The 71,261-nt window shown below is 45.9% G+C and overlaps 3 protein-coding genes across 3 annotated transcripts in view; all 3 read left to right on the top strand.

Moving 5' to 3' along the window:
* LOC130474738 (zinc finger protein 239-like) overlaps nucleotides 1-108 on the top strand; it is a 1,020-nt gene extending 912 nt beyond the window's left edge. Inside the window, exon 1 of the mRNA XM_056846437.1 lies at nucleotides 1-108. This exon is cut by the window's left edge and continues 912 nt beyond it. Within this exon, the coding sequence (XP_056702415.1) occupies nucleotides 1-108 (108 nt within the window).
* Nucleotides 109-13,045: 12,937 nt separating this feature from the next.
* On the top strand, nucleotides 13,046-29,147 carry LOC130493182 (zinc finger protein 595-like). Its single transcript, XM_056866886.1, has 4 exons — nucleotides 13,046-13,069; nucleotides 13,198-13,324; nucleotides 23,402-23,626; nucleotides 26,020-29,147. Exons 1-4 carry the CDS (start codon nucleotides 13,046-13,048, stop codon nucleotides 29,040-29,042), a joined length of 3,399 nt encoding a protein of 1,132 aa, XP_056722864.1. The 3' UTR covers nucleotides 29,043-29,147.
* Nucleotides 29,148-42,715: 13,568 nt separating this feature from the next.
* LOC130474726 (zinc finger protein 420-like) lies at nucleotides 42,716-59,786 on the top strand. Its single transcript, XM_056846426.1, has 5 exons — nucleotides 42,716-42,724; nucleotides 51,543-51,663; nucleotides 53,804-54,007; nucleotides 57,299-59,161; nucleotides 59,716-59,786. Exons 1-5 carry the CDS (start codon nucleotides 42,716-42,718, stop codon nucleotides 59,784-59,786), a joined length of 2,268 nt encoding a protein of 755 aa, XP_056702404.1.
* Nucleotides 59,787-71,261: the final 11,475 nt, after the last annotated feature.

The raw sequence follows: 71,261 nt of genomic DNA, 5'->3' as shown, positions 1-71,261 counted from the left end.
ACAGGAGAGAGGCCTTTTGAATGCCCTGACTGTGGGAGAACCTTTACTCAGAATGGACATCTTCATAGGCACCGGAGAATCCACACCAAAGACACAGAAATCCAATAAAGGTTTCCCTGCTGAGGCCAGAAATGGAAACTACTGCTTGTTAATGGAACCAGAGTTGAACATGCTTGGTCTGAGGGCCAATCCAGCAGCTGTTCAAGCTGTCGTGGGGCCATTTGGAACAAAGAAAGGGCTGCACTGGGGCTGGGTGAAGTTCTGTCTTGGATATATAGGATGTTAAGGAAATTGCGCATCTGCAGACAGGGAGCAAAAGCCTCCCCCCCAGTGCAACCATTACCCCCATTAATGTTATCTTGGATGGGAATGGGAAATTAGATTTCCCTCCACAAGGCCTTGAGGGTGCCCCAGTAGTACTTTTCATCCAATCTTTAGCTCATTCAAGCTGGCTCACAGTAACTTGGCAGAGATACGTTGGCTTATTCTCTCTCTCTCACACTCTCTGTGCATAGTGCTTCTTACCACAGTCTGAGGCACCTCACAAATAATTAAGCATGTTTGTGCCGTTTGCACCAACAAAAAGCTGTCCTCTGACCTCGGTTTGTTCTAAGCTGGAAGAATGTGGCATGACTGAACAATCTCATACTTTCTACATGTGTCTTTTGCACGTGTTTGTATGACTGTTTGTGGACTTACCTCTGAGGCAGTGGTCCAGATGCATTTATCTGAAGTGTGAACTTCCCGACTCAGGAACAATTGACACTGACCTGGAATCTGAGTGAAGACTCACATGGAGCTTTGTTCACTGGTATTAAATCCCACGTGGGTGGAAAATTTCTTAGTATTGTTTAAAGACCTTTATAGCCCCAAAGGTCCTGCTAGGCAGTTTATCTGTTCTAGCTTCGTCATTCTCCTTACTTGTTTGTGTAGAATAAATCCGTTTGGTACAAAAGAACTAGAGCGTTACAGTGACATCTAGTGGCAGAATAAAAACATTAGAACACATTATTAAACCACTCCAAGGCAGTGGTGGGAAGACTGTCTTACGCCGATTTCTGTCAGTTTGGCAGCTTTTGCAACCTGCCACCTCAGGCAATAAGACAAATGTTAACTCAGGTCCGAAACATTGAGGGGGAGACCAGTGCCTGAGAATCCACATTTCATAGCTCTTACTTTACAACAGTAGTTCTCAAACTTTTTGGGCCACCGCCCCCTTGGTTCCACAAACTCAACCCCAGCGCCCCCTACCCTATCCTATAAAAAGCATTATTCAAAATAGGGGTTTGCATGACGCACTAAAGAAGATAACAACAATAAAATTTCAAAACAGTAACAAATAATTACACATCCATTCAAAATCAAATTAAAACTTTTAAGTTGAAATGTATTCAACGAAACTGATAAACTTGATCCAGTGGTCCAAGCCCTTCAAAGTCTGGTAAAAAAAAAAAAATTCTGATAGTTTCCACCAAATTTGCCAGCATGGTGTCATAGCTTGATCTGTTGTAAATTAACAACACAGTCGAAGGGGCCCACCTCTAGCGCCCCCCTGCTGCCCTCTTGCCTCTTAGTGCCCCCCTAGGTAATCCCACCCCCCACCCCCGGGGGTGGTACTGCCCACTTTGGGAACCACTGCTTTACAGCCTGACCTTCTCTTTTTAATCAGCAATAAGACAACGTTTTCCCTGATCAAGCCAAGACAAGGCTACTAACAAGGATTTTCTCTTGTGTCCCAATCTCAACCCAGACAGGGCAAGGGGGAAAGTTTCTCAGGCAATACACTTTCCTCACTGCATTGGGCTCAGTTCTGATGTTACCTCCCTGAATTCACTTTGAACAACTGAGAATAAACAGCCCAAGATTCAAGCCTTCATCATACTAGAAAGGTCATACATGTCTGACTTATGGAGCTTCTGCTGCAGAATTGGGAGCTTTGTTGCCTTTCTGACATGATGGAGACTTGTGCCTTTGGCTGCGTGTCACCCACTTATCTATGTGTTATCTTCAACAGCGCAATCCAAAGCAGGGCTGCTAAGAAGTAAATCCCACTGAGTTCAACAGGGCTTATTCCCAGGTAAGTGCGCATAGGATTCCGACCTGACACAAACACAGAAATGTAATGTTGGCACAAGTTGTCCGTTTTTTTCCAGCTGTGGTTAACCTGGCATATAACATGCAAGCCAGTTTTCTCAGGTTTGTTCAACACATGATGGCACAGCAGCTGGACAAGAGATCAAACCTAGTGACAAAATGTACACAACCCAAAGCTGCTTTATTTAGTTCCATGTCGAACTCTTGGGGTGGTAATTGGAATTCACCATCAATTATTGAGGAACTAACTAATCTTGATAAGGAACACTGCATTCTTGTGGAGGGTAAGTCATGTCATAAGATTATTCCTTATGGTTAGTTCTGTCTATCTCCTGTTCAAAGAATTCAGAACAGCCTAGTGGAGTTTTCCAAGCAGTCTCCCAGGAAGTGGTCTGGCTCAAACTGGCTTATTTCTATAGATCAAACTCTATTGGGCTCCTTCAAACCATTATCTGGTTCAAACTCTATTGGGCTCCTTCAAGCTATTATCTGGTGAACCAATCTGCTGCTGTAACCATCTCCCGTTCCCAATATGTTGTGTAAGAGTTGCAGTGTCAGGTTGTATGAAATGGCTTTTCCATTTTGCACACAGAAGTTTGGTGTTCAGCTGAAATTCTTTACCCATGCTTAAAGGGTTTGTCTGTCTCGGGCTAATGTTTGTTTTGACTGATCTGGAGATTTTGGGGTGGGGCCTGAGGAGGGCGGGGTTTGGAGAGGGGAGGGACTTCAATGCCATAGTGGCCATTTTCTCCAAAGGAACTGAGTTAATTGCCAAAGTGGCCATTTTCTCCAGGGGAACTGATTAAAGTTAAGGTGATCCTGACAGTTAAGTTGCATTCATGTGGTATGTTGGTATCTTGTTTTAATTCTTCCTTTCCTCCAAGTAGCTTGGAGCGGTGTATATGGCTCTCCTTTACCCCTTTTGTCCTCACAACAATCCTGTGAGGCTGAGAAAGGATGGCTTAGTGCAGGTATCAGTCCATCATTCTAATCACTGCACTGTACTGTCTCTAATGCTTTAAATGCCAGAAGTCTGGATGTGAATGGGTGCTGTACGCCATCATCTGATTTGGGTTCCAGTGTCTGAGAACAATTCTGGACCAGGAACATGACTTAGCAGCCCAAAGGCCATTGTGCATCTCTGATGACATTAGTCCAATACTAAATACAAGATTAGACTGTCCCTGCCTCCCCCAAATCATTTGGAGGGCAGGAAGGACCCAGGCTTCTAAGCCTTAGTGCATACATGAGCATGTCATTAGGAGAGGGTTGCCCCCTCCAGGTGGTGGCTGGAGATCTGCTATTACAGCTGATCTCCAGGCGACAGATCAGTTCCCCTGGAGAAAATGGCTGCGTTGGCAATTGGACTCTATGGCATTGAAGTCCCTCCCCTTTCAAAACCCCGCCCTCCTCAGGCCCCACCCCAAAATCTCCAGGTATTTCCCAACCTGGTGTTGGCAATCCTACATTAGGAGCATGGTGAAGCACAGAGGCCTCTGGGAAGGCCCAGATGCTTTCAGCCTTCTTTTAGACTCAGTGATTTCAAGTGGACCTCTGAAATCTGTCCCCAAACCCCAAACCTGGCATAGAAACAAATCCCTTTGAAATGTTCACTGGCACCTGCAGTTTTAGATATTTTGTTTGAAACATTTATTAGCTGCCTTTCTTATGGAGCTCAAGGTGCCTTATAAGAGTTCAGCTATGAAGAAGAGTTGGTTTTTATATGCCAACTTTCTCTACCACTTAAGGGAGACTCAAACCAGCTTACAATCACCTTCCCCTCCCCACAACAGACACCCTGTGAGGTAGGTGGGGCTGAGAGAGCTGTGACTAGCCCAAGGTCACCCAGCTGGCTTTATGTGTAGGAGTGGGGAAGCAAATCCAGTTCACCAGATTAGCCTCCGCCGCTCATGTGGAGGAGTGGGGAATCGAACCCGGTTCTCCAGATCAGACTCCACCGCTCCAAACCACCGCTCTTAATCACTACACCACCCTGGCTCTCTCTATGTAGCCCAGACCGCATGTTGAGTTAAGAAAAAATGTCACATCATCCAACGTTGCCCCACCGAAAACAACCATCCTTGCAACACCCCTGTTCTCACTGCGAGTATTACTGATTCACCTCCATGCTGCACATATGTTGGAAGACTCCTAACTCCGTGTTCTGTGTTCCACTTTTCACTTCAACGGCCTCTACAGCACTGTTTCTACAGCCAAGAGGGTGTTTGCTCTGTCAGGTTAAAAACCAGCAAAACCATAATAATTCACAATCAATTCTGTGATAATAAGCCTTGCTGGCATGTGAAATGGAAGGCTGTGTGCTACATGATATCTTACTCCCAGGTTCAATCCCTGGCATCTCCAATTATAGGGATTAGGAAGGTAGGTGATGTGAAAGACCCCTGCCTGAGACCCTGGAGAGCCGCTGCCAGTCTGAGTAGACAATGCTGACTTGGATGGACCAAGGGCCTGGTTCAGTATAAGGCAGCTTCGTATGCGTGTGTGTGATCACATGTTACTCTCAATACCTTATACCCTGAAATTCTTGTTAGTCTCTAAGGTGCTACTGGACTCGAATCTAGCTCTCGGCGGGTCTCATGTCAGGTTACACATCTGGCCTTCTGGAAAGAAGCCACAACTAAAAGGAAGCATCCTGATGGAAGCATTTTTTTTTTTAAATGGTTGCTCAAATGTCTCCCTTAGTACCCAAGGGCACACAAAGGTCCTTGAAAAGGCTGAGCAGTGGGGGAAATGGGTGTCCATTACATTAACAATAGCAGATATTAAGTGATGTGGATACACTAGGTGAAGAGTCAATGGAAGCCAAACTGGCTATCATGGCCTAGTGTTTCTTCCCAGGTTCTTTTTTGGCTAAATTCAGGTATTTCCAAAATAGATATCGGTTGAAGGCAGCCTCATCATCCAAAGCAAAAGCCAGGTCATTCCTTTTAAATAATTATATATTTATTTATTTTTGGCTGTCAAGTGACAGCTGACTTACGGTGGCCCCACAGGGTTTTCAAGGCAAGAGACATTCAGAGTTGGTTTGCCATTGCCTTCCTCCACGTCACGCTCCTGGTATTCCTTGGGGGTCTCCCATCCAAATACTGGCCAGATTCGAGGCTGAGAGTATGCGACTGGCTCAAGGTCACCCAGCAAGTTTCCATGGGCAGAGCGGGGGTTCGAAACTGGGTTTCCCAGATCCTAGTCTGACACTTCAACCACTACACCATGCTAGCTGTCATTAATATCTATTAATAATGTGTATATTAATAATGTACTTTTCATTACACAACAATCAAGTTGCAAAGCATTCAAAGTTTTATTTATTTTTATTGTATTTGTGTTCTTTATAATCTACTGTTCTCCCTGAGCCTCAAGGTAAATTACACAATGTAAATAAATGCCATTCACAACTAATAAGCAATGATTAATAATAATATTGATAATAACAATCAGATTGAATTCATTTCTGGCTGCTGGAAGCCTTATGAACATTGTCTGAATCAGCTCTAATATTTGCATCTATGTGTGTGTGTTAAGTGCCGTCAAGTCACTTCCAGCTCATGGTGACCCTATGAATCAATGTCCTCCAAAGTGTCCTATCTTTAACAGCCTTGTTCAGGTCTTGCAAATTGAGGACTGTGGCTTCCTTTATTGAGTCAATCCATCTCTTGTTGGGTCTTCCTCTTTTCCTGCGGCCCTCAGCTTTTCCTAGCATGACTGTCTTTTCTAGTGACTCTTGCCTTCTCATAATGTGACCAAAGTATGATAGCCTCAGTTTAGTCATTTTAGCTTCTAGGGTCAGTTCTGGCTTGATTTGATCTAGAACCCACTGATTTGTTTTTTTGGCAGTCCACGGTATCCGTAACACTCTCCTCCAACACCACATTTCAAAGGAGTCTACTTTCTTCCTGTCAGCTTTCTTCATTGTCCAGCTTTCACACCCATACATAGTAATAGGGAATATGATGGCATGAATTAACCTAATCTTGGTTGTGTGTGTGTTAAGTGCCGTCAAGTCGCTTCCGACTCATGGCATGAATGAAAGTCCTCCAAAATGTCCTGTCTTTGACAGCCTTGCTCAGATCTTGCAAACTGAAGGCTGTGGCTTCCTTTATTGAGTCAATCCATCTCTTGTTGGTTAACCTAACCTAATTTGCATCTATAACCAGGTTTAATGTCCGTATTTTTGAACATGAACTACTTTTTTCTTTTGGCCTGTTGAAATGCTTAATAGACCTCATACAAATAAATAGGAGGCTTGTGGTGCATGAAAGACTAACATGTTTTTATTTCGGCTTAGGTTTTGAGGACTACAGGCCATGAATACTAATGCTGGAATAAAACCTGTTAGTGTTTAAAGTGCCACCCTTGTTTATTTTCAGTGTAACTCGGAAGCCTGCATACTCCTTTTCCAGTTGGAATTGGTTGAAGGGGTTAAAAATGTATTTATGATATCTTCCAGGAGGCTCCTGCTGAGAATCCTCCTTTGTTATGCACACAGGACTACTCTGTGCTCATTTCCATGTCAAGCCTGGCTTTGATGGGGATTTAGGGGTACCGTCTACGGGCTCTTTGGAAAATGTTCCCTCAGGATAGGAACTTTGAACTCTAGTGTCTGAAAAGAAAGGATAGCTTTGCTGGTTCAGTCCATCTGTTTTCTGTTTCCAATAGCAGACCTTGATGATCCAAACAAAAAACCCTTCCAAACTCCCTGACCACAAAAAGGCCAGTTGAAGAAGAGTTGTTTTTTTATATGCCAACTTTCTTTACCACTTAAGGAAGAATCAAACCGGCTTACAATCACCTTCCCTCCCCACAACAGACACCCTGTGAGGTAGGTGGGGCTGAAAGAACTGTGACAAGCCCAAGGTCACCCAGCTGGCTTCGTGTGGCGGAGTGGGGAAACAAATTCAGTTCACCAGATTAGCATCCGCCGCTCATGTGGAGGAGTGGGGAATCAAACCCGGTTCTCCAGATTAAAGACTGAAGACATGAAATGGCTTCATACCCTCAGACCATCAATCCGCTTAGCCCAGCATGGTCTCTCCAAAGTCGTTCTTGTCTAGGGCTGTCAATGGGCCTGGAGGAATATGTCCAGTCTTCAATAAAGGCATGATGTGAGGAAATGGGCAGTTGAAGCTTTTCATGGCACAGCGGTAAATAACATTGCCTGGTATTTGGTGCAGCTCAAACAGATATTAGAAGCCAGTGTGGTGTAGCGGTTGTGGTGGACTCTAATCTGGAGAACCAGGTTCGATTTCCCACTTCTTCACATAAAGCCTGCTGGGTGACCTTGAGCCAGTCACAGTTCTCGCTGAACTCTCTCAGCCCACGTGGAGGCAGGGAATAGCAAACCACCTCTGAACGTCTCTTGCCTTGAAAACCCTACAAGGTCGCCATAAGTCAGCTGTGACTTGACTGCACAGGCATGCACACACACCCGCAAAACGAATATTGAGTTGGCAACCCTATAAAAATCCCATCAGCTGTGAACAACAGGTTTCTTCCTTTCCCTTCTCCCTCCAGCCCCCCTTTAAGGCAGAAGAACCCTAGCAAGGAAGACTGCACAAATAGGATTGCCAGCTCCAGGTTGGGAAATACCTGGAGGTTTTAGGGGTGGAGGGACTTCAGTGGGTGTAATGCCTCAGAGTCTACCTTCCAAAGCAGCCATTTTTTCCAGGGGAACTGATCTCTGTCACCTGGAGATCAGTTGTAACCCCAGATCTCCAGCCACCACCTGCAGGTTGGCAACAGGAGTTTTGTTAACGGATTCCTCTGTTCTCTTTCCAGGGCGGCGAGGGGGGGGGGGAGATGCTACCTTTCCAGCACAGCTCTATCAGGTGGTTGAAAGCCGTGGTAACCTGTGGATGGGCTGGGCAGGCAGAAGGGTGATGGTGTGCGTCAGGTGACCTGATGGGAGCCAGTGTGGTATAGTGGTTAAGCGCGGTGGTTGGGAGTGGCGGACTCTGAAACTGGGTTTGATTCCCCACTCCTCCACCTGAGTGGCAGAGGCTAATCTGGTGAACTGGGTTGGTTTCTCCACTCCTCCACACGAAGCTAGCTGGGTGACCTTGGGCTAGTCACACTCTCTCAGCCCCACCTACCTCATAGGGTGTCTGTTGTGCAGAGGGGAAGGGAAGGTGATTGTAAGCCGGTTTGATTCTTCCTTAAGTGTTAGTCGGCATATAAAAACCAACTCTTCTTCTGATGTGAGGCTGGGTCCAATCAGTGCTTGGCTCTGCTGCCACTCCAGGTACCCCTGGCCCCCTTCCCTGCAGAGGGAGCTCCATGGGGGGTGGTGGTAGCCATGACTTCTTCAGAGATGGAGCAGCACCCCTTGTGTAGTCAGCAGCCTCCCATGCCTGCCTCACAATCTGAGTTGTCAACTAGCTGGAGAAAAAAAGTCCTGCTCCATTACTAGAGGCTTACCGGGATGTTATTTACCAGGGGATGTTATTTTCCTCAAGGTCAAGGTAGTCCCCTGTGCAAGTGCTGGGTCATTACTGACCCACTGGGTGACGTCACATCCCGACATTTACTAGGCAGACTATGTTTATGGGGTGGTTTGCCAGTGCCTTCCCCAGTCGTCTTCCCTTTACCCCCAGCAAGCTGGGTACTCATTTTACCGACGGTGGAAGGATGGAAGGCTATTATTTTCCAACATGTCATGAAATGCTTCAGCTGGCCCCTTCTACACATTAAGCCTCTGCTATAAAGGGGAAAGGTGGGTCTATTGGCAACCTTATGCTCTCTGGGTGGCATTGAACAGCATTGCTGGGTGTCTACAAAGTACAGGCTGCCGGTACCTGTTAGAGGCAGAACCAGGAGGAGGAGGAGGAAGAGTTGGTTTTTATATGCTGACTTTCTCTACCACTTAAGGAAGAATCAAACCGGCTTACGATCACCTTCCCTTCCCCACAACAGACTCCCTGTGAGGTATGTGAGGCTGAGAGAGTATGACTAGCCCAAGGTCACCCAGCTGGCTTCATGCGGAGGAGCAGGGAAACAAGTCCAGTTCACCAGATTAGCCTCCGCCGCTCATGTGGAGGAGTGGGGAATCAAACCTGGTTCTCCGCTCCAAACCACCACTCTTAACCACTACACAACACTCACTCTCTATCAGATGAGAATGGAGATTCAGATCTGGGTCTCCCAGAGTTTCTCCAGAAATTGTTTGTGGCTTCCTAGAGGCACCTGGTTGGCCACTGTGTGAACAGACTGCATGACTTGATGGGCCTTGGTCTGATCCAGCCTTTCTTATGTTCTTATTACAACTAACAGAGATCAGTTCCCTAGGAGAAAACGGCAGCTTTGGAGGGCAGACATACCATCACATCCCCACTGGGCGCATTCTCCGCCCCCAATTCCACCCTCTAATCTCCATGAATTTCCTAAACTGTAGTTGGAAACCTGCACTCTAATTACTACACCACGTTGGCTATCAAATGTCTCTTAACGCCACACAGAACTTTTGTCCATGGTGCCCTGCTTCCTCTTTCAGTTCTCCCTTGCTATCTGCTGTACACGGCACACCTAGGTGGAAGCGTCTGCTTCAAATTACACATCGAAAAGCACTTTCCCCTATCAAGCCTAGTGCATGACCCCTTCATTTTCATCCTCATATGAAACTAAGTCTGCAATTGCTCATATTCACTCTCACCCTTCCTTTTGGGTCTTTCTTCTCCTGCCCCCATGCTTTCCTTACCATTGAAGTGTAGACTCTGAGCTCCTCAGGTCAGAGAGCTGTTGTCCCATCCACTTTTTTGCTTATGTCATTCTAAAACTTCAGGTACTGCGATCCTGCCAACCAATCTTTAGGTGTGTGTGTTTTGTTTTCAGTCTACGTTGTGCCTTTATTTGAATATGACCCCCCCCCCATTATGTTTATTTAACACTCCCCATGATATTTATTTTTCCTTCCTTTCCCTAGATTTAACAGCCACAGGCTATCCATCAACCTCTGCACACTTTAAAAGGGGGAGATGAAATTTAATTTTTCCTTGACACTCTAAAGAGAAAAGTTTCCACATCTCTCACGCAATTGACCGATCTATTTGACAGCAGGTAACGCAGTATCCGCTTCTCAGAAACCGTCTTTAGCAGTTTTATCCAGGGAGTGATATATTTATTTTGTGCCATTTTATTTTGTGGACATGCTAAAACAACGTGGGCTAGGGAGTTTATTTGATCTGGACAAAATGGGCATTTTCGTTCTTCTGCAATAATTTTTATTGCATCGCCCTTGTGTCTCGGCTGAGTCTAGGGGCATTATATTTATTTAACATTCAGGGGTCTTGAGGGCTATTTCATATGACTTTCTACGTGGGTGAGCTATCCCTGTAAGAACTGATGTACAGCCTGCTTGTGGATTGTGATTATGGCAAAGAAACCTTTTTCCCGGTGTGGTGTTTGTGTGTGTCCACATTGTGCTAGGAGCTGATTTGTTGTGAGGGTAAAACAGACACGGGGCAAATGGTGTTGTAAGCACTTTGTATCGCATGGAGGGGGAAGAAAAAATTGGTATAAACATCAATACAAATAGATTTTCTTTTCACAGCAGTGGAGTTGTGGTCTCCAACAGGTTTGTGGCAGTGGAGTTGCATTGTTCTCCACTGGTGTGAGCAAGGTGTGTGTATTTTGAGTTGCATTGTTCTTCACTGGTGTGAGCAAGGTATGTGTCTGTGTGTGTATTTTGAGGAAACTGGTCACCAGCGTGTGGGAAGAATCATAAGAGCATAAGAAAAGCCATGCTGGATCAGACCAAGGCCCATCAAGTCCAGCAGCCTGTTCACACAGACTCCACGATCTCCTACGGGTTTGTGGCTCTGGAGTTGCATTGTTCTCCACCGGTGTGAGCAAGGTGTGCGTGTGTGTCTGTTTTGAGGTCACGGGCGCGTGGGAAGAATCGACTCTTGCGCCGTGTGAAGGTACAGCAAAAACAGCCTCCCCAAGGCCTGACGGCTCCTCCGCCCGTGGGAACGCACGCAACACGCAGAACTCCGCGCCCACCGTGCCTGTCACATGTTACGTGCGGTTCCCCGCACGGAAATGCCTTTTGTGCAGGAACTCGGTAGTCTGTGAATCTCCCCGCAGAAAGCAAAGGGACGGAGCAGGAGTTCTCAACAAGGGGGGGAATGTTAGGGTTCCAGGGGGGGATTGGGACCACTATTCAGCAAAGTGTGTTGTCCTGTAGATTATATACAATCTGTAAAATTGTATATAGAGACCCTGTCCTTCAGTGTTCCTCCTCTGAAGACGCCTGGCACAGCTGCTGGCGAAACGTCAGGAAAGAAAATACCAAGACCACGGTCACACAGCCCGGATAACCTACAAGAATCAAATTGTAGTTTGTTTGTTTTTTAGTTAAGACTATCTTGAGAAGGGGGAGAATTATATTGTGGACAATGGTGAAAGGGGAGAATGGAGCAAAAAAGGTTGCGAGCCACTGGGATAGAGGATGCATGCGAGGCTGTTCCATTATCTCTTGCCACCAGAGGTCTCTGGTTACCTCTGAAGGAGGGGCTGCTGCTGGCTTTCCCTTTCCTCCCCATCCGCGGGTTGGGGGCTGAGCTTTTAAGTTCAGATGCTGCTGCCGACTCCATTGTGATCTGCGATCCAGCTCCTCCTCCAAGCAGGGATCCCCCCCCCTCTTTTTAAGGAACACCCAAAAAAAGAGAGATTTGTTTTCTTTGTGCTAACCTTTCCCGGTGGGAGCTTGGCTGCAGAAGTTGCGGATCCGGATGAGAAGGACGGCTCTGCGGCCATTCATTCCTCGCTCGGAGATCCAGGTAATGGATGGCCGGGGTGGGGGCGGGAGGAAGGGGGGGCTGGGAATGGGCAGGGAAGGGGGCTTCCGACCATGTCTGGAAACGGAAGGAGGGGAGGGGAAAGCCTCCGAACGGGCCCGGGGGAAAGATCCAGCAACGGGCAGGAGGAGGGACATGGTGGGAATAAAAGAGGTTTTGCAAAGTGGACAAGAGGCGAGCAATTCCAGAGTATTGCAACTTTTTTTTTTTTTTTTGCAATCGGTCGTTGATTTTGAACAACGAGAGGTATGGTTGTGTGTGTGTGTGTGTGTGTGTGTTCAAGCGCTGTGCAATTCACAGGATGAGAGACATGGAGGCGCCTGAGCCTGTCTCAACGTCCCCAAGGTGGGGGGGGGGGCTTCTGTTGGACTAGTGATCTGGAAAAGCAATCCGTGTGACTTTCCAGCTCCGGCTTTAAACGAGGCTGGACGGAGCCCCGGGCCTCCGTTGGGGAAATGCACCGTGGGCTGCGCTGGTCGCGTAAGGGAGGTGGAAGGCACTTTGCACATGCTCTGCAGTCCTCTTCCGGTATTCCAGGCAGAGCCCTAACTCAGATTTAAAGGCTTGACCTGAGACACAGAAGAGATACTGTGTGTGTGTGTGTGTGTGGTGGTGGTGGGGAGTCCACAATTTGTTCAGTGTTTATTGGTTTTTTTTGCTGCTGATCTTATTTAATTACACGCCATCCACATACATGGCATGCTGTAGAGTCGTGTTGAGCAAAACGCAGGACCCTATAGCAAGTCGCTTACAATCTATAGGGTATGAGAGAAAGAATGCATGGAAAGGAGCCGGTACTTGCTTTGTTTCCTTTGGGGATGAGGAGGAAGGAGTTAAAAGTCAAGGACTTTACAGAAGTGGGGAGGGGTGACAGAGAGATTTGATGGGAGGGGGCACCGTAGGAGAGGGGATCCCTCTAAAGGAATGGCTTTTCCTTAGTCGGTTCAAGCGCAGATTCCTTCCTCCAGAAAGGGGTCGAGCAAATCCAAGTGTCACGGTCATGATCGTCTTTGCAGCAAGGCACAGACTTGATCTTGTGTCTCTGTACATTTGATTACAATATATTATATCTATATCTAAAACTTTTGCACTGGTTGTTCTCACTTTCCAGATAAGATCCATGCGAGGTCACAGCCCAAATGGCCCAAACTGAGTCGGCTCAGGTAAATCAGTTGATTTCTCCCCTCCCCCAGGTGGAGTGGTGTTGAAAGGCTGGGGGAGGTGAAATTCCTGCATTCAACTTCTAGGCCTCGGGCACTAGCGAGTGAGGTTTGTTTTCCTTGCTTTTCAGGTCCTGGAAGCCTACAAGGAGGTGGTTGCAGCCTCCGCCAAGGGGCAACAGGATCTCCTGGCCCCGGATCATGGAAGCCTCTACCAGAACGTCATGCGAGAGAGCTACAAGACGCTCCTCTCTCTGGGTGAGGAGGAGACCATTCTTTAAGGTTTCTGAGTCTGATGCACACACATGAAATTATCACAAACATAATATTAGGATTGCCAACCACAAGGTACTAGCTGGAGATCTCCTGCTATTACAACTGATCTCCAGCCGATAGAGATCAGTTCACCTGGAGAAGCCGCTTTGGCAGTTGGACTCTATGGCACTGATGACCCTCCCCAAACTTCACCTCCTCAGGCTCCGCCCCAAAAACCTCCTGCCGGTGGCGAAGAGGGACCTGGCAAACCTACATAATATATATATATGAAATTATCACAAACGTAAACCGGTTTGACCTGGTTAGCTGTGAGGGTTTATCATGAAACCTTGGCTATAAATTGGGGGGGGGGGGATTAGCTGGGTTAGTCTGTGGCATAAAAAAAAAAGGGAATCTTGTGTCACCTTAAAGATAAATCGGTTCATTTTTAAGGGACCCTTGTTTTGCCAGAGTTTCCCCACCACCACCAAATGGCAGAGATTCTTTTGGATTGAGAGACAATGAATAGAAAGGGGATCTTTTAAGGGAAAGGTAGGGTTGCCAACCTCCAGGTACTAGCTGGAGATCTCCTGCTATTACAACTAATCTCCAGCAGATAGAGATCAGTTCCTCTGGAGAGCCGGTAAGTACTAACAAAGAAAAATAATGCTTACAGCAGCAGATTAGGATTACAAGAAAACCAACCCAGTCTGTCGCTTCCTCTGGCCTGGCGCGTTCTCTATCCTCTGGCTGGATTTCTCTCCTTTTGGCTCCTGCTTGTCTGCCTCTGGCTAAGGCTGTGTAGCTTATAGGCAACAGGGGTCTTGTACCGGTTCCTAATCAGCCATCACTAACCTTGGGTGGTGTAATACATCCCAGGTTATCCCAGTGCAGGCTGATTAGTCTCTGCAATGGCCTCTGTTTGTACTCATTAAAATATTACATCCAAATGGGGAGGGGCTTGTGGCTCAGTGGTAGAGCCTCTGCTTGGCATGCAGAAGGTCCTAGGTTCAATCTCCAGCATCTCCAGGTAAAGGGACTAGGCAAGTAGGTGGTGTGAAAGACCTCTGTCTGAGACCCTGGAGAGCCGCTGCCGGTCAGAGTAGACAATAGTGACCTTGATGGACCAAGGGTCTGATTCAGTATAAGGCAGCTTCATGTGTTCAAAGGCAGGGAAATGAACACAGGTGTTCAGCAGCCAACTTATGGCGACCCCTTTTGGGGTTTTCATGGCAAGAGACCAACAGAGGTGGTTTGCCAGTGCCTTCCTCTACACAGCAGCCCTGGTATTCCTTGGTGGTCTCCCATCCAAATACTAACCAGGGCTGACCCTGATTAGCTTCTGAGATCTGATGAGATCAGGCTAGCCTGGGCCATCCAGGTCAGGGCAAGGCTTCACTAGGGCATATCTGTATTAGGGTTACCAACAGGCCTGGGGGGGCGGAATGCCCTGTCCCTTTAATAGAGGCAGAACTTATTTTATTTTACAAAATTTATACGTTGCTTGTCTTCCCGTATAAAGGCCACCAAGGTAGCTAACAAATCAACATGTACATAATAAACTCACATCTTTAAAAAAGTGTTAATCATAACATTCTTTGTTTAGACCACAATATTTATATTCAGCAGTATATTAAAGTAAGTTAGGAAATAATGTCGCTAAAAATACCGCATGTTCAGTTCCATTTATTTACAGTAATTTGACCCGCAAATATCAGTGCAAAATTACAACACCGTGTTAGTTATTGCAGTATACTTCTAATACAAGTTAATAAAAAACATTAAAATATTTAGCAGGAAGGAAGGCTCGCTAAGGGAAAGCCAGACAAAACAAATAAGCCTTCAACTGCTGGCTGATGATAGTTTTTTTTTAAAAAGGGACAGATGATTCTCTCTGGGGAGAGAGTTACACCCAAAGCAGGACCTCTGAACATTTCTGTTGAGGTTGGGTTGGTTCATAAGGGAGCAAGCAGCCCTTCAGGTATCTTGGTCCCAGGCTGTAATGTGCGGAAACGGGCCCCTGAAGCTATTCATGGCATGGAGGTAAATAACATCCCATTAAATCTCTTAATAAAGGCATAGGACTTTTTTTCCCTCCAGGCAGTTGGCAGCTCAGCACAGGCTGAAACTAGTTTAATAGCCATTGCCTGTATCCATGGGAGCTTCAAAAGAGAATTCTCAATATCTTCATCCAGTAAAGTTCTCAGGATCCTTTGAGGGGAGGTCATGACAATTAAAGCTGTATTAAACAAATGAGTATTAAACAAAAGTATTAAATGAGACAAGAGTCACTGGAAAAGACAGTCATGCTAGGAAAAGTTGAGGGCAGCAGGAAAAGAGGAAGACCCAACAAGAGATGGATTGACTCAATAAAGGACGCCACAGCCTTCAGTTTGCAAGATCTGAGCAAGGCTGTCAAAGATAGGACATTTTGGAGGACTTTCATTCATAGGGTCGCCATGAGTCGGAAGTGACTTGACGGCACTTAACACACACACAAACAAATGTAAGTATAATGTAGGTGTGCCCTCTGTGAGACAGCGTTAGCACTTATGCAGAACTACTGTCCCTAGAGTTCGAGATCTGGTATAGCATCGTTGCTAAGAGACTGACCTACAAATCAGGAGTACCCGGGGTCTGAGTCTTGCGTCTGCCATAAACTCATTAGGTGGCTTTACACAAGTCACCATCTCTTGGCCTCTGCAATCTGAAAAATGGGGATGATAATCCTACCCTCCTTTACAATGTTGTTATAAGGATTACATCAAGACTTTGGATACCTGAAGGTGTTACACAAATGCTAAGGATTATTTATTATACTTTTGTGATCGGGAAGCTTGAGAATACTGTGTCTTACAGGCTGAGTATCCCTTATCGGGGCTGCTTGGGACCAGAAGTGGTCCGTATTTCGGATCTTTCCATATTTTGGAAGATCTGGTCCCCAGCCTGAGGCAGAGAGAGTGAAGCAGCTTCTAGTAGCTAAGCCAGTGGTAGTCCCCTCCTACCCAGAAGGAAAGCTGGGTTCCCTTTTTCTCTCTCCACCCTTTCCCATCCTCCTTCCTGTTTCCTCTGTACCCTGTTCTAGGCAGTGTGGATCTGCCTGCATGCCTAGGGTTGCCAACCTCCAGGTACAAGCTGGAGATCTCCTGCTATTACAGTGGATCTCCAGAAGTTCACCTGGAGAAAATGGCCACTTTGACAACTGGACTCTATGGCATTGAAATCCCTCCCCAAACCCCACCCTCAGGCTCCACTCCAAAAACCTCCCAACTGTGGCAAACTGTTTAATTGACTAGTCAAATACTGTCCGATACTGGTCTAGTATTAATAATAGGAAAGATACATTGGTAATCAGCAAGTCTGGTATTTATGTTAATTACAAAACATGTTTGTTATTGTGACAGTGTTCACTGAGGACAAATTCCATGTTAGTCTGCTGCTACCAAAATAACCAAAGATCTTTATGTGTTAAAAATTAACAACTTTACCAGGGCATAAGTTTTTGTTATTCTTTAAGGTGCCACAAGATTGTAACAGTGGCTAAGGCTTCTTGTACTTGACAGCTACTCACTGAACTAATCCTGTGGCTTGTCTCTTGGAACATAAGGATCAGTCTAAAGCTACCATTCATTTTTTTAATTTAATGTAAAGCTACCATTCATTTTTTTCATGTAATGTAATGCTGCAGAATTGGGAGGCAACTACATGAAAAATAGTTAAGAGAGAGAAAAGGTACTATTATTTTAAAAGCAGTTGTGTTAAGTGTTGAGAACCCCTAGACCAAGGGATTCTGTTGGGTGAGTCAGCAGAACACAAAATTACTAAATCCTGGGGTATGAGTCCTCATACCTCAGACTTGGTAGCTGCCACTGGCCCCTTTGCACTACCCAGACAGCCAGAAGCCAAGGGGCAAGAAAATGAAGAGTTGGTTTTTATATGCCGACTTTCTCTACCACTTAAGGGAGAATCAAACCGGCTTACAATCACCTTCCCTTCCCCTCCCTACAACAGGCACCCTGTGAGGTAGGTGGGGCTGAGAGAGCATGACTTGCCCAAGGTCACCCAGCTGGCTTCGTGTGTAGGAGTGGGGAAACCAATCCAGTTCACCAAATTAGCCTCCACTGCTCATGTAGAGGAGTGGGGGAATCAAACCCTGTTCTCCAGATCAGACTCCACCGCTACAAACCACCGTTCTTAACCACTACACCACGCTGGCTCTCCCAAGCTGCCAACCTTCCTGAGATCAAGGTCAAGAAAGTCACCCCTGCAAAGTAGACCACTTGCAGTTTGAGTTTCACAAAATAATTAACTTGTAAGGTGTCGCCTAGGGTACTGTAACAAAATTGAAACCACCTGAAGGCAAAACACCACAAAATATAATTAAAGTGATTTATTAAAATTGTGTAAGAATATTTCTAAAAAGAACAATGAGCAGTGAGGAATTAAAACAACAAAACCAGATCAAAAGGGCTAACTACAGAGTAATAACATTAATTCACTTTACCAGATGTTACCCTTCTTGCTGAAATCTCCCAGCAGTCACAATCCACTCTTTCCACAGTCAGCATGGGTGTCTGACCCAGAAAGCAAGCTCAGAATCAAGAGGTCCAGAGTTGGATCAGGGAGCCATGGATATATTACCAAGAACAAAAACCCAATTGAAAATGCTACTCTTTTATGGCCATAGGATCTGAAGTGGCCTGAGCTCGCTGACCAATCAGATCCCGTGGCTGATGATCTCAATTAACTACGTAGCCTTGTTACTAGCCAGGTGACCCAAGGGGTCAGAGCGGAATGAAATTGGGGGTGGGGCTTATCTTCAGGCAAAGCCCTCCCATTTCTCATAAGTGGCAAGGCTCATAATTTTCTACTAACTAGATGGAATGGGGCACCCCTGTTCTCGACCTTGGAGAGAGTCAGGATAGAAACTGCCTCCTCAGAGCACCTGGGCTCTTATCTTAGTTGCAGAAGGTCACAGCTTGCTAAATTCCAAGAAGCATCACAGTACTTTTCCACTTAAACTTTTATTTTGTAGATCTGAAGCCTGAACCAATGTTTGAGAATGGGGAAGGGCCATAGCTCAGTGGGAGAGCATCTGCTTGGCATACAGAAGGTCCCAGGTTCAGTCCTGGGCATCTCCAGATAAAGGGTGTAGGCACACAGGTGATGGGAAAGACCTCTACCTGAGACCCTGGAGAGCCGCAGCCAGTCTGAGTAGACGATGCTGACTTTGATGGACCAAGGGTATGATTCAGTATAAGACAGCTTCAGGTCTTCATGCGAGAGAACAAGAAACTACTAAGAGACTCCGTTTCTTGACATTAAGTAGATAGCAGGCCATTTTTACCATGCTTATTGAGTTCTTCACAGCAGCTTTAGAGAGTAAAGAACCAGATTGTGGGCAAGGGGTATTTCCCTCCTGCAGTAAGCAAGATGGAGTCCTGAGCAGTCTCAGGAAAGTGGGCTTCACCACTGCTTCCTGTTCCAAGCTGCCTGCGGGTACAGCTGGGTTGCGACCCCATATGGGGTTGTGTAACTGAATGTGGGGGTCACAAAAAATTTGGCAACAGTGAAAGGTTTCTTTATGATTTATTATCAGTAACTGTTTGATTTGTATACCTGTTTTATATACCTATATACCTGGGGTCATGTAAAAGTTTCTTGGGTAAAAAGGGTTTGCAAGTGAAAAAAGTTTAAGAAGACCTGATCTATAGCAATAAAAGGATCCGTCTGTCCATTTGTCTGTGGCAGGCATAACTCCTCAGAAAATAAAACCAGGAGTCTCAAAATTGGCCATTCACTTAGAAGATTGGCTTTCTAGATGTGTTTCTTAGAATAAAAAAGCAGCTCTTTGCCTTTGATTTGGATCAGGGTCGTGGCACTGGTGCAAAGGATAATTATTCCCCCCTCCCAGGTTTCCCTTTTAGATTTCCTTCCCTATCCCTTTGCTGCCTGAGTTTCTATTCTCGTACAAGATAAAAGAGGCCTATTGTCAAGGCTGACTCGCCTTGGCCTGAGAGAGTTGTTCCCTTGTCTCCAGCCCGAGACCCTGGAGCAAGCCTCTGTGATAACCTATTAATGCCTAAAATGCCTATAAATACCTGTAAAAGTTCTAAATACCTAAAATCCTCAAGGTTGACTCACACATGAACATGATGAGACACGGGCTGAAACCTACTTACACACATGAAGCTGCCTTATACTGAAGCAGACCTTCGGTTTATCAAAGTCAGTATTGTCTACTCAGACCGGCAGCGGCTCTCTGGGGTCTCAGGCAGAGGTCTTTCACATAACCTACTTGCCTAGTCCCTTTAAGACTCAGCCTTCCATCCTTCCGAGGTCAGTAAAATGAGTACCCAGCTTGCTGGGGGTATAAGGGAAGATGACTGGGGAAGGCACTGGCAAACCACCCGTAAACAAAGTCTGCCTAGGAAATGTCGGGATGTGACCTCACTCCATGGGTCAGGAATGACCCGGTGCTTGCACAGGGGACCTTTACCTTTTTACACACACATGAGTTAAAAGTAGTGAGAATTTAGTAGAAGTTAATGAGAAAGCAAGAGAGTAAGCAAACTTGTTTCTCAAAGCAAAATGAGTTGGAGAAAAGGAGAGGCAGGAGAGCGCCCTTTGAATATTAAAAACAAATGCTTTGGAATGTAACAGAGCTCATTTAACAGACAAAAGCCTTTTCACGGCTCCCTGCCTTGGTTCTCCCACTTCCAAGACTCCCCTTTCCTTGCCACCACTACATATCAGCCTCCATGACAAAATGCTTAAAAAAACAACAAGAAATAATAATTTCTAAAATAGGTACAATAAAATATATAAACTAGATAAAATCATAGAAATAGAGTTGGAAGGAACCACCAGGGTCATCTAGTCCAACCCCCTGCACAATGCAGGAAATTAACAACTATCTCCGCCCACATACCCAGTGACCCCAACCCTCCCCCTGCCATGCAGGATCCCACAATCAAAGCACTCCTGACAGATGGCCATCCAGCCTCTGCTTAAAGACCTCCAAAGACGGGGACTCCACCGCCCTCCGAGGCAGCGCATTCCACCGTCGAACAGCCCTCAATGTCAGGAAGTTCTTCCTAATGTTTAGGTGGAATCGCTTTTCTCTTAGTTTAAATCCATTACTCCGTGTCCTAGTCTCTGTAGCAACCGAAAACAAGCTAGTTCCCTCATCAACATGACATCCCTCCAAATATTTAAACATGGCTATCATGTCTCCCCTCAACCTTCTCTTTTCCAAACTAAACAAACCCAGCTCCCTAAGTCTCTCCTCGTAGGGCATGGATTCCAGACCTTTGACCATTCTGGTCACCCTCCTCTGGACACGCTCCAACTTGTCAACATCCTTCTTAAATTGTGGAGCCCAAAACTGGACACAGTATTCCAAGTGAGGTCTGACCAATGCAGAATACAGTGGTAGTATTACTTTCCTTGATCTAGACACAATACTCCACTCTGCTCGCACCGCCTGCACTCCAACCTAAAACCCTTACAATTAAGCAAGGGAGGTGGAGGGGAAGGTGAGAAAGAAAAGAAAGACAGTGCCAATAAAGCTAGAAAACAAGATAGGTGCTTGAATAGACTTTAAAAAGGCAGCGGGAAATAAAAAAATAAAATAAGCCCTAAATAAAAGCTAAAACAAAGATAAAAGCTCCAGATACGGAGTACAGCGTCGAACATCCTGCAGTATCACACCGGAAGCCAGAAGTCTGCCCTCTCTGTGATAACTAGGGTTGCCAATCTCCAGGTACTAGCTGGAGATCTCCTGCTATTACAACTGATCTCCAGCCGATAGAGATCCGTTCACCTGGAGAAAATGGCTGCTTTGGCCATTGGACTCTCTGGCATTGAAGCCCCTCCCCTCCCCAAATCCCACCCTCTCCAGGCTCCACCCCAAAAACTTCCCGCCGGTGGCAAAGAGGGACCTGGCAACCCTTGTGATAACGTCACCAAGATTACTCTGGGTTTGGACCAGTAAACTCGCAACAACACACCATAAAACAAAACGTAAGCTGTATTAGAAAGAAAGAAAGAAAGAAAGAAAGAAAGAAAGAAAGAAAGAAAGAAAGAAAGAAAGAAAGATTTTTTAAAGCAATATCGTTCCAGTGGATAGTCTAAGCACACAGAAAATAACAAAACTAGCTTCCTAAATACAGTTACTGAGTAAGGATTCTGCAGCATGGGTTTTAACTTCTTAAAGCTCTAGCAAAGCAGCCGAAAGCAAGCAGCAAAATTTATTATAGTTGTAGCATGTAGCAAAAGCAGGGACCAGGGATGGAGTAGGGAAACGGGCACGGGGTGTGGCCTGGTAGAATAGACTACATTTTATAGAAGACGCGGGCCAAGAACCTCCTGACCATCCTCAACTGATCATCAAGCTGTTTCCAAGAGTCCTTCCAGAACAGTGGTTCCCAAAGTGGGCAGTACCACCCCCTGAGGGGGATTGGGATTACCTAGCGGGGCACTAAGAGGCAAGGGGGCAGCAAGGGGGATTCTAGAGGTGGGCCCCTTCAACTGTGTTGTTCACTCATTTACAATAGATCAAGCTATGGCACCATGCTGGCAAATTTGGTGGAAAGTATCAGAATCTTTTTCAGACTTTGAAGAGCTGGTACCAGTGTATCAAGTTTATCAGTTTTGCTGAATAAATTTCAACTTTAAAAGTTTTAATTTGATTTTGAATCAGTGTGCAATTAATTATTGTCGAAGGCTTTCATGGTCAGAGTTCATCGGTTCTTGTAGGTTATCCGGGCTGTGTGCCCGTGGTCTTGGTATTTTCTTTCCTGACGTTTCGCCAGCAGCTGTGGCAGGCATCTTCAGAGGAGTAACACTGAAGGACAGTGTCTCTCAGTGTCAAAGTTACTCTTCCAACACACTTTGACACTGAGAGACCCTGTCCTTCAGTGTTACTCCTCTGAAGATGCCTGCCACAGCTGCTGGCGAAACGTCAGGAAAGAAAATACCAAGACCACGGTCACACAGCCCGGATAACCTACAATTAATTGTTACTGTTTTGAAATTTTATTGTTGTTATCTTCTTTAGTGAGTCATGGAAACCCCTATTTCGAACAGTGCTTTTTATAGGATGGGGGGCGCTGGGGTTGAGTTTGTGGAACCAAGGGGGCAGTGGCCTGAAAGGTTTGGGAACTACTGTTCAGAAGATTTGTCTAGCTGAAACTAGGGAGTTTAATTAATGGGTCTGGTGGAATGACCTTGATGGGTTGCTGTTGACTAAACAGGGCAAAGAAAAAAAATCTGGAAATTTTCTCAGAACCTGCCTCTTCTCTTGATACCAGCCCTTTTTCATATCCTGGATGGTAGCTTAGTTTGGGTGTGCCTTTCAGGGAAACAGCAGAGAGCCAAAAGATTATTTTCTCCTTTCCTGCAGCCTTAATTCAAATCAAGAGCTCCATACTTGCATTAAAAAGTCAGAAGATCTGATCATGGACCCCCACTTCATTTTCCTTTCACAGAGCCTTTATAAGATGACTTTAGCAAGCTTACATAAGACTAGTTTTTCATTAATGCTGCTTCTATTATTTTTTTCCTAAGTTTAGCTATTAAAAATAGCTACTCTTAAAACAATCTGCTGCTTTAGTCAGGGCTACCATTTAAATTGATCCAAAGATTCTAATAGATCAGTTTAGCTAGTTACATGTTGATTCCTTAGTGCAAATCTGCTTAATGTGCACAACCACATCACAGAATTCAGAAGCTAGGCTTGATCTCTTTAAATTGTTCTCACGATCTGCATCTAGCCTGAGGGCTGTTCTGTTCTCTAAGAATCATTTTAAGCTGCTAAATATTCTATGCTGTTTTTCATTGCTCTGGCTGGGGTCTTAACAGCTTGTTAATTTTAATAATTTTTATGCAGCTTAACTTTTTTTATTTAGGGGTACATGGAAGATGGCGGGTGACCACTTGCCCAGTTTGCTTCCCTAGCAAGGGGAAAGTTGGAAAGCGACCTCTGACTCGGTGGAAAGCTTGCTTCTCTGCTTTATTTCTTCTTTTACACAGAAGAATGGGTCGATAACTCGTTCACTTCTTTTCCTTCTCTTCCAGCCCCTCCCCTTCAACTCCAAGCAGAATTTCCATTCCAAAAATCTGAACTGCTGGCCCGTCTTGAACAGGGGCAGGAGGCCTGGGCCACAGAACGCCAGAGTTCCAGTGAAGATGCTGAGGACGAGCCAGATAAACTGCAGCTGACCAGATGGTCCGAACCAAAGACCTGGTGGAATTCCTACCGGAGCCCCGTGAACGTTCCCAGCTCAGATTCAGCTTCCTCAGGTCAGGAGGACAGCCGTCTTTGTAGGAGGCCTTGCTCATTGCTTAGGGTTGCCAGGTCCCCCCTCTTGTTCGGCGGGAGGTTTTAGGGGGCGGGGCTGAGGTGGCTGCGCACACGCGATGACATCACTCCCAGGTTTACTTCCGGAAGCGCTGCCTCACCGTGGCCACTTTAGCACTCAAACCCTCAAATTTTGGGGGGGTTTGAGTGCTAAAGCAGCCGCAGCAATGCGGTGCTTCTGGGGGTGGGGGGATAAACTCGGAAGTGACGTCATCACATGCGCAGCCGCCGCTCCAGAGCAGCTGGATGGATTGGCAACCATCGACCTGGCAACGCTACTCATAGCTTCCTACACAATTGTGTCTTTGGGGCCAGATAGAGCACCTTTCTAGGTTATGAGACAGCGGCGGGAGAGTGATGTGCAGTTAATTAGGGAAGGGGCTGTGGCTCAGTGGCAGGGCACCTGCTTGGCATGCAGAAGGTCCCAGGTTCAATCCCCGGCATCTCCAGCTAAAGCAGGGATGGGGAACGTCCGGCCCCCAGGCCGTTTACGCCCCCCGAGGCCATTTTCGATAGCCCTCCAGAGCTCTAGGGCCCTGCCACAGAAACACAGCGCAGCACGGCCCTGAAGCCGGAGCGTGCAGGAACGCTGCGGCCCCTTTAAACCCCCTCTCACCGACTGTCAGCTGTTAATCAGTGAGAGGAGGGGGAGGGAGAAAGACGCTTCCCTCAAGGGAAGGCGAAGCGTTCCTGCACACCGCGGCACAACAGTTTAAACCTCTCTTGCCCGCTGAGGGAGGGGGGAAGAAGAGGAAAAAGCCAGCCGCATGGGAGCCGAGCAGGTGGAGGACTTTTGTGGACGGAGGTGGGAAGGCTGAAGCCCGGTCGCATGGAGCCGGCTGTGTGTGTGTGTGTGAAGGCTTTTCTCTCTTTTCTTCCTTTTTCTGTCACTCTCTCTCCTATTCTTTCTCTCTTTCTGTCTCTTTCTTTCTCCCCCCCTCTCTTTCTCTATTTTGCTTTTTCTCTCTCCTTCCCTTTTCTTTTTCTCTTTCTTTCCTTCCTTCTTGCCTTCTTTCCCTGCTTTTTTCCTTCCTTCCTTTTTTCCTTCTTTCCTTCCTTCCTTTTTTCCTTCCTTCTTTCCTTGCTTCCTTCTTCTTTCCTTCCTTCTTTCCTTTCTTTCCTTCTTTCCTTCCTTTTTTTCCCTCTTTCCTTCCTTCCTTCTTTCTTTCCCTGCAGATGGACCGCAGGCTGCACCTGCGCCCCCCTGGCACCTTGGTTGCCTGGACCCACCGCTGGCTGCCCTCCCACCTGGGAGGAGGGGGAAGACCTGGGGGAGCAGAGGCACCCTCCAAGCTTCTCTGCATAGCCTCCCCTAGATTTGCCAATCTAGGTGGTGGCTGGAGATCTCCTGCTATTACAACTGATCTCCAGCCAATAGAGATCAGTTCCCCTGGAGAAAATGGCCACTTTGGCCATTGGGCTCTATGGCTATGCAGTCTTCCCAAACCCCGCCCTCCTCAGGCTCCACCCCCAAAACCTTCCGCCAGTGGTAAAGAGGACCTGGCAACGCCTGGTATGGCCCCCGAACAATGTTATAAATATGCAAATGGCCCTTGGCAGAAAAAAGGTTCCCCACCCCTGAGCTAAAGGGACTAGGCATGTAGGTGATGTAAAAGACCTCCGCCTGAGACCCTGGAGAGCCACTGCCGGTCTGAGTAGACAATACTGACTTTGATGGACCAAGGGTCTGATTCAGTAGAAGGCAGCTTCATGTGTTTGAGGCGGCCAATGCAGGGGTTGTGTACGGCCCATTTTCTTAGGTATTTTTGTGGCCAGCGGGGTGTAGTGGTTAAGAGCGGTGGCCTGGAGCGTTGGACTCTAATCTGGAGAACCGGGTTTGATTCCCCACTCCTCCACGTGAGCTGCGGACGCTAATCTGGTGAACTGGATTTGTTTCCCCACTCCTCCACACAAAGCCAGCTGGGTGTCCTTGGCCAAGTCACATGATCACATGAAGCCCCCTTATACTGAATCAGACCCTTGGTCCATCAAGGTCAGTATTGTCTACTCATACTGGCAGCAGCTCTCCAGGGTCTCAGGCAGGGGTCTTTCACACCACCGACCTGCCTAATCCCTTTAAATGGAGATGCTGGGAATTGAACCTGGGACCTGCTGCATGTTGATTCCTTAGTGCAAATCTGCTTAATGTGTACAACCACCTGCCTCACGGGGTGTCTGTTGTAGGGAGGGGAAGGGAAGATGATTGTAAGCCAGTTTGAGCCTTACATTGGAGAGAAAGTCGGCATATAAAAACCAACCTTCTTTTATTGAGGTCTCCTGCACCCTCTCCGAGCCTGCTCAGGGGACTTATTTATTTCTGTCCTTATCCCGGCAGATAACGAATCGTCAAGTGAGAAAGAGGAGGATAGAAATGTTAAACAGGAAAGTCTGAGGATAACAAAGCCCCGGGCGCCTTTGCTGGGTAAATGTGAGTTGAAGCAAGAAGGCTGTGAGCCTTGGCAGAGTCAGCAGCTGGGAGAGCCGCAGAGCAGTATGAGGATGCCGTTCTGTTGGAGCAGTGAAAAAGACAGAGGGCTCATTAAGAGCGGAAAGAGGAAGCGGGGATCAGACCTGGGGAAGAATCTGTTTGTGTGCCCTCAGTGTGGGAACAGCTTTAATAGGAAATCATCACTTAACCGGCACATAGCGTCAATCCACGATGGAGCGATACACTATGAATGGCCCCCACGTAGGAAAAGTTTCCTTGAAAAACCAAACTGTGGAGCGCGCGCAAGGAGACGGATGAGAACTTCCCGTTCGGGAAAGGAACCTTACGAATGCCCCGAGTGTGGGGAAAGCTTCCTGACGAGCGCCTCTTTCACCAAGCATCGGAGGACTCACGCCAATGAAACAACTTTCCAGTGTCCTGCGTGTGACAAAAGCTACATAGAAGAGCGGTATCTTGTCAAACATCTGATGACGGCCCACTCAGGAGCCCATCTCTCCATGTGCCCGGACTGTGGGACAGGCTTTCTCGGAGAAGGAGATCTCAGTATGCATCAGGCTATGATCCATGGGGGAGGAGGTTTCCATCAATGTCTGGATTGCGGGAAATGCTTTCAGGAGAAATCGTCCCTCATCAGACATCAGATGCTGCACGAAAAGCAAGTTCTCTGTAAGTGCCCGGAGTGTGAGAAGAGCTTTGCAGGTAGCAGAAGCCTGGCCAACCATTGGCGTGTCCACAAAAAAGAGACACCTCATAAATATCTGGACCAGGAAGGAAGTGACATGGAAAAATATGTTCACAAGTGCCCTGATTGCGGAAAGCGTTTTAAGGCTGAGAGATGTTTTGTGAATCATCAGAGAATCCACAGGAAGGAGCAACAAGTTCAGCAGCCTGACAAAGGGGAGCTCTTGAAGGGCGGAGCGCAAAACCGAGAAACCCGTGTAGAAATGAAGCACAATGCTGTGAGGTCTGCTTGTGGAAAACCACTTGGGGCCAGCTTAACTCCGCCAAAGGCTGAAATGGAAGAGACACGCCACAGGTGTCCTGACTGCGGGAAGGTTTTCAGGGACAGTCGGTGTTTTAATAATCATCGGAGCATGCACATTAAAGAGGAAACGTCTGACAATGCCGACGGTGAGGAAACAGTTGAGGAAAGAAAGCCACCCCATGCTGGCCAACAGGAGGGGAACCTGAAAGGAAAACCCTTTCAGTGTGGTAGCTGCGGGAAAACCTATGTCACCCAGTATAACCTCAACAGGCATCAGCGCCTCCATACAGGCAGCAGACCCTATAAATGCACCATCTGTGGGAAAACCTTTGCCCACAGATACACTCTAGCTCTTCATGAAGGAACCCACACAGAAGGAAAAGCCTGTCCGCACAAATGTTCTCACTGCGGGAAAGGGTTTGCCACCAAAACATCCCTCTCGAGGCACCTGCGACTGCACGTGATGGGCAGGCCTTATCAATGTGGCGTCTGCGGGAAAGCCTTCGCCTCCAGGTATTCTCTCACTCATCATCAGGAAATCCATGCGCAAGGCCAGGCCCAGAAATGCCTTTTCTGCTATAAAGTCTTCAGGACCAGTCATTCCCTCAACCGACACAAGCGTATCCACATGGAGACAAGATCCTACCAGTGCCCTGTCTGTGGGAAAGCCTTTGGGACAAAATATTCCTTCTGTAGACATCAGGACATGCATCTGAATGGACGTCTAAGTCGGTCTCCCAGCAGTGGGAAAGGTCTAGTTGATGGCTCAGGCCAGGCAATAGACCAGGGTAGTGATACAGATGAAAACTCCACCAACTGGTCTGACAATTCAACTCTTTCTGGACACGAGGAAGAAGCCCCCGCTGAATTCTCCAGAAGTGCGGATAGCTCCTCGCTTGCTAAATGCCAGAGTGTCCACATAGAAGAACATTCCTCCAGAGGGTTAGACTGTGAGGGAACCTTTAGAGATAACTCTGGGTCTCTTCAAGATCAAGCTAGCCATGCTGCTATGAATGTCAACGAATGGACTGACGCGTCATTGTGCTCTGGGCAACAGGGAGCCCACATGAAAGAACCCCCTGCTGAATTCTTTAATAGAGCTGACAGAGACATTCTCACTAAGCACCAGAGCACCCACTTAAAAGAAAATGCCACTATAGGTTTAGATGGTAGGGAAACCTTCAGGGATCACGCGGTGGTCACCAGAGATCAAGGTAGCCATGCAGAAGAAAAGGTCCTCGAAGGGACTTGCCATTTGGTCTACCCTAGACAAGAGGGAGCCTGTACGGAAGACGGCTTCCCAGAATCATCTGAGAAGAGGGAAGGGGTTGCAGCTACTTTAACCCTCACTAAACCTCACAACATCTCCAGAGGAGTAGATTCCATTCCAGGATTAGACGGAGATGAACCCTGCAAGGACAGCTCAACCCACTCCAACCTTCAAGGGGTCACTTCAGGCCAACAAAAGCATATTTGTTCTAACTGCGGGAAATCTTGCAGAGACAGATACTCCCTCGGTAGACATGAGAGAACCCACACGTCAGAGAGACCGTATCAGTGCCAACAGTGTGGGAAATGGTTCCGTGAAACCAAAAACCTTATCAGGCACCAGTTGACTCATTCAGACCTCCGTCCCTACCCGTGCACCGAATGTGGGAAACATTTCAAATCTAAGTCAAACCTTTGTAAACACCAGAACGTCCACAAGAAACCTTTTAGCTGCTCTCAATGTGGCAAAAGAGTCACCACCAGAACAATTCTTAAGAATCACCTGAAAACCCACACAGGAGAGAGACCATTTAAATGTACTGAGTGTGGCAAAGATTACAAAACAAAGTCAGCCTTCAACAAGCACAGGGAGGGACATTTCAAAGAGAACTCGTTGGAGGCCCCCAAAGCAGATCAGTCCAATCAGATTTTTTAAGTCTTGTTTTTCCATGATGTAATGTGACAGTCCCTGATTGACAATATGATAGTGCTTCAAGACTCAACCTAGGATGTGTTAGGACAGAAACACTTGCATATTCCAGAGGGGGTAGCCTGGTTAGTGTTTGGCAGCAAAAATAAACAGGCATTTTGTGACACCTTAAAGATTTAACAAAATTTTATTCCAGCATAAGTTTTTGTGGACTACAGCCTGCTTCTTCAGATGCTTTGAATGCATATGCAGAGAAACCCGGGATCTTCATAACACGAAAGGTGATCAGCTACCTCACAAACAGTATTTTTACTTGTGCAGCCTCAAAACACCCATTGTCTTAACACAGGAAATGGATGTTCTTGTTGCCAGTAGAATAATACTTCAGGTTATATCATCCAGTTAAATTCGCTCAGGTCAGCATGCACGGTTCACCCCCCCCCCCTCACAACAACCTTTCAGGGTAGATTAGGCCAGGAGAGTGACTTGAGCCAAGATCTTCCAGTGAGCTTGTCTGGCTGCAAGGGAATTGGGATCCAGGTCGTCTGTGGGCAGAACTGGATGAGACTGTGTCCCTGGGGATGCACCATTGTTTTGAAGGAGGGAGTACCCACCGGGGGACTCCTTTTTAACAGTGCTGCAGGGCCCCAATTCTGGTCAGATCACTGAGCAGGGAAGGAGGGGCTCCTGCCTTCCTCCTGCACCATTTCGTAGAATCATAGAAACATAGAGTTGGAAGGGACCTCCAGGGTTATCTAGTCCAACAATGCAGGAGATTCACAATTAACTTGTCTGACTAATTTGTCTAACTTGTCTTAACTTCTCCTCCCAGGGTGGTCACAACCAGAATTGGACCCCCATGGCACAGGGTGGTCACAACCAGAATTGGACCCCAGTAGGAATTCACTGTTTCAAAATGGCAGTGCATCCCTGGGGTGACTAATTAGGCCCTCAATCCTAGACTTTAACCATGATACCATTCTGATTGTCCGTACAGTATTCAGGCTTACTGGGGAGACAGGGGTGCTGGATAGCAAAAGAGGGAAACGATGAGAATGGTGAAGTGGCCCGTCAACCTAGGGTGGGGTCATCCCATAACTCCTCTAAAGCGCCATCTTTCCAGGGGTGGGTGGGAATTTAAGTATTGGAACCTATTGTTAAACCTGACAGGTCTAGTCCGATGTGGAAATGGTCTGAATTCTAACTCACAGTTTGCCTTTGAAATATGTCTATGTTGGATGGACCCAGGAAATGATGTATTGACTAAGAGCGGGGACGTCTGTCCAAGAATGAGGACACAAAACTGCAACAGAAACCAGTTACAAACCTTTAAAAATGATATTCTAAGCCCCATTTTTATTCTTTGTAAAGAAAGCTCTCTCTCTTCCTCAGGTAAACTCCCTACAGATACCAAATGTTAAAAGAGACCTGCTTACTTGTTACCAGGGGGCATTTTCTTTGCCTTTCAAAATATGCGGGGAATTAAAAGGAGTTGTTTTCACCTTAGCGACATTGATTTAACAGGATCTCTCTCCTCATTCCCCATGTTGGTGGTGCGGTCCTTATTTATCTCCCCCATCCCCATTAACTCTGTCTCAGGTTCTTGTCCAGTAATACTGTCTGGGGATGCAATTCTTAGATATGGCACTGCTCTGAGTGAATGAGCGAGAGCGCAGTTGGCATTGCCATGTGCCGTTTTGTGCTCACCGGCACGGGGTATTGTTGGGCCTGCCTGCGGCCTCGGGGGCATCCCTGATGCAAGGCCTGCTCTTGGCTTAATATGGGCCTGGTAGGACACCACGCATGCAGGTTCCTTAGCCCTGTTTGAAGAGGACACGTACCTCAGAGGCCTACTTCTGGCAACCGTTTTATAGGCCCGAAACAGGTTACCCCACCCTCCAAACTGACATGGCCAACAGAGGAAAAAACATCGGAGATAAAAAAACACTGAAGTATTGAAGCAAGATACAAGATTAAAACACTGAAATTGCTTATCATATGCAAACTCCTCATGGTACAGGCTTGTGAAAGGAATTGTCACAGAATAGCCATATCTGGCGGGAATCAAATGAGGTATTTCCTAAGAGAACCTTTTTGTGCCATTTCTACTGTGGGGGTTACCGCACTTGTATTCCCAGCGATGTCTTAAGAGTTTGAAAATGTTATAAAAAATACTGTTCGCACTTTCTGTGTATTCCCACCGTTGTATTAAGAGTTTGAAAACGTTATAAAAAATACTGTTCGCACTTTGTTTGGCCCCTTTAGCTGTGAAGATGTCTTCCAACCATTTATAAGCCGTGGTATCCAAAAACCCTTTTAAAGCGATGTTTTTTATAACTTTTTCAAACTCTTAATACATCGCTGGGAATACAAGATGCGGTAACCCTGACTCTGTTTTAGGAGTAGGTTCATTCTTATCACAATGAATGATCCGGCTGCTTTATCTACAGGTTTTGTTCGTCCTCAAACGGTTGCCAGCAGCTTTTGATGGAGGGGTGGTGGTGGTCTTTCTAGATAAGCCTAGCCAAATATCAGTATTAGAAAAAAGGGGGAGACTTGGCTCTAATTGCAGATCAGTCGGAACAGACACCAGGAGAAACCTGGACCCAGCAGTGGATCTTGTTGAAAGAATGGAATGGTCATGAGAGAGACGCATCTGAATTTTCCTGAGCAGGTGAAAAATGTACCTATTAATATTTGCATTTTTACATGTGCAAGGGGCATTTGAACAAAGCTTCACATAGACCACAGCCGTAAGCACAGTTTCTTGGAAACACCCTCTCAATGAAGAAGAACCTCTGTGTTTAGATCATTATAAAAATGAAAGGGCATATCTAGTTTTGGGGTGGAACTTCAGAAATGCCTTCATTTCTAAATTTGCCCCTTTAAGTATGTATGTATTTGTGTGTTTGCATAATCAGAACTGTGATCACCTTTTTTTTTTTTTTTTTGGCATGCCCCCTCTCCTTCAGAGTGAGTGACCTGTGTTTTCTTGGTGTTTCGTGTGAAACACACAATTGTTGGGCATAGTTCTAAAAGAAAAAGCGGCCGGGTGATAAAGCCACTTCTGGGCTTTACTGTTTTAGACTGCATTCGGTAGTAGTGGGAAATTGCATGGCAAATTGTCCTGCCATTTTGTAAAAAAATAAAAATCCTTGCCCTAGAAAACTCATGTGAAAGGGAAGAGTTCTTGTCTTTTCCTTTTGACATTTTAGTTTTCTGGGGGTGCACCACTCTTTTTCTGGGGGTGCACCACTTTCTGTCACATGAGGTGGTACAACCGCCAAGTGGGCTTGGCCATCTCATCTCCTGACTGTGAGAACTAGACCTGAGAGAAAGCATCAGTGACTACAAAGTCTCACCCATCCTGTTTTCTCATTGCTGACTGCTCTACAGTTTTTGAAGACAAGTCCTGTTTAGAGGCGAGGCGGGACAAATCCTCCTTACTTCTGTCCACTTTCTAGCCTGGTTCCATCTTGCCCTGGAGAATCGTGCACGAGCTCTCAGGAGTTCTTCCTGACCATACAGGCGAGGCCAGGCGTGATCCTTCCAGCTTTCTGGGCTGTTATCTTCAGCCCCTGCGTGGGGTTTTCCTATCCAGCAAAATTCGGACTGGGTTGTTAGCTACCCAGACAGATCCCTCTTCATAAGAATCCTTGGTTGCTTATTGTCAGAACAGGGCCTTGCTTGCAACCTTCCTCACGGCAGTGTTTCCAGAGGAGGCTTCAAAGAAACAAGCGGGAAATCGGTGATGTCTTTAACAAAAATATCTAGAAGTCTGTTGACAAGCTCAAACATTTGTGTGTATTTTAGTGTCTGAACAGTTAGTGTAAAGAAAACTTAAGTTGAATAAAAAACGTTTTTTTTTAATGTTCATAAGCTTTTACCTACCTATAATGAACACCTTTCTTAAATAAAACCAATACTTCCTGCAAAAAGCATAGATTTGTGGGTGAGTTTGTGCATGTGTCTCAGAAAATGAACTGCAAATATCTTGAACTAAATGGCTGCTAAATGTTATTGGTTCATAAAGATTAGATTGTTGCTATCACACTTGAGTGAACTGGGGGAAATTAGCCACCTTTCAGCCATTTTCTTGGGCCCTAATTCAATGTCGTGCTTAGAATGTTGTAAGTGAAACTCTGAAGTTTATAACTCGCATCCAGCTCATAACTTGGCAGAGGAGAGTTCCTTTCCCCGCTGCTTCTTATTTACATCACTTATAACTAGGGTTGCCAGGTCCAGGTTGGAAAATACCTGGAGATTTTGGGGGTGGAGACTGGAAGGGAAGAGTTTGGGGAGGGGAGGGGTTCAGTGGGGTAAAATGCCGTAGAGTTCACATAGAGCAGCCATTTTCTCCAGGTGAACTGATCTCTGTCGCCTGGAAATCAGATGTAATAGTGGGAGATCTCCAGCTACCACATGGAGGTTGGCAACCCTAGTTATAACCACCTCCCTTTCTCCCCAGTGGGGGCCTGCGATGGGCAGGATTCTGTAACAACCCCCCTCAATGGCTGGCAAACCGAGGGTAGCGAATTATAAAGTTGTGTTGGAGAGTGGGCAACAAAGCTAAATGTAGATATTAACAAGGCTGGATATGACATGGATGGCGGCCCAGGTTTTCAGGGGATGATTTATAACCCCCCCTCCCCATTTACTCACACAGACTCCTTATTTTAGCAACACAATGAGTTTGTTATCTCTTCCAGAGAAAGGTTAAACACCTTATTTTGGCTAAGAATTTTAAAAACATGTAGTTCCCTTAAGAATCCTTACAATGCCACATCCATGCCCAGGTTTACAGAATGGACAGGATGTTTCTGCTGGTGAGGGGCTGTGGCTCAGTGGTGGAACATCTGCTTGGCATGCAGAAGGTCCCAGGTTCAATCCCTGGCATCTCCAGCTAAAGGGATTAGGCAAGTAGGTGATGTGAATAGACCTCAGCCTGAGACCCTGGAGAGCTGCTGCCGGTCTGAGTAGACAATACTGACTTCAATGGACCGAGGGTCTGATTCAGTATAAGGCATCTTCATGTGTTCATGTGAGTGGAGTGATTTTTACTGGAGAAAGGCTCAATAAACGAATCTCTGATCCTTCTGCCATGCTGATAGGGATACTGGAATTGGGGACCTTCCCTACACTTCCTCAGTCTGGTCAGCCCTTGACTCAGATCCTGAAGATAAGGTTATCCGGTGATTCTCCCTTGATCTCCTCACCCGTCCCTATCCTACTGCTTCCCCAAGATAGATTATCTTGCCTGACACAGTCTACCTAGTCCAGTGGTGGCGAACCTATGGCAGGCATGCCAGAGGGGGCACTCAGAGCCCTCTCTGGGCACACGCACCGTTACTAGAAAGCCAGAGGGACGCGGGGCCAGGCTGCTCCTCTCCCCCTCTCCACGCGCACCTGAGGGCATTTCTCACATCGCCCGCCCCTCTGCCCAGCAACCCAATGGGAGCCCTTCCTCCCTCCCCTGTCACATGCGGCAGGGCGGCTCACATGCCGGGCGGCTCACATGTGGCGTGAGGGTGCGGTGTGGACGGCAGCCTGTTGAATCTGGCAAAAGGTGATTCCCGTGGTGGGGTTGGAGAGGAGCTAGGTTGGAGGGGAGCATAGCTCACAGCATGGCATAGCTGGACGGGAGCAGAGCGCTCAGGCCACAGCGCACATTTGCGGCGCCTCCCACCTTTCAGTGAAATTCCCTACTAAAAGAGGAACAGCCACTTACCCAGCATGTAATTAACCTGTGGAACTCCTTGCCACAGGATGTGGTGATGGCATCTAGCCTAGATGCCTTAAGAGGGGATTGGACAAATTTCTGGAGGAAAAGTCCATCACAGGTTACCTTTCAATAAAAAGTTGTTTATATCATTGAAAGCTCTTATTGTGTTTTTCTTTTAAGACAAAAGATGTTAATGTATGAGTTGTTTTTTTCTAAACTAAAACCTCAGTATTCAGGTTAAATTGCCATGTTGGCACTTTGCATTAAATAAGTGGGTTTTGGGTTGCAGTTTGGGCACTCGGTCTCTAAAAGGTTTGCCATCACTGACCTAGTCTTATCCCTATCCAATCCCCACTAATCTGTATATCTGGCTGAGATCCACCACCTCTGGAACCTTCAGGATAGACAAAGGGACATAGAATCATAGAGTTGGAAGGGACCACCAGGGTCATCTAGTCCAACCCCCTGCCCAATGCAGGAAACTAACAACTACCTCCCCCCCACCACATCCCCAGTGACCCTAACCTACCCCTGCCATGCAGGATCCCACAATCAAAGCACTAAAGACCTCCAAAGATGGGGACTCCACCGCCCTCCGAGGCAGTGCATTCCACCATCGAACAGCCCTCATCATCAGGAAGTCCTTCCTAATGTTTAGGTGGAATCATTTTTCTCTTAATTTAAATCCATTACTCTGTGTCCTAGTCTCTGGAGCAACAGAGAACAAGCTAGTTCCCTCCGACATATTTCTTCATTCAGTAAGTGGAGGATAGGTCTATCAGTGGAGAGTAGCCATGGGGACTAAAGGGAACCTCCACATTCAGAGGCCCTAGTTTTACAATTGAACCATTACAATAGACTCTAAGTGGCTCCACAGAGCAGAGATTTGTCCCTCTGGGGAAAGTATAAGGAACCCTGTGGCGCAGAGTGGTAAACTGCAGTACCGCAGTCAAAAGCTCTGCTTAAGGCCTGAGTTCGATCCCAACGGAAGTCGGTTTCAGGTAGCTGGCTCAAGGTTGACTCAGCCTTCCATCCTTCCGAGGTTGGTAAAATGAGTACCCAGCTTGCTGGGGGTAAAGGGAAGATGACTGGGGAAGGCACTGGCAAACCACCCAGTAAACAAAGTCTGCCTAGGAAACGTCGGGATGTGACGTCACCCCATGGGTCAAGAATGACCCGGTGCTTGCACAGGGGACCTTGACCTTTACCTAAAGGGGGCTCAAGGTAAAATACAGAGGGCAAAATCCACCCTTTAAATTAAGGGTGGCCAACTGTTGGTCTGCATCCTCCCCCACAAGTTTCCCCAGCCTCTCTAATTAGGGTTGCCAACAGGCCTGGAGAAAAATAGCCTGTCCTTTTTAGTAAAGACTCATTAGGCTGTTATTTACCAGGTGATGCTAGTCACTTGCCCATTTCCACCTATTAAGCCTCTATTAAAGGGACAGGACATCCTCCTCCACACCATTGCTAATCCTATTCCCTGCCCCCTCCCCCATTCCATGAGAAAAAGCAACATCTTCCATCAGTGAAAGAAAAAGCAACTCACTCCCCCCCACCCCGCCAGCCCTTGACTGGTATCCACACAGGTCTCATAACCCAGGAAGCAATGTTCCTTGGGTCAAAAAGAACTGCTTATGCCCATGAATCACTGCATCCAACCCTACGATTACACCTAAAGTCCCAGTTCTTCTTGCAGCTAGAAATAAGACACAATCCATTCAATTAATTTTTTTAATCTGCTTTTGCAAACTGAACCACAAGACAAAATAGTTGCCATGCTGGACCAGACTAAAGACCCATCTAGTCAAGCATTCGGTTTCCAACCAGGCAGAGCATGAAGGTAATGGTTTCCCCTATTGTTTATCACCAGATAAGGTAGACTGCCTCTGAACATGGGGATTCCATATTATAGCTCAGTCTTTGTGAGAACTTATGCGATGCCACAATTAATCTAAATGTAAATATGTACTTTGGGGGAATGCTTGAAAATAGCATGCTGATACCTTTCATAGGCTGGAGGCCTTAAACTATGCAGACAATTGTTTAACTCCTATTGAAGCTGCTTAAAGGAAAACCATTAGAAGCAATTGGAGAAAAGAATAGGAAAGAGATTTGCATTTGAACTTGTTTTGCATTGCTTGTAAATCTGCTGGCTTGTGGTTAATGGGGCCACTGAATGGGACTGCAGCTGAATTAAACTGCCATGGAGACACACAGGAGGAGGAGGAGGAAGATGAGCACAGGGGACTGAATAAGAAATTGTCAAAAAAGATAGGAAGGGCAGGATCATCCTTCCTACTATGGGAAGAGTTTATAGCTCACAGGACGTACACATGTTTTGCATGCAGAAGGTCCCAGGTTCAGCCCTTGCCAGCTCCAGTTAAGAGATCTGAGGGCTGGGAAAGGCCTTTCTCTGCCTCTGACTTTGGGGGACCCACACAGTGGAACATCATTTGCTCCAATGAATCTGTAGCATTCTGATTCATTGGTAGGGTTGCCAACCTCCAGGTACTAGCTGGAGATCTCCAGCTATTACCACTGATCTCCAGCCAATAGAGATCAGTTCATCCTCTTCAGGCTCCACCCAAAAAATCTCCAGGTATTTCCCAAGCCGGAGATGGCAACCCTATTCATTGTACAATGGGAAGGAGCGAATGCTGAGCAAGGGCCAAGCTCAGGCCATCAGCTTCCCTCTCTTAGCACTTGTAACTCTTCCTAATTGTGTGCCGATATTGACGTGGGTTCAAATATGCCACTAGAGAAACAGCACCAGGCAAAAAAGCAGCCTTTGAGAAAATCCAACCTGCAGTCCACTCCTGATGCTGATTGGTCTGGCCCTAGAAGTGCCAACTGGAAATATGGGGTCAGTGCAGGGAAGGGAGCTCAGTGGGATATAATGCCACACAGTCCACCCTCCAGAGCAGCCATTTTTCTCCAGGGGAACTTATCTCTGTAGTCCAAAGAGCGATTGTAATTCCAGGAAAATGTTACCTATTGTATCCCTTTTAGAACGGTTGAAGTCGTCTGTGCAACTATGTCTCTGAGCTGTTGTATCCTGCATGGAACTTGATATTGTCATTATACATAAGTTGCTACTTTCATCCCCATGGGAGAAGTGAAAATAATTGAATTTGTGTATATGGATATTTGCATGTGAAATGATTCCAATAAAAATGGGGCTGAAGAAGAAATGAAACGATCGTCCCCTCATCATTCATCTTTGAAGAAGCGTTCCAGCTTGATCTACATTGCATATTTGAAAATAGTACCATTTGGACTGTCTAAGATATTATTGTATATATTTATTTATTTCACTTTATGCACTTTAATACACTTGTTTACTAGATTGTTATCCAGAAGTTATTTCAGCCAGTCCTGTGCTAACCTCCAGGTTCTAGCTGGAGATCTCCTGCTATTACAACTGATCTCCAGCCGACAGAGATCAGTTCACCTGGAGAAAATGATCGCTTTGGCATTTGGACTCTATGGCATTGAAGTCCCTCCCCTCCCCAAACCCCACCCTCATCAGGCTCCACCCCAAAAACCTCTGTTGGCGAAGAGGGGCCTGCCAACCCTACGAAAACTCCAGGGCCCACCATGATGTTGTGAGTTCTACCTGGCCCTCATTGACTGGGGTGGAAGAGGTAAGGCTCCTGTTAGGGTTGCCAACAACATGAAGGAAGTGTCTTACCCCTTTAATAGAGGCTTAATGAGTTGAAGCTGTGAGTTGGATGGGCCAGGCTAGCCTGATCTCATCAGATCTCAGAAGCTCAGCAGGGTCAGTCCTGCTTAGCATTTAGATGGGAGACCACCAAGAAGCAACAGGGTTGCTATGTAGAGGCAGACAATGGCAAACCATCTCTGAATGTCTCTTGCTTTGGAAATCCTAAAGGGTCACCATAAGTCAGCTACAGCTTGATGGCCAAAAAGGAAGGCGGAAATGGGCAGCTGAAGCTTTTCCTGGCATGGAGGTAAATAACATTTTATTATGCCTCTGTTAAGGGCACATTTTTTCTCCACGTTGTTGCTACTTAGTCCCAATATTTGGAAGGCACTAATCAAGCAATAGGCAGAGCCTACCTTGCTTGTTTCCCTCTTGATCAGGACAACTCAAAGGACTCCTGGTAGGGTCGCTAGTCTGGAAGCAGAAAATGCCCTTAAGCCCTTAATAGACTTTTAATGTGTGGAAATGGGCAGGCAAAGCTTTTCATTGCATGGAGATAAATAACATCCCATTAATTCTTTATTAAAGGGATTTATTTTTTCTCCAGGCAGCTGGCAACCTGAGGAGAATTGAAGAGGCTCTTGGAACTCACCCAAAGTCATCAAAGTTTTTCCGACCAGAAGGAAACAAAATGTTAATAAACATAAAGAATATAAAACGGGTTGCCAGTTGTCTGGGGGGGGGGAAATCCTGTCTCTTTAACTAGGGTTGCCAACCTCCAGGTATTAGCTGGAGATGTCCTGCTATTACAACTGATCTCCAGCCGATAGAGATCAGTTCACCTGGAGAAAATGGCAGAGAAACACTGGATCTTAGAAGTCCCTCCCCTCCCCAAACCCCACCCTCCTCAGGCTCCACCCAAAAAAACTCCCGCCGGTGGATAGCCCGATCTCGGCAGATCTCAGAAGCTAAGCAGGGTAGACCCTAGCAAGTATTTGGATGGGAGACCTCCAAAGAATACCAGGGTCTTAACGTGGAGGCAGTCAATGGCAAAACACCTCTGGATGGCTCTTGCCTTAAAAATCCTACCAGGGGTCATCGTAAGCCAGATGTGACTTGATGGCAACAATTGGTAGTAAAGTCTGGAGAGGGTGGGGTTTGGGAGAGGAAGGACCTCAGCGGGGTATAATGCCTAGGGTTGCCAACTCCAGGTTTGGAAATTCCTGGAGATTGGTGGGGTGGAGTCTGTAAGGGGCGGGGTTTGGGGAGGGACTTTAACAGGATACAATGCCATAGAGTCCAAAGCAGCCATTTTCTCCAGGGGAACTGATCTCTGTTGCTTGGAGATCAAGTGTAATCCCAGGAGATCTCCAGCCAGTACTTGGTGGTTGGCAACCCTAATAATGCCATACAGTCCACCTTTCAAATCAGCCATTTTCTCCAGGGGAACTGATCTCTGTAGTCTGGTGATCAGTTTTAATTCTGAGAGATCTTTAGCCCCCATCTGCAGGTTAGCAACCCTAAAAGCAGCTAATCTTAACTGTAGCTTTAAGAGAAATGCTTCTCATGCAAAATACCACACATGTATGTATTATTACCTGTATCTTTTCATTCTACACCACAGAACACGCTGAATTGAAACCTCCAATACATGCATCATTTGTGGGGAAAGTTTTAGTTTGAGTTCAAACAAATATGTCAGGGAATTTAACCCACAAAGGCTAGCTAGCACTCCTCTGAATTTCAGAGACTGCAGCAAAAAGATCCTTGATCTGGTCGCACATAAAGGGTTACATCTTCAGGGGAAACCTATGGGCTTCACAGTTCAGCCTTTGCCACTCACCACAGAGCGCTTACCAAAGAGAAAACATATCTGTGCTGTGACCTGTGTGAAGGGTTGCACTGTAAACTCCCAAGGGATATGCACAAAAGCTTTTAGTTTGCGCTCAGAGCCCCTTAGGCAGGAACCTGCATGACAGAAATCCTTTCTTTGTCATCAACATGGGAAGGGCTTAGAACTCATGGTGCATGAACACTTCTCCTTCCGGGACTGATGCAATAGCCAAAATGTCAATACACAACTTTCCATGCATAAAAGCGTCCCCATAGGAAAGGATAACTCTAGAAAGTCAACACAAAAAATTTCCTACATAAATGAACCGCATCAATGTCCTATGGGTAGAGAAAAATGTCCCCGAACTCTTTAATCTTTTTCAGCATCAGAAATTCTATTTCAGGCTGTGGGCCACCCTGGTACAACCAATTCTAGGTAGGGTTGTCAACTACCTGGAGGGAAAAAAATGTCATGTCCTTTTTTACATGACATTTTTTCCTCCAGGTAGTTGACAACCCTACCTAGAATTGGTCGTACCAGGGTGTCCCTTTAAAAAGGGACATCGCTAAATGATGTTATTTACCTCCATGCCATGCAAATCTTCAGTTGCCCATTTCTACCTTTAAGCCTCCATCAAAGGGAAAAGTCACTCTGCTGACTCATGTTCAGTATTAGGTCTACTAAGACCCCAATATCCTTTTCGCACACACTACTGCTGAGACAAGTCTCCCCCATCCTATAATTATGCCTTTGATTTTGACTACCTAGATGCAGAACTTTACATTTATCTCTGTTGAAATGCATTTTATTGGTTTTTTCTTTGTTATAGTTATCCTGTCTGGTTATTTATTCTGTTGGATTGTTATTCCCTCTGTACGGTTTGCCATCATTGTTTTTGTGCTGCTTATTGTTGAGGGCACTGGGATTTTAAGTTACATAATAAGTTTTAATTGTAAATATAGATAATGTTTAGATTATACAGATACAGGATTTATTAAGTATATTGTATAACACTGAAATAATCTTATAAGAAGTATTAGATGTAAGAAGAAATCTGTTCCCCGAAGGAATAGAATCTGTGTGATTGTAAATGTATGTATGTGTGTTTTTTTCTTGTTAAAAAAAATTAATAAAATAACTTGGGAAAAAATGTAAATTATTAGGGTTGCCAGCTGCAGGTTGGGAAATACCTGGATATTTTGGGGGCGGAGCCTGAGGAGGGCAGGGTTTGGGGAGGGACTTCAATGCCACAGATTCCAATTGCCAAAGAGGCCATTTTCTCCAGGTGAACTGATCTCTATCGGCTGGAGGTCAGTTGTAATATCAGGAGATCTCTAGCCACCATCTGGAGGTTGGCAACCCTGTAAATCGAGGTTATTTTAATTGTAGGGAAGTGCTTGTGAGCCGCTCTGAGCCTGACCTGGTCAAAAAAAGTCCAATAAACAAACAATAAATTAAAAAATCAGGTTTAGGTTTATGAAACATGAAACTCCGCAAACGAAACTTTCCCCAATAATCACTCTTTCCATGCGCCCACACAGCTGCCAGGACGACCCCAGGCACACATTTTCTAAACCCGGATTGCCACAATAGTCTGTATTCCTGTGCCAAAAGGTACAGAGGATTTTACCACTCTGTGGTTTAAAAAAGAAGTTATGGAGAGTTAAGGGAAGATGCTCCCTGCCTAGGTGAAGGTACAGGAGCCCAGCCAGGAAACAACAGATGGCAACCGGAGGCGGCCACCAGAGGGCTCCGGCTCTGAGCAAAGGTGGGAAGGTTGCCATTGGAAGTCCAGCTGCCCCTCGAGTCAGTGGCTGGATCTGGGGAGGAGGAGGTTGCTTCCCTTGGAGAGCAGTATGGGGCTGGCTTGAGCACGTGTGCTTTGGGAAGCCTTGCAAACCCTCTTGGCTTGGAAGAGGGACCAGTCTTCTTTCCTCTTGAAGCCTTTGAGCTTGGAGGCTCCAGGTGAGACAGGGAGAGCCCTTGATTCCCTGGGCTGGGAGGGGACTGGGGAGGCCAACAGCCCCTAAGGCGGCTGGGGATCAATGGCGAAGATCTGTGGAGATCTCCCTAGGCCTGCCCAGATCCATCATCCTGATTTGGGTGGTTGCCCTTTGGGGGTGAGTTGGGTTGTGCGTATTGGTAAGGATGGGTGGGCAATGTGGGCGAGTTTATTTGGAGAGGAGGGTGGGTTTTTTTTTAAGGGAAGATCTAGTGTGGTTAGTTTGTACTGTTGCAAGGGAGCCTTGCTACCTATTGCAACATCCCTTGAGCCTCCAGGATTGTGTGTGTGTGTTTGGAGAAAGATGTTCATCTGAATAGAACTTTCCTGTTTGGGGATCAAAACCCTTTCTGAACCTCATCCTTCTCACTCCTCAACAGGCTGCAGGACATACGCTTCTTGTTTTGGCTCAGGATCATCCAAAACTCCAGGAGGAAGGGAAATGGCGTTGGTAGAGATGGCTCAAGTAAGGGAGATTTAGGGAGCGGTCGGGGGTGGGTGGGGAGGGAAAGAAGAATGTCCTCTAAGAAAAAAGAAAGCGGAGACAGAAGCTTGGGGTATGGAAGTGTGAAAAGAAGAGTATTGGGATTGCCAGTTAAACATGCAAAATGGGGGATGGTGGGATTTTACTTTTTGTGCTGCAAACTGCATACAATCCAGATGCACACTAAATTTTGAAGCAGCTGCTTGGAAGGGACGCTCCATTCCTGTGATGAGGTGAGCTCTGACTTCTGAAAACGGATGCTGGAATTTTTTTTTGTTAGTATTGAATGTGCTACTGGACGCCTTTAATTTCACTATGGAGGAGATAACATCCACAGCAAGTTTTCAAAAGGCTTCACGTAGCGTGTTCTTACAACACCCCTGTCAGGTAGGCCATTATCCTTAGCTTCATATTGAGGATTTGAGGTTATGCGGTTTCCTTAAAGTCGGCTCCTGAGGTGGTTATGAGATGTGAACTGGGCATTTCCCGGCTCCTGCTTGATTTCTCTGTGCTTTATGACGGGAACCAACTCTGATGAAGAATGTTGCATTGACATAGATGTGACTATCTGTGTGATGGCCGTCAATGCAGTCACGCCAAGCGATAAGCACGCATGCCTGGTCACTGGTCTACACATGTTCCATGCCCAAGTTCTGCCATTGAACAATATATCAAAAGTGCAGGAAGCTGACAAACCAGTAACTTGCACAAATACTTTTGTCTTGTTGGAAGCTGCTCCTTCACGTCTTGGATTCCTCAGATAAAACGGTCTTGTCGCTACAAAGGGATTGAGAGCTGTAGGCTCTCTTTTCTGCTCTACAAATCTTCAGGTTTGCCCTTGGCTTCTAGCTATCTTCTTTATCGGATTGTTGCCTTAAGCATGAATTTGTGATTTGGAAACTTGCGGAAGTATCTTGATCTCCTTTGTGGAGTTCTCGCTAGGTGTGGTTGAGAATTTAATCCCACTGCATTTTGTGTTCTTCGCTAGTTCAACGTTAGCCATTCTGGTGGAATCAGGTTTCCTTACAGTGGGTTTATAAAGTCTGTTTTCTATTTCTTCCCCACTGAGTACAGCTTATGAAGAGAACTCTTCTGTTGTGCTTCTAGCAGCCGTATCTACAGCAATTAGCTACTGATAATGTGTAGCCCCATACCTTGAAAAAGTTCACATGCTGATTTCCGGATACTGAATACCTGTCTGATTTTTATCGAAAGAAGGGAGTGTGGGAGTTTTGCCAGGGAAAACGGGAAGCTCATACAGGACTGCATTAAGGTAGGAAAGGTGTAAGTTGACCCATGCTTTGCCAGTTGTTCTGTGGAATCGTGAAATAACTGGCTGCAGTGGTTAGCAGGACTTGGCAGTTTTTTGATCAGGGAGCTAAAAGGAATCTAGAAAATGAGGGTGGCAAGAAGAAGAAGAGTTGGTTTTTATATGCCGATTTTCTCTACCACTTAAGGAAGAATCAAACTGGCTTAAAATCACCTTCCCCTCCCCACAACAGACACCTTGTGAGGTAGGTGTGTAGGAGTGGGGAAACAAATCCAGTTTGCCAGATTAGCGTCCGCCACTCATGTGGAGGAGTGGGGAATCAAACCTGGTTCTCCAGATCCACCGCTCCAAACCACTGCAAGGGAAATAATATGGTATGATCCTTGTGCAGTGCTGCTTACAGCCTTTATTTCAATCACACCAACAAGGAAACACCACTTCACACAACCTGTAGCTGACTTGCTGCCAGTGGATGTGATGATGGCCATAGGCTTAGATGGCTTTAAAAGGGGTTGGACTGATTTGTGGAGGATATGTCAGAGAATGAGACCTCCAGGTTTGGAGGCAGAAGTTTATCATATATTGGAGGGAGCAGTCCACAGGCAAGGGCCGCTACCTTCAGGCCTCATTTGCTGGCTTCCAGTGGCATCTGACGGGCTACTGCTGGCAAGAGGATCCTGGACAAGATGGAACATTGGTCTGATCCAGTATAGGCTGCTCTTACATTCTTATGAATGACTCCCATAGTACAGAGGTAAAACTGAGTCTTGGGGCAATCCTAAACAGAGCTACACCCTTGGGGCAATCCTAAACAGCCAGTGTGGTGCTGTGGTTAAGAGCGGTGGTTTGGAGCGGTGGACTCTGATCTGGAGAACCAGGTTTGATTCCCCACTCCTCCACATGAGTGGCGGACGCTAATCTGGTGAACTGGGTTGGTTTCCCCACTCCTACACGTGAAGCCAGCTGGGTGACCTTGGGCTAGTCACAGTTCTCTCCGAACTCTCTCAGCCCCACCTGCCTCACAGGGTGTCTGTTGTGGGGCGGGGAAGGGAAGGTGATTGCAAGCCAGTTTGATTCTTCCTTTAAGTGGTAGAGAAAGTCAGCATATAAAACCAACTCTTCTTCTAAGTACATTGAAGTAAATGAAGTAAAAGGGGGTAACTTTGTTTAAGATGGCACTGTTTGTAACTTTATGGCCTGTCGAGGTCACCAAGAGGGTGAGCTACAAATTGGCCCGAAGTCTCCCCAGCTTGCTATGCTCATTTTTTTTTTACAAGAGAACTTCTCTCTCATTCACCCTCAGGTACAGATGCTGCTTATTTTCTTTAAGAGTTTCCATACTTTTTAAGAGTTCCCCCCCCCCCAAAAATCCAACAGGGGCAGCTATTTTCAGCATGAAAATGCACAGGTGGGAAACTTTTTAACCTGCCTGTGTCGTGCAGCAGTTAAAGCCTCTTTCCTATGGCAGCAAGTGAGCCTTGTTTTTCTGAGCCTCAGGGCATTCCAGCTTAACTAGAACTTCAGAGGCTGATTTTGAAGACTTCCCTGGTACCTGTCTTTACATTAAAGTGTTTTTCTGTAGATGGCTTTTGAAAACCAAACTTAGGCTCTTCATTCTATACAGCACAGGTTAATTTGGATCTCCTCAAAGAAGGAGACAGTCCAATGTTGGTTGCAGTTTAATGCTTTTCCAGGTGACTTTATCCTTAATTTCTTACGGGGGAAGAACTGCCCACACTCAGTTGATATGATTGTGAGCAACTTTTGATTGTTTTTTAGTACTGCATTCAGAGTTGATGCTTAATTGGATTTAACATTTTACAAAACCAGAAAAGGTAGGCAGTATGTGTTCAAGCTTGTATGTGTTCTTTGTTTTCTTGCTTTTTATTTTTAAGCATGGATTTTCGTTATTCCATGTTTTGGAGTTAGAATTCAAGTGACTTTTTTTTTTTAAAAAAAATATGAATATAAAAATGCTTTTCTGGTTAAACACTCTTTGGAGGATTTAGAATTATGTACAAAAAATCTTCCAGTTGGACCATACTGAGCGCCTGTCTAGTCCAGCATCCTGTTTCCAACAGCCCCCAGACAGATAAACTACAGGGAGAACATGAACCAACAGCCCTCCCGACTATGTCTGTGGTGTCAGGTGTTCAGAGGTATCCTGCCTCTGAACATGGAGGTTCCGTTTAGCCACAGTAGCCATTGTGACTAAATTGTGTTGGAAGCAGAAAATTTTAAAACAAGGAAAATGTATGAATTAAGTACACCTAAATTATAAATATACAATGTGGTTTCAGGTAGCTGTGTTGATCTAAATCACAATCCAGAAACAGAAACCACACAGTAACGTTTATTAGGACCAACCAAAGTGACACAAAACAGTGTAGAAGCATTAGAATTTTTAGAACTCCTCATTAGGCTGGATGTTTTGGGTGGGGTAGAGGTGGAAGGTTTCAGGCCATGATCTTAAGGCCTTGTCTTACCTGCATCCTCCCATGAAACGCAGCGCAGGTACGCAGGTTTGAAATGGGGCTGTTATCGGCTTGCGCCCTTGGTGGAGTCTATGGCATTGAAGTCCCTCCCTTCCCCAAACCCTGCTCTCCTCAGGCTACACACACAAAATATCCAGGTATTTCCCAACTCAGAGCTGACAGCCCTAATGCAGCCTGATGAAGAATTCTGGGGAACTTTAAAACTTGCATACTATTTTGTGTCATTCTGATTGGTCCGAATAAAAGATATCGGGTAGCTTCTGTTTTGGGGTTATTTGTACAAGGCTTCCATTGTGGCATGAGGCTTTTCCAACATGAACCTTAAAAAAGGGGGCTGATCTGTTCTTTCTTTTCAACAACCATATAGGCATTATCTCCATACTGTAGGCTTCCTAGTGAGTTTGTGGCAGAGGTGCGATTTGAACTGATGGGCTCTCTCATTGGTCCGGCGAACATATGATACCTATTGTCAGTGTCCCCTTAACACCAATTGCCAGCGTGTCATGCTTGCAATTAAAGTGCTTAAAAGGTAAAGGGGTAACTTTTCTCCTCCATGTTCAGAAGGCAGTAACACTCTGAATACCAGTGCTGAGGGCAACTATGATGGAGTCTTTGCCCCCGTGCTCTTTTTGTAGACTTCTCTGAGGTATCCGCTTAGCCACTATGTGAAATAGGATGCTGGGTTAGACATAAGAATATAAGAAAGGCCCTGCTGGATCAGCCCAAGGTCCATCAAGTCCAGCAGTCTGTTCACACAGCGGCCAACCAGGTGCCTCCAGGAAGCCCCCAAACAAGACGGCTTCAGCAGCACCATCCTGCCTGTGTTCCACAGCACCTAAGATAATAGGCATGCTCCTCTGATCCTGGAGAGAATAGATATGCATCATGACTAGTATTCATTTTGACTAGTAGCCATATGGCCCCAAATTGAGAACCACTGGTCTAAAGGGCAGGCCTGCGTATAGTGTATGACAGTAGTCTAGTCTGGAGGTGACCGTTGCATGGATTACTGTGGTTGCAGCGAGACAGATAGATATGGCACAATGAAGGGGGGGGGGGGAACACCGTGCCAACAACATCTGGGTCTTCAACGTAAGGAAGGCATCTAGAATAACTCCCAGACTCCTGACAGTGGCAGAAGGAACTAACTGCACCCCATCAAGAGGTAGCTGCTTTCATACGCATTCTCTAGGAGCATTTGGCTAACCACTGTTAGGAATAGGACATTCTTTGCTCTGATCCAGCAGGGCTGCTCTTATGTTTTTAACCCTATTTCTGGAGGCAACAGAGGTTGTAATTTGTGTTCTGTTGAGGAGCCAATGGAAGGTACTTTATCCAGATTCATTTATTTGAACCAAGATTAATGTACCTAATCCAGATTAATTTGCACCTGACACTGGAGGTGGCAGGAGTCTACTTGTCCTTTTAAGAAAGCTCCAAAGTATGGAGATAAGATGCAGCTTGCTGAGGCTTCTTCTGTGCTCTTCCATGAGCCCTTTCACTCATCCTGTTTTTCTGCTGGGCTGGAGCAAGCAGGACTCTTGTGTCCCCCACCTTCACCAACAGTAGGTTTATGTGGGTTGGTACATATGAAAAAATCTGGGACAAGCCATTGTTAAATTTAACTATTTATACTCCGCTTGTCTGGCCAGAGGGACCTAAACCAGCTTACAACATCATTCTCTCTGCCTGTATTTTGCCCTCACAACAACCCTGTGAAGCCCAACAACCCTGAGAGCCAGCGTGGTACAGTGGGTAAGAGCGATGGACTCTAATCTGGAAAACCGGGTTTGATTCCCCACTCCTACTTATGAGTGGCAGACTCTAATCTGGCAAACTGGGTTTGATTCCCCACTCCTCCACACGAGCGGCAGACTAATCTGATGAACCAGGTTGGTTTCCCCACTTTTCCACACGAAGCCAGCTGGGTGACCTTGGGCTAGTCACAGTTCTCTCCGAACTTTCTCTGCCTCACCTACCTCACAAGGTGACTGTTGTGAGGAAAGGACGGGAAGGAGATTGTAAAACGCTTTGATTCTCCTTTAAAGGTAGAGAATGTCAGCATATAAAAACCGGCTCTTCTTTGTATTGGGCTGATTTGAGTTTTTTAATCAACAATCCAGCATGAGCCTGTTTTATATATGAAAGGATAGAATAGAAATGATTTGAATAAAACACTTCTCTCCGAACTCTCTCAGCCCCACCTACCTCACAAGGTATCTGTTGTGGGGAAAGGAAGGGAAGGCGATTGTAAGCTGTTTTAAAACTCCTCTCGGTAGAGAAAATCGGGGTATAAAAACCAACCCTTTTTCTAGGATAGGATGAAAGAATCCAAAGTCACGTGGTGAACTTTCAATGTCTGAGTGAGGATTTGAACTGGCTTTTCCAGATCCTAGTATTAACAGCCAACTGGAAGAGTGTAGGGGATAAAATATGGTATTTAGCAACTGAAGTCCACTTTCTTGGCTTGCTGTTAATGCTAATGTATAAATTCCATTATTTCAACATTCATGTAGGCCCAGCAACAGTGGCTTGAGGAGGTGCTTGGAGTTTAACACCAGGCAGAGAAGTTCTCCCCTGTTGCTCTGTTTGTTTTTCTTTGACTCCCATGTACACTTTAATGCCCAGCTCAATTTCTTGTTCTTCCTATCGTGATTCCTTTCCATCACAAATTTCTCTGTTCCTTCTTTTTTGTTTTTTTTGGTGGGTGAGGAATTGGTACCCGCTCATTGGCAAATTTGGCTTTCCCAAAATTCTTTCTAAATCAAAGAAGTTTTTGCTATTAATAAAATAATTGATCATCTGCTTTTCCCACCCTACCATTAGCAATGAATGTTTAAATCACAATAAGGGGGGGGGGCAAGCACATTATTTCAGATAGAAACAACCACTTTAAAAATATGGAGAAATCAGTCGCAGTATTCACTAATGTATCTAATTCTCTCTTTTTAAAAAAATTTTAAAGTTTAATTTTTAATTTCATAAACTACAAACAAAAACAGACCTTTCAAAATAGCACACCAACATAACAAATAGTACAAAACAACACAACCCACACATCTAACACAATAATATGATAACATACCGATACCTATAAGTCCCAATTGGTCTAAGCTATTTGTATCAAAATATATATGCAATGTATTTGCATTACAGGGGAAAGTAAGGTATGCCCTGCAGGTTCATGCAGGTTCCCCACTGTGCATCTGGATTTTGCCCAGCAGATGTTACCACACAACTGGGCCCAGCCCAGTGGCTGGCACTTGGATGGACCAGCTTCATGTGGCTTGTTGCATGGATAAAAGGCAGGAGAGGAGAATAAGCACACAGTTTCTTGGGGAGAGTCTGCCAGGGGGAGGGAAGGAGGGGAGGCAGAATTCAGAGGGGCAGACAAAGGTAGGTTGGCTCGTAGGTGGGGAGAGAAAGCAGTGAGCAAAAGGTGAGAGGCTATGGCAGCTTTCAGGGAAAGGAAAGAGGAAGCGTTTTAGAGGAAAAAATGAGACGTCCCCCCCACAAGCCCTTGTAGTCCCCCACTTGTCAATATTTCCAGTTCTCAACATTACCAAATTTTTGGATTCTTAAATCTGAAGATTGGAACCATGAACAGAAAAGAGAGTTCTTTCTGCAAACCTGGCTGGGGGTGGGTGGGGGAATAACACAATGAGGATTTAAAACCCCCCAAAATAATAGAGGCTACGCCTATGGCTTTAAGAGATTAATGTCCTCAGTGACCATCACTAGCCAACCACACAGTATTGCCAGCAGTTTTCAGCCTTGGTTTCTGTCAGTAAAAGCCAGGGGGAGGTGACAGAGCCCTTTCCAGGGATATTTTGAACTTTGAGGGAGGACTTATGGGGTTAGGCCCACCAGCAAAAAATGGGTTACTTGATACCATGCAACTTGCATGACTCAACCCAGGCCTGGCTGCTTGCTACTGTTCAACAGCAGCCATCCCATGAAAGCCAGTGTAGTGTTTAGAGTTTCAAGGCTAGAATCTGGGAGACCCAGGTGTGTACCCCCACTTTGCCATGGAAGCCTGCTGGGTGACCTTGGGCCAGTTATACATTCTCCGCTTAACTCACTGGCTTGGCATGCAGAAGGTCCAGGATCAATCCCCATCTTCTCCAGTTAAAGGGACTAGGCAGGTAGGTGATGTGAATATATCTCTGCCTGAGACCCTGGAGAGCCGCTGCCGGTCTGAGTAGACAATACTGACTTGGATGGATCAGCTTCATGTGGCTTGTTGCATGGATAAAAGGCAGGAGAGGAGAATAAGAATATACAATTATGCATATGATTTCTTGTTTCTGCATACAACTTATGGCAATTCTCTGGGTTTTTGAGGACTAGAAAAATCTTCAAATCCATATTACAGAGTGGGGGGACCTGCAAGAGGCATCTCATTCAACACTCCCCTATTATTTCCTTTTAGGAGGGAAGGCAGCATGGTATAGCCTGATCTTGTCAGATCTCGGAAGCTAAGCAGGGTCAGCCCTGGTTAGTATTTGGATGGGAGACCACCAAGGAATACCAGGGTTGCTGTGCAGAGGAAGGCACTGGCAAACCCACCTCTGTTAGTCTCTTGCCATGAAAACCCCAAAAGGGGTCGCCATCAGTCGGCTGCAACTTGAGGGCATTTTACACACACACTCACATTATTTCCTCTTACCCTTCTCTGGTAGCACCCATAACCTTTCCCCCTTTCCAGCTTCCTTCTGTCTTTCCCTCCTGTCAACCAACTTGCCTTTTTTCTGCTCCCCACCTTCAGCTACCGTTATTTCAGTTATATCCCGTATAGCTCCGCAATGATGACCCAAAGCTGATATCTTTCCCCCTCAAATCCTGAAAACTGGGTCAGCTTTCTGCAAAACAGGGAAACTTTCAAAAGGTGTAGTTGGCACTCGATCCTGAGCAATGCCAACTATATGTACTCTGAGGTTTTTTCCCTTAAAGAAACACCTCCCTCCTATGAACGAGTGGGTTGCTTTTGTGGCTCAAGCCGCGGATTCCCAGCGAAATATTTTGGTGGTTCCAGGTGCCGGAAGCCTTTGTGGAGGTGACCGTGTGTTCCAATGAAGTGCAGTGTTCCCTTGTGGGCCGCCGCCAGAGAGTCTTGTACAAGAACGTCATGCAGGAGAACAGCGTGGCTTCGCTTGGTAAGGATCCCGTAGCGAGAAGTCTGTGGTTGCTGAAATCACCCCTTGCCTGTGCTTTATGGGGCTCTAAAGGCCATCAGCTCCTGGAAGCCCACCATAGTGTGTGGGAGCATCCTTGCCCAGCGTGGCAGAGATGGACAGCACTAGGCCTGCTCTTTCTACACATATACATGATTCATTCAATACCATAACAACACAGTGTGAGACCAAAGGGAGATAAAGCCCCAGAAGAAGAAGTTGGTTTTTATATGCCGACTTTCTCTACCACGAAAGGGAGAATCAAAGCAGCTTACAAGAAATCATATCCATAATTATATATTCTTATTTTCCCCTCAAATCCTGAGGGGCCAGCATGGTGTAGCGGTTAAGAGTGGTGGTTTGGAGCAGCGGGCTGTGATCTGGAGCAACGGGTTTGATTCCCTACTCCTCCACATGAGTGGTGGATGCTAATCTGGTGAACCGGGTTGGTTTCCCCACTGCTCCACATGAAGCCAGCTGGATGGCCTTGGGCTGGTCACACTGTCTCAGCCCCACCTACCTCACAGGGTATCTGTTGTGGGGAGGGAGAGGGAAGGTGATTGTAAGCTGGTTTGAGTCTTAAGTGGTAGAGAAAGTCGGCACATAAAAACCAACTTCTCTCCTCCTCCTTCTCCTCCTCACCTTCCCCTCCCCACAACAGACACCCTGTGAGGTAGGTGGGGCTGAGAGAGCTCGAAGAGAGCTGTGACTAGCCCAAGGTCACCCAGCTGGCTTCATGTGGAGGAGTGGGGAAACCCACCCGGTTCCCCAGATTAGCGTCCGCCGCTCATGTGGAGGAGTGGGGAATCAAACCCATTCTCCAGATTAAAGGCCACTCACAGAAGCTGTTCATAGCAGGGATTACATTTCTATTAAAAAAGGAGACACATTTTCTTTTCTCCTGATATATTAGTCACGTAATGTGCTCTATAATATATGAATATAACCTCTTTTCCTTGGAAGAACACCTTGATAAAACTCTCGATTTATAGATTTGTTGTCTCCCAAAAGGACCTGAGTTCTTTTTCAATATTCCTGATGAAGTTGTTTTTATGAACGGATTGATGTGTTTGTATTAACTGATTTTTAACTGAAGCTGGTTAGCCCCTTGTGGTCCCAGCCAGAACAGGCCTCAGTGCTTGGCTCTGTCTCTCCCTTCTGTTTGTACGCCTCAATTCTGGTTGCTGCTTTCCCACTCACTTTTATTTATTTATACCACGTTTGTGTGTGTGTAAATTGCCGTCAAGTTGCATCTGATTTATGGCGACCCCGGCAAAGGGCTTTCAAGGCATGTGAGAAGCAGAGGTGGTTTGCCATTGCCTTCCTTTGAGGAGTCTTCCTTGGAGGTGACCCTTCTAAGTACTGACCCTGCTTAGCTGCCAAGATCTGACGAGATCAGGCTATACCATGCTGCCTTTCATCCCTGGTATCATTTATACCACACTTTTCTCCCCAACTAGGGCCCAAAGTGGCTCATAACATTCTCCCCTTCATTTTGTCTTTACAACAACCATGTGGGGTAGGTTACATTGAGAGTGTGTCTGGCCCTAGGTCATAGAATCCTAGAGTTGGGTCTGTCAAATCTTCCTCTGGCACTCCAACCACTACGCCACACTTTTAGGACGTGGTTACTGAAAAGTGCTCATGGCTCCAGATACACAAAGCTCCTGAGTGTTTGGCCAAAACTATTCATTAAGCCTCTTGTTTTTAAAAAGTGACAGATGATCAATTCAACATGCCACATCAGCTCTAATCTCGTGCCATTCTAAGCTCCTTGGCATGAACACGTGAACACATGAAGCTGCCTTGTACTGAATCAGACCCTTGGTCCATCAAAGTCAGTATTGTCTACTCAGACCGGCAGCAGCTCTGCAGGGTCTCAGGCAGAGGTCTTTCACATCACCTACCTGCCTAGTCCCATTAACTGGAGACCTTCTGCATTCCAAGCAGATGCTCTACCACTAAGCCACAGCCCCTCCACTGAGATCCCATCCTGAGCCATTCCAGATCTCAGGATGCCAGATTCCCTAAGCACCCATGAAGTTTGCGCCATTACCAAGGGTCGTGTGTGTTGGCTTATGGAATGAAATTAATGACTTAAAATCGTTTCCGTCCATTTCAGGAGGGCTTCCTGTCCGCGCCACTGAGCTGCTCACCCGCTTGGAACGCGGAGAAGAGGCCTGGGTTCCGAATCTCCAGAGTTCGGATGAGAGCACTGACGAGGCGCCCGTGAAACCAACCCTGAAACGGCTGCCAAAGGGAGGAATGTGGTGGGGTCGATACAGAAGCCCTACTACCTACCCCAGTTCTGACTCCTCCAACTCAGGTCAGGACAGACTTGTGAAAATCTTGTGTTTCAAAGTCTTCATTGAATCCACTGCTTGTTATCCAAAATTCTGCAGTTTTAGTGCATAGGGTAATTTGCAATCTCTTAAAACGTTTCTGTGCAGTAGAATTTCATCTGCTCCAATCTAATCATGAAATGTCCTAATGTATTTTTAAATAAAATTTTATTGTTTTTTTATAGAACACATACATTTTAGGCACATCGCACACCCCTTAAATTCCATATCAACGACAAGATCCCCCTCCAATAACCAACAAACAGAGCGAAGCTAATACATTCTATAATGGTTAATGCATTTCTTATCAGTCTGAGTTCACACTATACTCTTTACTAAAGCAAATACATAAACATTTATTCTCTCTCTCTGTGTGTTAAGTGCCGTCAAGTCGCTTCCGACTCATGGCGACCTTATGAATGAAAGTCCTCCAAAATGTCCTATCTTTGACAGCCTTGCTCAGATCTTGCAAATTGAAGGCTGCAGCTTCCTTTATTGTCCATCCATCTCTTGTTGGGTCTTCCTCTTTTCCTGCTGCCCTCCACTTTTCCTAGCATGACTGTCTTTTCCAGTGACTCTTGTCGTCTCATGACGTGACCAAAATACGATAGCCTCAGTTTAGTCATTTTAGCTTCTAGGGTCAGTTCACGCTTGATTTGATCTATTTCTTCTCTAACTGTCATTAAATCAAGATTTATCTTCATTTATAAATAATACAGATTTAATGTAAGTTAGAGAAGAAATGTTTGTGACAACTTTCTTTGAGTACCTCCTGAAGCCTTCTTATTACCCACGGTGGCATTTGGCTCATTATAATGAGCTTTAAAAATGCACAGGGGAGGCCAAACACTGTCTTCAAATACGCTTGCGGGGAAGATATGATATCTTTTTAAATACTCCCTCCTGTTCAAGAGAAATGCTGGAACCCTGCTCTGTCGAAAAGTTATTACAAGAAATGTTTGTGTATTTGTTTTAGTAAAGAATATAGCGTGAGCTCAGACTGATTAAGAAATGCATTAACCGTTATTGAATGTCCTAATATTTTTTAGTTTAATAATTTTATTAATGTTGCAACATACAAATAACAGTTAACGAGTTTGACATCTATATATAGAACTTGTTCATTACATTTTGGCATCTTGGCCATCTTCTGAACATGGAGTAGGGGTCACTAGGTGTGTGTGTGGGGGAGGTAGTTGTGAGTTTCCTGCATTGTGCAGGGGGTTGGACTAGATGACCCTGGTGGTCCCTTCCAACTTGATGATTCTATAATTCTATGATTTCTAATTACTCACTTCTATACTATGTTACATTACATTACATTTAAAGTACATCTTATGTCCTAATGTTTTTGTATTAGGGAGAGGAAAGAAGTAATGCTAAACAAGGAGTAAAGAGCCCAGCTCATCAGCTTGCACTCCCCTCTTAGCACAGTGACCATTTCATTATTTCAAATTATTATTAGCCTCGTCTTTCTCTTATGGACAGAAAGCATCTCGTTAAGACTGATAAAATCAGTCAAGAGGTCAATTCCCATGAACAACAGACAGACCTCCTGCAAGAATTCATCCATTTGCAGAAAAATCCCTCTTTTAAAAGTTCAGCCTAGCACTGTTTCTGGAACTGTAATATGTTGGGAGCCAGCGGGGTGTAGTGGTTAAGAGCGGTGGTTTGGAGCAGTGGACTTTAATCTGGAGAACTGGGTTTGATTCCCCACTCCTCCACATGAGCAACGGACGCTATGGTGAACCGGGCTGGTTTCCCCACTTTCCCACATGAAGCCAGCTGTGTGACCTTGGGCTAGTCACCCTCTCTCAGCCCCACCTACCTCACAGGGGGTCTGTTGTGGGGAGAGGAAGGGAAGGAGATTGTAAGCCGGTTTGAGTCTCCCTTAAGTGGTAGAGAAAGTCTGCATATAAAAACCAACTCTTCATCTCCTCCTCAGAGACAGCCTGCAAGCAGACAGAGGCTGGCCTGACCTTCCCACATGAGGGGATAATCCACAGATTCTTGCTAGAAGACCAGAGTTGCTGTGTGAGGTCCTTTAGGTATGTGGGTGCCAAGCCCAGAAGAGCTTTACAGGCACTGCTACCTCCTGGAAACCTGCTGGCAGGCAATATAGTGTTCTCGACACAGCATAATACACATACTCTGGCTGGGATCAGCTTACAAACATATCGCCACATTTGGCAACGGTTTGAATTGCCAGGATGTTTTCATAGGCAGCCCTATGTAGAGCACATTACAGTAGTCCAGCCATTAGGTTATTATAGCACAGATCACGGAGGTAACGTCTCATTTCCTGGAAGGGTGATGACTACCACTGAAGGAGCTGTCGACTTGTGATTTGGCCTTGGCCCTGATCAGTCCCTCCCCCCACCCCAGATTTTACCAGATCAAGTGGTGAATGTGGAAGAGTCATGAGCAGCTGGTCACTTGCTGAAAGCCTAGGCTTCTGCAGTTGCACAGAATGGCCACGGCTGAACTGAGGCTTGGAACAGGAAGTTCCCGCCTTCATATTTTGCTACATCACCATTAAACAAATGCTAAGGGGGAATAGAGGAGCCCCGTGGCGCAGAGTGGTAAGCTGCAGTACTGCAGTCCAAGCTCTGCTCATGACCTGAGTTCGATCCCGACAGAAGTCGGTTTCAGGTAGCCGGCTCAAGGTTGACTCAACCTTCCATCCTTCCGAGGTCGGTAAAATAAGTACCCAGCTTGTTGCTGGGGGTGAAGGGAAGATGACTGGGGAAGGCACTGGCAAACCACCCAGCAAACAAAGTCTGCCTTGGAAACGTCGGGATGTGACGTCACCCCATGGGTCAGGAATGACCCGGTGCTTGCACAGGGGACCTTTACCTTTTTCCCCTCTACTACTTAAGGAAGAATCAAACCGGCTTACAATCACCTTCCCCTCCCTACAACAGACACCCTGTGAGGTGGGGCTGAAAGAACTGTGACTAGCCCAAGGTCACCCAGCTGGCTTCATGTGTCGGAGCAGGGAAACATATTCAGTTCACCAGATTAGTGTCCGCCGATCATGTGGAGGAGTGGGGAATCAAACCCAGTTCTCCACATCAGAGTCCACTGCTCTTAACCACTGCACCATGCCGGCTCCTTTCTGTATCAGATGGGATATTGAATTCTGTCCCCTTGTCTAGCTAACTTGGAGTTGTTCATCCCCTTGTCTGCCCTTCTACTGAGTTCTTTTGCATTCTTCCCCAGCTCTGATAGTAACCTGCTTTTGTGAATTTGGACTCTCTCTTTTTTGCCTGTAGATGATGAATTAGAGAGTGAAGCTGAAGAAGAAAAACCTCAGCGTGGAGGTCAGAGGCTAATGGGTTTTCGCCGAAATTTGTTGGCCAGTTCTAGGGGGAACGGGTCCCAGAACCTCAAGCTGAAAGACACCTGTAAAAATGGCCCCCAGCTGAAGAAACATCCACGAAGCCAGGTTGGTGTTGTCGGTGAGGGCTCGGTCAAAGAAAGGACTACTGCGGGAGACCACCCGAGCACCTGCTCTGAATGCGGCCAGTCCTTCAAGTCTAAATTATCTCTTTCGAATCATGTGAGGAAGCACACCAGAGAGAAACCCTATAAATGCTCTTGCTGTGGAGAAAGGTTCACGGACAAAAAAGCCCTGGGTGCTCATCAGATGAGACACGCCAAAGAAAAAGGTTATAAATATCCCAGCAGTATGAAAACCGCTAAAAAGCTTCCAAAAAGCCATCCAAAAAAGAAACCCTATAAATGTACTCAGTGTGAAAAGAGCTTTGAGGTGAAGGACCAACTTGAAAAACATGAGAAGGTTCACAGCAAAGAGAGGCCGTATGATTGTTCCATCTGTGGGAGAGGTTTCATTCGAAAGGAACATCTTACCAGACACCAACAAACCCACAGAAGACAGAAAAACTATACACCTCCCAAGAGCATAAAAGTAGCAAGAGTGGAAAGTTCACCTGTTGCTCACAAAAAGAAGCCACCCGTAGACCCTGAGAGACCTGTTGCATTGAACACCAGGCATCAGCGATTCTCCATAAGCCGCTACAAATGCAAATTTTGTGGGAGATGTATGCGTGCCAAAACTTTGCTTGTTGATCATGAGAGAAGTCATAGGGAAGAGAGGCGCTATAAATGTTCCCACTGTAATAAAAGCTTTTATCATAAGCAGAATTTTGAGAAACACAAGAAAATCCACCTGAGAAGTCAGCCGGATGGCAGACCTCGCAAGAGGATGGAACGGACGATCGCAAAGAGTTCCCCGTCTGATTCTGGAAACTTCCGCACTGCAGAAAATCCTTCTAAAAGCCCTGTTGATAGGAAAATCATCACTCGCAGCTTTCGCCTTGCCCAGCACCTGAAACTCCAGACCAAGAAAAAGGTCTTTAAATGTCAGTATTGTGGGAAATGTATGAGCAAAAGAAGTGCTCTCGTCACTCACGAGAGAATCCACAGAGGACAGAGACCATACAAATGCCAGGATTGTGGGAAGCGTTTCCGTCTAAAATACCACTGTGACAGACACTTGGTAACCCACACAAGTGGGAAACCCTTGAAGCACAGCAATAACACGAGAAGGTTGAATGTGAAGAGTTCCCTTCCGGTTCCTGGAGGAATCAACACTGGGCAGAAACCTTATAAGGACTTCATCCGTGAACATATTGTCACTCGCAGCTCACGTTTCACGAGGCAACCAGAAATCCACACAGAGGACAAACTTTATAAATGTAAGTTTTGTGGGAAAGGCATGCGAACCAAGAATTCAGTTCTCAGCCACGAGAGAACCCACAAAGGAGCGAAGCCATACACTTGTCTGGAGTGTGGGAAAAAGTTCTCTCAAAAGAATCACCTTGGATGCCACCAGAGAAGCCACTTGAAAAAAAAGCCGTACCAATGTTTGGACTCTGAAAAAAGCTTGACCACGAAAAACGCCGCCCTCAGTTGTGGGAGTCCTGAGGAAAGAAAGCCGCCGTGTTTATGCCTGAAATGTGGGAAGAGTTTTGATGAGAAGTATTACCTCATCAGACATCAGAAAATCCACACTGGCGCAAAGCCTTTCAAATGTGCCACATGTGGGAAAGGCTTCATTCAGAAGTGGCATCTGAGGAGACACGAGAGAACCCATCCGAAAGGAGGAAATCACAGTGAGCCTGCGGAGCCTGAGGAAAGCCAATTATGTCCCAGTGCTGCCAATGGAATCTCCTCTGAAGGGAAGGATCAGAGGGATCCACCTGTAAATATCAACAGGCAGATGACATCGAGAACAGGGGAAAGAAATGCTTCACCAAGTTCGGAAGTAAGCAAAATGGAACTGCTGGCAGAGTTAAAGGGATTTGAGGTGGGAGTTTCCCATGGTCCTGAACAAGGAGAAATGCCCACTGAAGAGGAAACAGAGCATCGGACGTTGTTGTCCCGAAAAAACAAAAGAAAACATCAGCAGACTCACAGGGAGGTAAAAATCTCTGTTGGCCAGTTACTGCAACCAAGGAGAGGACGGGCCAGAAAAGGCAACGCTCTTTTGCATAATAAGCGAAGTAAAAGTCAGCTAACAAAGCGTTCCAAAAAGATTAACCCCCAGAGCCTCGAGAATGAAAAGGTCCATGCTGTCCAGCCATTGGAACTGCAGGCAAACTCCGTAAGAAAATCTAAAAGAGAGACACCGCTGGCTGGAAAGCAGTGCAGCTCTTGCTTCTGTCAGCAAGAGGGATCAGGAATAACGCCTGGGATGAAATCCAAAAGCTCCCCGACCTGCATGAAGGTAAAACCTAACATCAATCCTCAAAGAGAGCCGCAAGGAAATTGTCCCTCCAATATGTCTAAAAGGGCCCTACAAAGTTGTAAGTCAAGAAAAGCCTGCCTTGGTCAGCAATCCTGGCCAGTGTTCTCTGGAGGATCCAAAATGGAGGCTGATGAAACTCCTGTGCTAGGGAGCTCGGCTGGTGTGGAACAGCAGGAAGTGCTGGGGAAGAGAGCGGATGGTAACCTTGGCTCTCAGCGCCGCATGACAGAAAAATCTGAGGCAGTCGACATCAGTGAGCACCGAACGTTACCAAGCCTTCCCGAAAGCAATGTTGAGGACAGCGGTCAACAAATTCAAGCAACAAATGAGCTCGAAAGTACTGCTCTTCAGAACTTGGGAGTGGCTTCTGCCATCGATATGCAACTAACTTCCTTAAAAACTGTGGAAAAACTTACTCCACAGAGACAGGCGAGAGTCGGTGACAACCAGCAAGAAAGGACAGTAGGGAGAGAACCTGAAACCAGCGCTGCTGATGAAGACATTGCTGCTACTCAAGGTAGGTCAGATAAACGGCTGTATAAACATGGGTGTACAAAATGCAAGAAGTCCTTTAGGAGTCAAGCAAACCTGGTGATACATGAGAAACTCCACACTAGCCCCAGACCCTTTCAGTGCCTGCTGTGTGTGAAAAGCTTCCGTTCTTTACGAGCCCTTAGCAATCACATGCGAATCCACACGGGAGAAAAGCCATACAGGTGCTCCGAGTGCCCGTTCCGCTGTAATGTCAGCTCGAATCTCAGCAGGCACATGCGAACCCACGTGCGCGAGAGACCCCTCGCTTGCAATATCTGCGAGAAGCGCTTTTGGCTCGGCCACAGCCTCCTGGTCCACCTGAGTACCCACTCGGAGCAGGAGCCTCACAAGTGCTCTGACTGTGGGCGAATTTTCACACAGGAGAACTTCCTCAAGCTGCACAAGAGGTTCAAACACGTTTCGGAGGCTGCCGAGAGGCCAGAGGAGGAACAGCGCTCCCGTTCCCCTGGAGAGCCCTGCTTGCAGGAGGATTCCTAGGGTGCATGCTCAGTGCAGGCGACGGCAAGGATGTTGGGTTGGTTTTTAGCATTTCCCACCACGGTGTGCTGTAGGCAATGATAGCTCTCATTTGCTTGGCTTTTCTTCTTCCATAAGAGCTGAGCTTCTTGGGCGATTGGTGCAGATCAGAATGAACCTTCCCTGACGTTGCCTTTCATTCTCTCCAAATTCTCGCTACAGTTGGGACAGACCTCTGCAAATGGCTTCCCTGAGCCAGCGAATGCTGTTGGGACCTGTTCTATGCACTAACGTCCTGCGTCCCGCTTCTTACAAACGGATCTTGTTTCTCCAGTAAGTGACTGCACCTTATGGATTTTTGCTGCCTGAAACTGGAAGATCCAGTAACTCCCGTCCCTATCCATACATGAGATTTGGCCAAATCCTTGCACACAATTTGGTTCTGTCGATTTCGGTCAGTTTAGATGTAGACACTCCCATCTTGGGAGTCCAAGCCCCAATGCTGATTGGCTCATTCAAAGAAATCACATGATGCAGACTTCCTTGGCCCACACTATTTTAAGAGGGCTGGACGGAAATTCAGTGGTTGGATATCCCCCCTATGCAAAATATTCCTTGCAGCCATCCATTCGTTTTTTCCATGTCGCATCAAAGTGAAGACTGATTTTAAGTACAGTTTTGTACTTAACTCCTCAGTTTTGCTTTTTAAAAATAATTTTACATATTTTTCTGAAGTGTTGGTGATAAACTACATGGTAAATAAAACAGATTCATGTAACCTTCTGTTAACTACCCTGATTTGATATAAATGTTTTAATGTCCTTGAATTGTTCCTTTCTGTACAAATCTCCACTGAAGATTTTCAGCACCCTATCATTCTGAGAGGATTTTTTGTCCCCTTTAATAAATAGTTTGTATTTTGGTCATTTATGGGCATTTTAAAGTATCTGTTATGCAATAAATCATCAACCAGTGTATGTTTTAAAATTAGGGATGTATACATATGCAATTGTTATTATTTGTTGTTGTTGTTTGCTTTATTACATCTTACATAACAATACATTTCAATATAGTATCATGCATTCAGATTTCATGAGTACAAGAATTCTAAAATTTAACTTTAAAATTATAGACGAAAGGACACAAGGGTGTGGAAAAAAACTCCACGGAAAATAGTTTCATGGGGGAGGGGATTTTCCCCCCATTATTTTTTTCTTTAGGGATGCCAGTCCAGGCCTAAAAACTGCATTATATACAAAATGGTGCATTGGGGTGGGGTGGGGGTGGAGCAGAGTGGAGAAAACCACAACCGTAACAAGGGGAATTTTTATTAGTTTTTTTTATAGGACCTGTGTGGTCCTTTTTGTTTTGGCTTTTTTTGCGTTAGTGTTCCCAATTACTTCCTTTTATGCCATTTTGTACCCGATTGGCACAAAAATAATTTGTAAATGGGAAAAAACTGGTGTAAAAAGTAAACACACATTGACCCCCACCCCCAAATAATCCCACTCTGGTAGTCGGAATCTCTCAAAACAATTTGCATTCTTCATGCTTTAGGCAGAAAAACAGTTTTAGAGTGAAAGCCCACAACAACAGAACTTTTGATAATGTGTATATGTAGGGTTGCCATCCTCCAGGTACTAGCTGGAGATCTTCTGCTATTACAACTGACCTCCAGCTGAGAGAGATCAGTTCCCCTGGAGAAAATGGCCGCTTTAGCAATTGGACTCTATGGCACTGAAGTCCCTCCCCAAACCCCACCCTCCTCAGACTGCCCCAAAAACCTCCCACAGGTGGCGAAGAGGGACCTGGCAACCCTATGTATATGTGTACATACATATGTATGCATACATTTTCACATGTGCTCAAGTCTTTTTCTGACTCAGGGATAGGGTTGCCAGGTCCCTCTTCGCCACTGATGGGAGGTTTTTTGGGCGGAGCTTGAGGGCGCGGTTTGGGGAGGGACTTCAATGCCATAGAGTCCAATTGCCAAAGCAGCCATTTTCTCCAGGTGAACTGATCTCTGTCAGCTGGAGATCAGCTGTAATAGCAGGAGATCTTCAGCTAGTACCTGGAGGTACATGTCCCTGTGCCATTTTAGTTTTTTTAAAGACTGACAACCTGCCTGCAATATGGAATCGGGGAGCAAGATTAATAGGTGATGCATCCTTAGAGCTTGATAAAGTTTTTAATTTTAAAAAGGGCATGGTATTTAATGTGATCATTACATGGAAGCATCTTTAACTAGCAGTATGATGACAATGTTGGGCCCAATCTTTACATTAGAAGCAGAAACCAGAAATGGTTATATAGTGACTCTCGAAGCCCAAGCCAACCTGTTGACATGCTGAACTGGGACGCCAACCCCCCCCCTCCACCTTCAGGTGGAAAAAAAGGGCTCAATCCCTCTGCCTCACATGGCTAGCCTACCACATGTGGATGATGTGGTTTTGCCCACCATATGAGGTTGAAATAAAATCAAAAGAATTTGTGACTAAGCATTAAGAAGAACTTTCTACAGAGCAGTTCCTCAGTGGAACAGGCTTCCTCCGGAGGTGGTAAGCTCTCCTTCCGTGGAGATTTTTAAGCAGAGGCTAGATGGCCATCTGTCAGCAATGCTGATTCTATGACCTTAGACAGATCATGAGAGGGAAAGCAGGAAGGGTTGTGTCAGTGTTTGGCTCTCCTGGCCCTTTCTTACATGCCCAGGGTAACACCGATCACCACTTTTTAGTTGGGAAGCAATTTTCCTCCTGGCTAGGGATCCTGGAGGGTTTAGTGCCATCTTCTGGGCATGGAGTAGGGGTCACTGGCGGTATGTGGGGGAAGTAGTTGTGAATTTCCAGCATTGTGCAGGTGGTTTGACTAGATGACCCTGGTGGTCCCTTCCAACTTGTAATTCTATGTTTCTATGTAGCCAACTTGAGAGGCCAAAAGAAATGAAGGGGGTGGGTTTCCTGGACAAGCGTTCTCCACCATGGCTTTGCTTAGCAAGTACACATGAAGCTGCCTTCTACTGAATCATACCCTTGGTCCATCAAAGTCAGTATTGTCTACTCAGACCAGCAGCAGCTCTCCAGGGTCTCAGGCAGGGGTCTTTCACATCACCTACTTGCCTGGTCCCTTTAACTGGAGATGCCGGGGATTGAACCTGGGACCTTTAGCATGCCAAGCAGATGCTCTACCTCTGAGCCATGGCCCCTCCCTGTAGGCTCTTGTTCTTCACCACCAGGAGCCCCCCCCCCTTCCAGGCTCTCCCTGGCACTGAGACATGGGCCTGACAGATATGCTTACTAATATTTGCGCTTGAGGAAGATTTACCCATCTCTTCATTAAAAATGATACACAGAAATGGAAGTCTGAGGCAGAAAATGGCACTCTGGAATCTTATGCCTACAGACATCTTGTTTGTGCTGCTTTATGGTCAGCCTGGTGGTGGTGAATGGACTCAGAAGAAAGGCCTTGGTTGGCCATATAAAATTCAAAATGTGAGTGAAGCTGTAAACCAGGGGTGTCAAACTAAATAGTTACGAGGGTCGGATATGACATAAATGTGAGTTTGTCAAACTGGGCCATGCCTCAGCAGTCCAGCTCGAGAGGGGTGGTGGTGGTGGCTGCCTTGGCTGGCTCATGGGCCAGATAAGAGCTTTCAAGGGGCTGGATCTGACCCTTGGGCCTTATGTTTGACACCCCTGCTCTAAACCCTTTTGGGGGTGTGGGCGGAAATGGCAGAAGCGGTTCCTTAAGTGATCTCTTTCTGCCTGGTCTGGATAACCACACATTTCTGTCTTCCATTTGAATTGGCTAAATTCTGCCTGAAAAGGAGATGGCAGGGCCACCTTCCAAAAAGATGAGAAAATATGTTGTGTACATTTATACAATAACATTACACTGATTCATCTGTGTCGTACAAAGGCAATTATGGATATTGGTAAAGTGTTCGTAAAACTAGGAACGCGTAGAATTATAGAGTTGGAAGGGACCAACAGGGTCATCAAGTCCAACCCCCTGCACAATTCAGGAAATTCACAACTACCTCCCCTCCCACACACCCGTAGTGACCAGAAGATGGCCAAGATGCCCTCCCTCTTCATCATCTGCCTAAGGTCACAGAATCAGCATTGTTGACAGATGGCCATCTAACCTCCTCTTAAAAACCTCCAGGGAAGGAGAGCTCACCACCTCCTGAGGAAGCCTGTTCCACTGAGAAACTGCTCTAACTGTTAGAAAATACTTCCTAATGTTTAGATGGAAACTCTTTTGATTTAATTTCAACCCGTTGGTTCTGGTCCGACCTTCTTGGGCAACAGAAAACAACTTAGCACCATCCTCTATATGACAGCCCCTCAAGTACTTGAACATGGTTATCATATCCCCTCTCAGTCTTCTCTTCAGGCTAAACATACCCAGCTCCTTCAACCTTTCCTCGTAGGACTTGGTCTCCAGACCTCTCACCATCTTTGTTGCCCTCCTCTGGACACGTTCCAGCTTGTCTACATCTTTCTTAAATTGCGGTGCCCAAAACTGAACACAATACTCTAGTTGAGGTCTAACCAGAGTGGAGTAAAGCGATACCCTCACTTCGCGTGATCTGGACACTATACTTCTGTTGATACAGCCCAAGACTGCATTTGCCTCTTTAGCTACTGCATCACACTGCTGACTCATGTTCAGTGTTTGGTCTACTAAGACCCCAAGATCCTTTTCACACACACTACTGCTCAGACAAGTCTCCCCCATCCTATAATTATGCATTTGATTTTTCCTACCTAAATGCAGAACTTTACATTTGTCTTTGTTGAAGTGCATTTTATTAGTTCTATCCCACTTCTCCAGCCTGTCAAGATCATCCTGCATCTTGGCTCTGTCTTCTACTGTATTTGCTACCCCTCCCAATTTAGTATCATCTGCAAATTTAAAAAGCATCCCCTCTATTCCTTCATCCAAATCATTTATAAAGATGTTGAACAACACAGGGCCCAGCACAGATCCCTGAGGAACTCCACTAGTCACTTCTCTCCAAGTGGATGAGGAGCCATTAACTAGCACTCTTTGGGTACGATCGGTCAACCAGTTGCAGATCCACCTAACAATAATAGGATCTAACCCTCATTTTCCCAATTTGTCAACTAGAATACTATGTGGAACCTTATCAAAACTAAGGGGAGATAATCTTCAGAGGCTTTTATAACTAACAGCCCTTCACCTTAAAGAGTAATGAGTGTAGTCAGCCATTTTGGCTTACATCTTAATAATAAAAGAATGCTTCCAAGCAAGTGGTTAAAAATATGACACACTAGTTACAAAGGGTTTTTTGCAGGGTGTGTGTGTGTTTGGCCATCAAGTCACAACTGACTTATGGCAACCCTGTAGCGTTTTCAATGCAAGAGACATTCAGAAGTGGTTTGCCATTGCCTGTCTGTGTAGCAACACCGGCATTCCTTCGTGGTCTCCCATCCAAACACTTGCCAGGGTTGAGGGTGTGTGACGGGCTCAAGGTCACCCAGCAAGTTTCCATGTGCAAGTGGGGATTCGAACCTGGGTTTCCCAGGTCCTAGTCTTTCATTTTAACCACTACACCACGCTCACTCTCTTTTACAACGTACAGCTACATAAATCATAACTATGGCATCTCATAAACAGCAGGATTTATATTTATTTCACCAATATCATCCCACTCTTACTTCCAGGAACAATAACTCTGTGAAGCAGAGTGGAAAAAGCAAGTCACTCGCCCAAGAACGCACATTGAGCTTCACTGATGGGAGATCTGAACCCAGGTCTCTCAAGGCCTAGTACAAACCTACCAAACTGACTTACCAGAAAAAAATGTAGTTGAATTTCTCTATATAGTTAAAAAGTTGTCACAGTGCTGGTAATATTGTTTTGTGTTGAAGATTGTAGGTAGCTGTGCTTCCCTACAGAAAAATTCTAGCCTTTGAATTCTTAAGAATTCATTACCATACTAGATGTGAAGTATAAAAAAGGGGGAAGAGGGAGAAAAAATATGTTTTGGAGCTTGATGTCCCGGTCTGCAGACTGTACTGTGTTGAGATGGAAAGCAGGGTATGGTGCAGATACTTCCTAATTCACGGTACTGGGTGCAGATCAGATTTTGGGACGCACTAAAAGCTGCTGGGATGGAGAAGGAAAAGATGCCAATGATCCCTTTGATAATATTAATAATCTGGTTTTGTAGCATTGATCTGAAAGTACAGATTGTTCCAGTACACACTTCTGAATCGTATCCATGAGAATGCCATGGTGTAGTGGTTGGAGTGTCAGACTAAGATCGGGGAGACCCAGGTTCGAATTCCTACTCCGCCACTGAAGCTTCCTAGGTGCCCTTGTGGCAGAAACACACTCAGCCTTAGGGTTGCTCGGTTCCCCCCTGGCCTCCCGGCAGGGGATGGGTTGGTAGGGTTTCAAGATTCAGGTTGGGAAACTCCTGGGGAGGACAGGGACCTCAGTGGGGTACAATGCCATAGAGTCCACCCTCCAAAGCAGCCATTTTCTCCAGGGGAAATTACCTCAGTAGCCTGGAGAGGAGCTGTAATTCCAGGGAATCCCCAGGTTCCACCTGGAGGTTGGAACAACCTACTCAGCCTCACCTACCTCACAGGGCTGTTATGAGGATATAATGGAGGAGAGGAGAACAATTAGAGAAAGACAGGGTAACTAAATCAGTGCATATCTGTTTCTATAGCCCACTTTGGGTTTAGTAGTCTCCCGTACTCTTCAATATTTCAGAGATAAAAATAGAAACACCTTTGTTTGCTTGTAACATCCCTGTTCTCAAACCATTATCTGGAACATCACACCACCCCTAAAGTTGCCAACTGACTTAGGAGTGGTGGTGGTAAGAAACACCTTGGCCTGTTCCAGCGGCTTCAGCAATGGCTTGCTCTGCAAAATTCACTAGGTGAGATTTCCCCCCCACCCCAGGGCATGAAGATAAAATTCATCCCCCTGCTAACCTCTGCAAATAAAGCTGCTACCTTGACTGGCTGCCCACAGAAGGTTCTTCTCAGTCTTTTCCTGCTGCCTTTCTATTCTGCACCAGCTTCTCCTTGCGCTGATTTTAAAAGCGTATCTAGATAACTGTCCTATAATGTTATCCGCACTTCCAAATGAATCTCCTATCCTTAACAGCCTTGCTCAGCTCTTGCAAACTGAGGGCTGTGGTTTCCTTTATAGAGTCAATCCATCTCTTGTTGGGTCTCCCTCTTTTCCTGCTGCTTTCAACTTTTCCTAGCATGATTGTCTTTTCCAGTGACTCTTGACTTCTCATGATGTGTCCAAGGTACAATAGCCTCAGTCATTTTAGCTTCTAGGGTCGGTTCAGGCTTGATTCGATCTATAACCCGCTGATTTTTTTTTTTTTTTTGGGAAGTCCCAGGTATCCTTAACACTCTCCCCCGACACCACATTTCAAAGGAATCTACTTTCTTCCTATCAGCTTTCTTTGTTGTCCAGCTTTCACACCCATACATAGTAACAGGGAATAATTTGCACTAGGTATTTCTAAAAGCCCTGGGGATGGAAGCTGTTGTAAATCACCCAAATCAAAATGGTAGGCAGCATCTCTGAGCTTTCTCTGAGGTGCACCATAGAGCAAGAGTGTTATGTAGTGGGAACCCCCTCTCCCAAAATTCAGGATGTCCTTAGTAAGTAGAGACCATTGGAGCATATTGTCCATTTCTCCTTAATTTCTTGTTTCGATACCAAAGAAATTCAGTGCCCTCAGGGCCACCTGGTGCAAAAGAGCAGCTTTTCAAATTTTGATTGCTCTTGCTTTGGAGTTAACAAGGTATAAGATGAAAACCTAATTGTCTCTCCTCCCGGTCTGATTGTGTTGCTGAGATTTCTTTTCAGCCTCTCCCTTTTGTTATTCAAGTACTTCCTACAGGTTGGATAGTCAGTTTTGTGATGACTCTCCTTGTGTTTCCTAAGGGCTGGGGATCTGAGCTCTTCAGCGTCTCCATTCATAGTAATTGTCCTCATTCATAGGGGTATTTAGCACAGGTGGTAGACAGATTCAAACTGAACTTTGTTTCCAACAGGGCAGTTAATGATAAACTGAGAATGTCTGAAAGCTGGTCCTTCCACCAAGTCCCTATAGGGAGGCAACAGCTTCCTGGTCTAAACATTTGTAAGAGATTAGCCCTCACTATGGGGCTTGGCATGAAGGAACATGAATGAATAATGAAGGAACAGCCAGAGGTTTCCCGCAAACAAGCTACAAATTGAACGGCCCAGATGACGTGTGATGCTGGAGTTTTCATGACTGGATCCCCAAATGTGCTATTTAGTCCTACAATGCAGCTGGTAGAGAGCCAGCATAGTGTCGTGGTTAAGAGGGGTGGACTCTAATCTGGAGAACCGGGTTCGATTCCCCACTCCTCCACATGAAGCCTGCTGGGTGACCTTGGGCCAGTCGCAGTTCTCTCAGAACTCTCTCAGCCCACACGGAGGGAGGCCATGGCAAACCACCTCTGAATGTCCCTTGCCTTGAAAACCCTACGGGGTTGCCATAAGTCGGCTGTCCCTTGATGGCACGCACACACACAGTGCAGCTGGTGGAGGGTTGTGCACAGATCAGGACTGTGGTGGTACTGAGGAAGCAGCCCGGAAGAATAATCCCCTGTCCCATTAATAGAGACTTAATGGGATCTTATTAATGGGATCACAGTGGCGCCCGGTTGGCCGCTGTGTGAATAGACTGCTGGACTTGATGGGCCTCGGTCTGATCCAGCAGGGCTTTTCTTATGTTCTTATTTATCAGCTGATGCTGTGTACTGCCATGCTATGAAAAACTGCAGCGGCCCATTTCCACACATTAAACTTCGAAAGAGACTGAACATTTTCTCTCCAGATAGTTGGCAGCTCTGTGAGGAAGAGGGAAGTGTTACACTTACACACACCCAGCTTTTTGCTAAATAAAAATGGCTCCATTGTATAGTGGTTACAGTGTTGGGTTAAGATCTAGGAGATACAGGTTTAAATCCTCAGTCTTTCTTGTGGGCTTGCTGGGTGACTGGGGGCCTGTCAGTCCCACTTCCCTCACAGGATTGTTGTGAGGACAAAACTGAGAGAGCGATGTCTTAATTTTTTTTTAGCCGTTTTAAATTAATCATTAGTTTATTAATGAACGAAAAATATGAATAATTCATTAGCATTTCTTTTATTGTCAGCAATGCTTCTTGTTATAGAAATAACGGGTATGACTCACTGCTGAACGCTTGACATACAGTATATATAAATCCTGAGCATTTTTATTTCTGCCTTCATTTATTTTTAGTATGATATTCTATCCTAAATTCAGTTTTCAAGGCACCTTCCAAAATAAATAAAACATAACATTAAAAAACTGTCTCTTTTAAATTAAAAATTCTCTGGGAAATGTTCCATGCCTACATATGATGGATTTCTTATTGGAGGAGGTGGGAGGAATCACAATTTCTAAGATGCTAGACAAATGTAAGCCATGTCTGCTTGGCGGCTCAAAAAGATGCATTACTTTTAAAACTTCACCCAGTCTAAAAGAATTACCTGATTAAGGTTGCCAGTTTTATTTTCCCTGGCAGATGTCCTGGGCCTTTAACAGCTGGGTGACAAGATGACATTCATCAGGTGAAGGTTTTTGCAGCCTGCATTCACAGAAGAGCTCTCACCAGTTGAATTTCTGCCTTTTGTATTCAAGAGTCTTTTAAGAAAAGAGTTAGTATCCCTAACTAATTTCATTATGACTGCTTTCATGTAACACACGTAATACTTGATTGCTCGTTCATGTTAATTTCCTAATATTTATTTCATTTGTGTGTGTGTTAAGTGCCGTCAAGTCGCTTCCGACTCATGGCGACCTTATGAATGAAAGTCCTCCAAAATGTCCTATCTTTGACAGCCTTGCTCAGATCTTGCAAATTGAAGGCTGTGGCTTCCTTTATTGAGTCCATCCATCTCTTGTTGGGTCTTCCTCTTTTCCTGCTGCCCTCCACTTTTCCTAGCATGACTGTCTTTTCCAGTGACTCTTGTCGTCTCATGACGTGACCAAAATACGATAGCCTCAGTTTAGTCATTTTCGCTTCTAGGGTCAGTTCAGGCTTGATTTGATCTTTATTTCATTTAGCACATTTTAATCCTGCTCTCTCCTCCAAGAAACTCAGGGTGGCATACATTGTTCTCCTCTTCTTCATTTTATCCTCACAACAACCTTATGAGGTGGGCAAGGTTGAGAGACAGTAAATGGTCCAAGGTTACCCAGTGAGATTCATGGCTGAACTGTTGATTATCTTATTGCAAGGGGCTCCAACCTTTTTGAGCCTGTAGGCACCTACACCATTCTGACACAGTGTGGTGGGAGCAGCCACAAAACGGCTGCAATGAAATGGTTCTTGTTGGAGGTGAAGCCAGCCACAAAAATGGCTGCCACAGCTTCTTTTCAGTCACACAGT

Source organism: Euleptes europaea, chromosome 1, assembly GCF_029931775.1.
Source record: "Euleptes europaea isolate rEulEur1 chromosome 1, rEulEur1.hap1, whole genome shotgun sequence".
NCBI lineage: Eukaryota > Metazoa > Chordata > Lepidosauria > Squamata > Sphaerodactylidae > Euleptes > Euleptes europaea.
Note: the sequence above shows the minus strand (reverse complement) of the source record. Positions and strands in the feature narration are given on the sequence as shown.

Bases quoted from the DNA above. Each gene is read 5' to 3' on its own strand.
- LOC130493182 (XM_056866886.1), top strand. From the start codon at position 13,046: ATGGCCCAAACTGAGTCGGCTCAG. The intron at 13,070-13,197 runs GTAAATCAGTTG...CTTGCTTTTCAG, and splicing joins CCCAAACTGAGTCGGCTCAG to GTCCTGGAAGCCTACAAGGA. The intron at 13,325-23,401 runs GTGAGGAGGAGA...CTTCTCTTCCAG, and splicing joins CAAGACGCTCCTCTCTCTGG to CCCCTCCCCTTCAACTCCAA.
- LOC130474726 (XM_056846426.1), top strand. The intron at 54,008-57,298 runs GTCAGGACAGAC...TTTTGCCTGTAG, and splicing joins TTCTGACTCCTCCAACTCAG to ATGATGAATTAGAGAGTGAA. The intron at 59,162-59,715 runs GTGAGCCTGCGG...TGCTTCTGTCAG, and splicing joins TCCGAAAGGAGGAAATCACA to CAAGAGGGATCAGGAATAAC.